The sequence below is a fragment of the Chenopodium album genome, chromosome 25 (genome assembly GCF_948465745.1).
Source record: "Chenopodium album chromosome 25, dcCheAlbu1.1, whole genome shotgun sequence".
NCBI lineage: Eukaryota > Viridiplantae > Streptophyta > Magnoliopsida > Caryophyllales > Amaranthaceae > Chenopodium > Chenopodium album.
This window is the reverse complement of record NC_137858.1, coordinates 21,197,677-21,269,765: the sequence shown is the minus strand read 5'-3', so window position 1 is coordinate 21,269,765 and position 72,089 is coordinate 21,197,677. Positions and strand designations below refer to the sequence as shown.

At 37.9% G+C, this 72,089-nt stretch overlaps 2 protein-coding genes and 1 pseudogene across 2 annotated transcripts; 1 reads left to right on the top strand and 2 right to left on the bottom strand.

The window, feature by feature from the left end:
- Positions 1-1,043: 1,043 nt before the first annotated feature.
- LOC145615861 (small nucleolar RNA R71) lies at positions 1,044-1,142 on the top strand (annotated as a pseudogene).
- A 35,530-nt stretch (positions 1,143-36,672) lies between these two features.
- On the bottom strand, positions 36,673-51,485 carry LOC145615527 (putative carbohydrate esterase At4g34215). Its single transcript, XM_081670600.1, has 2 exons — positions 50,901-51,485; positions 36,673-36,953 (listed from the first exon to the last, which is right to left on the bottom strand). The coding sequence occupies exons 1-2, from the start codon at positions 51,483-51,485 to the stop codon at positions 36,711-36,713; spliced, it is 828 nt and encodes a 275-aa protein (XP_081526726.1). The 3' UTR covers positions 36,673-36,710.
- A 1,327-nt stretch (positions 51,486-52,812) lies between these two features.
- On the bottom strand, positions 52,813-55,559 carry LOC145615297 (putative carbohydrate esterase At4g34215). The gene is made up of 2 exons (XM_081670361.1): positions 54,774-55,559; positions 52,813-53,343 (listed from the first exon to the last, which is right to left on the bottom strand). The coding sequence occupies exons 1-2, from the start codon at positions 55,374-55,376 to the stop codon at positions 53,029-53,031; spliced, it is 918 nt and encodes a 305-aa protein (XP_081526487.1). The 5' UTR covers positions 55,377-55,559; the 3' UTR covers positions 52,813-53,028.
- Between the last annotated feature and the right edge of the window lie 16,530 nt (positions 55,560-72,089).

Here is a 72,089-nt window from a genome sequence, read left to right as displayed (position 1 = left end):
TAGAAGCAAGTTGAGCGATTTGGGTTTCAAGCATTTTCATATGAGCATTGGCTCGCTTTTTATCCTCCTCATTTCTCTTCTTTTCCTCCTCATGCATTTTCATAATGGCATCTAGCTTAGCCATCACGGGATCATTTGGAGGGGCCTCAATTTGAAGAGGTTGTTGAGGTGGAGGAAGTTGGGATTGATGGAAACCTGGAGGTCTATTGGTTTGGGCATAGTTAGAAACATTTTGGCCCCTATTTCCTCCGGTGCCTTGGTTGGGAACATTGCTTTGTTGATTGTTTCCCATGTTACCTTGATCACCAAAATTTTGATTTTAATTGTCATGGTATCGGGAGTTGGGTTGTTGGTTTTGATATCCATACCCCCTTTGGTTAGAGTAGCCTCTTCCATTGAAATTGGAAGGGCCTCCCCCACCATGGTATTGGTTACCATAGCCACCACCACTTTGGTTCCAACCACGGTTTCCACCTTGATTCCGATTCCCCATTTGATTGGAGTTTGGCCTCAAGTTCCCTACATTTTCCATTCTAGGGGCAAAATTCATAGCATTGACATCTTCCACATTATCATCATGTTCATAGGGAGGGGATTGAACTTCACAAGCATACACACAATGGGAGGTATCATGATCATAGGTTTCACAATTTGAGCAAAACATGCATCCTTGAGGCATTTTATTATAAGAAGAGGGGGAAGAAGTGGTCATACCATTGCCTCCCTTGGTTGAAGGGGAGGTATTACCATGAGGGTTGGACCTTTGTTTCATCATTTCGTCCATTTGCTTGGCCATCTTGGAGATTTGGGTAGAAAGGTTGTTGATTGCGTTGGCTTGCTCCAATGCATAGACACCCTTGCTAGAGGTAGCCTCCCTTTCTCCTTCATACCAATCATCATAATGCTTTAAGGCCTCCTCTATGATGCATTCCACTTCATCCTCTCCTTTGTTCATGATTGGACCGCCGGCCGCGGCATCTAGGCTTGTTCTCCCTTGAGGTGTGAGACCTCCATAGAAAGTGTGGATGAGTTGATACTTGGGTATCCCATGATGTGGGCATTGACGTTGAAGCTCTTTGTACCGGTCCCATCCCGCACTTAGAGTCTCACCACTCTTTTGGCGAAAACCTTGAATTAAGGATCGAGCCTCGGCGGTCTTCCTATGGTTATAAAATCTCCTCAAGAAAGCCGTAGTTACTTGGTCCCAAGTTGTGAGAGAGTTATGGGGCACCTCCTTCTCTAGCCATTCTAGACCTCTCCCAATTAAAGAAAATGGAAACATCTTGAGGCGGATATACTCTTGAGTCACTCCATTGGCTTTGATCGTGTAACAATACTTCTCAAATTCTTTCAAATGCTCATGAGGGCTCTCAAATTTTCCACCCGAGAATTGTTTCCTCTCTATTAAAGCAATCAAATTGGGCTTGATTTCGAAATTGTTGGCTTGAGTGGTAGGGGTTAGGATCCCACTTTGGGCTCTAAAGGCTTCGGGAGCCCCAAGACGACTCAAAGGTGTATTCTCTCCCATTTTAGAACCTTCTTCACTTTCGGACTTAAAGATTGAAAAGGGGTTGATTCCGGGACTTGATGGTGAATTAGGACTATCTAAGTCTTCACTTGAGGGTGAAGATGGTGGAGTATCTTCCAATTCTCTTACTCCTTCTTTCGTTGGGGTGTGAGAATTTCTACTCCTCGCTCTCGCTTCTCTTCGAAGTAAGGACAAAGATCTCTCTAGCTCCGGATCGATGGGAATCAAAGACCTTGAGCGGGTTCGTCCTCTGTTCATACAACAAAGCTAAGGAGAACGTAAACACTGACAACTAACAAGTAGTAGCAAATACTAACAAACAAGGAATGAGATAGTCTCAAATAAAGTAATGAAAAAGCAATGGAAGCTAATAAACGCGTCGTCAATTGTCTATCCCTAGATCAAATACAATTTATACAACCTAAACAAACCTAATACCAGTATAAGGCAAGCATAGGGGTCGAACCACAAGGAGACATGCATAAACACCGCATTCACTACTTAAGACTTAAGCTATCTCGGGACAAGAAGTGTGAATAACTAAGAGATTAAACTAAAGATTAAGAATGATTAAAGATCAATATAAATAAACACCAAGGGAAGTGGGTAGATGTAGATGTCACTTGATCATGCAATAACACGGAAGCAAAGCAATGGTAAACTAAACATGCAAGAATATCGAAATAAAGCTCGATTTAACCGCCTTCCGGGGTTAATCGATTTCTCCTAACATAGCCTCTATGTTTCCACACTAGAACCATATATTAGAAGGTGCAATCAATGAACTATCGATAGCAATGAACCTTAACTAAGTCAACTTCCGTTTCTTGTTAGCAAAGATTCACCTTTAATCAACCAACAATGTGCACTTGCAAGAAGATTAAAGAATATCAAACATGCAAAGACTTTAATCACCATTAACATAACCCCAACATCATAAGCATGAATCAATTAACAACTACACCATCCCCACACCCTTGGCTAGGTGACTACTCACAAATCATATTGAAGACAATATCAATCATCAAATCAGTAAGCATCAACATGATCAATAAGCAAAGAAGGAAAATCAAAATAAGAAAACAAAACTAAATACAAAAGTAAAGAAAGAGAGTAAGAGATTGCTCATTAATTGAAGATGAAGATTTAAAAAGATTCAATCAAGCTCCTTCTTCAATATCCAAGTTCATCAATGAAAATCCACACTTTCTCTCTCTACTAATGAAGTTTCTCTCTCTAGATTAGGGTTTAATTATTTCTAAGATAAGGCTAGATGATGCATTAATCTACCCTACGACCTATATATATAGGTCCCTTAAAAGATACAAAAATACGAAATAAAAAAAACTGAAACTCAGCGGTGCGCGCCCGCGCATATACACTGCGCGCCTGCGCAAATGTTGTGCGTGCGCCCTCGCAGATCTTGTGCGCCCGCAGATCTGTGGGTACGGGGAATTAGACCCATGGATGCGCGCCTTCTCCCAGCATTCTGCGCGCTCGCGCTTGAAGAGTGTGCGCCCGCACATAAAGCGTGCACAGGGCGCACACAACTCCCTGTTTTGGGTCTACTTCTGCTGCTGTCTTGTGCGGGTTCTCCCAAGGCTGCGGGCCCGCACATATTAAAGGCGCGCGCCCGCACACAAAGCGCGCACAAGGCGCACAAAACCTTTTGTTTGTGTTCTGTTCTTGAAGCATTCCTGCGCGGGTTCTCACAGTGCTGCGCGCCCGCACACAGGGGATTTTGGGGTTGAATTACTCTTCTTCCAATGCCTTGATTCCTACAAAACAAAAACAAAGAAAACAAGGAGAAAGGCAGACAAAGAAAATAAGAACAAAAAGGAGAGAAAAAGGGGGCAAACAAGCTACAAATGGGAGGGAAAAGCCGTAAAAAGAGCACTAAATTGCGGCATAAATGCCACTCATCAATACATGTTTGATCCTCCTTCATATCACTTGACTTAGTTGGTTCGACCTCCCAAATTACCATTCTCCATTGCAATTACATGTGGATCCATTCCCCTAGTGTCTTTTATATTGATTTTATACAAGTTTATTGCATTGATTAGCTCTAGCTCTAGTTCTTACCATAAACCCCGCATTTGACTTCGGAGTAGCTTGACTTTAGGCAATATACATTCAATTTCCATTCCTTTGGGTTCGACCTCGACTTACCACTACACTTCCATAGGGGTTTGTTGAGTTATAAATATTGTTTGATTGGGTGGGGAGGTAGCCCAACGACCTACCGTTTCCGCGCCCATCAAAAAGTCCCTCAAAAAAGGCATTTCTGGTTGGAATTTGGCTAAAATCACAGTCCAAAAGGGGCGAAATCATTTCCAGAACGCTTTTTCCACCCAAAATTTACTATTTTTGGGCGAAAATCTAGGTTCTGGGCCAAAATTCGCATTAAATACGGGATGAAAAATAATAGAACCGAGCCACTAATCTAATTAGCAACTTAAACCAGAAAAATAAGCCATAAATAACCTTGAAAAACATGTTAATAAAAATAAAAGAGCGGGGCTCCGATACCGCTGTTGGGGTTTGGTGAGTCCGACTCACCGCGGAAAAAACCCGAGCCAAGGATCCACTCGCAATAAATAAAATCACAAATGCATAACAAATAAACACGAAGGGCAGAATAGGAAATATACCTTTGGAGCGTGCTTCGCCCGACCGAATGGGCTCTTACATGAAAGCTTAGCCCCAAAAACACGATAGCCTCCAACGGAGATCCACCCGCAAAAACGACTACCGACTTTTAAGTCCGTTACCTCGGGGTTAGCGAGGTCCGACCAAAACCCGAGTATTATATGAGTTTATGGGTTTTTGCAAATGCAATGCCTTATTGAGCTCCTACTCAAGCACCATTCCCAAAAACCCAAGCTGGGTATTTATAGGGAATGGTGAGAGTGGGAATTCTTCTCCCATCAATGTGGGACTGAAAGAATTCCTCATTTTATTTTAAAGCTAAAATAAAATAAGTAAGCAAACTAGTAATAAATCAACAAGTGTCATCAATGTATGTAAAGGGAAGTGAGGACCACTTGGAGAAGGGGGGACCAAACTTGCTCCCCACTCTCTTCCTCTCCTTGTGCCACATGTCCCTCACATTCAAAGCCTTCACCTTAGTCCACGGCCCAACAACCCGGCCTAGCCAAGCCCCGCACCATGCGGGATGCCGCTAGCATGCCTCGCACATAGCGCGGGCTGCTAGCTGCAGCGCGCCAGCACGCCACGCACTAAGTGCGGGCTGCTGGCCGTAGCTTGCTAGCAAGCCTCACACATGGTCCGGGCTGCTAGCTTGGCTAACCCCCTAGCATTTGGTGTTCCAAAGCTAGGGGTATTTTAGTCATTGTTGATTTATTATGATTTTTGTCGTCTCGTCTTTTATTATTTTCGACTCGACTTCCGACGCTCAGTTTCGACGCTCTAAGCTCGAATTTCCGACGTCTAAATATTTATTACTCACGGGACTCATTAATTCCTTCCGAATTAATTCGTCGTGTCGGTTCGTTAATTGCTTGGGTATGACCCAAAGGGTTCAGTCAAGATTAAGGTGTAATATTAATTATACATTAATATTACTGATCGGAAGCGGCCTCCACCCAAGCATTTCGATCACTTAAAGTTACTGAATATATTAGCTTTCTAATAATTCTGAACCCACTACCTGAATAATACACTTGTTCGAAGGACACCATTCGTTTCACTTACAGGTGGGCTGCACGGCCATAAACTTCATTTAGGGTCTCAAAATTCACTCCCCCTAGATTCCCTTGAAGGGTTAAGGTTAGACCTTGCTCAAATCTTTGAGCCTTAGCTTAATGGTTTTAGTAGGGACTACTTCCGGAGCAAACCTCACCAACTCAATGAACTTGTTGTAGTATTCACTGATTGACATGTTCCCCATTCTCAGTTTGGTAAACTCCATGCACTTCTGCTTTCTAAGGTAGGAAGGGTAAAACTTCTCTCTTAGGGTTTCCTTGAACTCATTCCACCCAATGTATGGTCTTTTAAACAGCTCATCTTTTCTTAAGGCCCCCTATAAGTCAGCTTCTTCCCTCAAAGAGTAAACCCCATTGTTCACCCTCAGCTCACTTGGGCAATTGATAGCATCAAACAACTTATCAAACTCCCTGATCTAGGTTTCAAGGCTGGTTGGGTCCTCCTTTCCCAAGTAAATAGGTGGCTTAGATGTAGCTACCCTCTTAAAGACTTCACTATAGGAATCAAGCTTAGGATTTTGGTGTTCCCTTTTCACCACTTTCGTGATGTTCTCAGTGATATGGGTTAACTACTTAAGGACCTTTCCAACTTTGGAGGGCGCTTACTCCTTAATTGATCCTTGATTCTTGGAGACATAATTCCTGGGTATAATTATCACACTTTGGAAATCTAAACAATTTCTACTCATACAAGCATTTAATTCTCTTAATAACATAGAGAAAATTCAAATAAGAATAAATTTCATATTATTAATAATTAATAAAGAGTACAACTTTTGTCATCTAGACAATTATTCAAAAGCAATAACATAGTCATAATTTAATCATTCAAGTCATAATTTAATCATTCAAATAGCACTCTCAGCATAGCCATCTTCACTTGGATCATAATCAGGATCCTTTCGCCTATCACTTGGTTCAGTCATAAAGGTAGGGATGTAACCACTGTAGCTTGGGGTACAGCCTGACGAACTTGACCCAGATTCACTTTGGTTGTTGTCCGGGCCAGGGTTATAGGTTGGACTTTTAGTTGGGCTCACATGAAGTTGGCTTGAAGAAGAAATGTGTTTTTGGGCTTTTGAGCATGTGGCTTTTTCTTTAGCAACTTGGGCACGAGTTCTGGGCCTTTTAGCAATGTGGAAGTGGGCTTTTGGGCTAGAATGTCTTGAAGATTCGAAGCTCAAATATTGTCTAAGAGAACGTTAATGCTTGTTTCTACCAAGAGGTGGTATGGACTCATCACTAGATTCCACACACTCATGTCCCGTGTTTGGGTATGAAAAAGGTACTTGGGCATTTAAGAAGTACATTTGGTCATTAGGTCCAAAGGTGCGGTCTTTTGGGATCGTGGGTTTTTCACAACTTTCCTCCTAGGTTCATACTTGCGCTTCACATAGTGCAAGTCCCTCTTAAGGCTAGACATGGTTGCTAACCACTTCCCTTCATGATGATGCTTCTCATTCCACATCTCATCTTCTTTGAGTACATCTGTAACACCCCGACCCCAAACAAATTAGGGAGGGGCCTATTGTCACTAAATGCGCATCGAGGACCAACAACTCTCCCCACAAACCAACAAAAGTCCTTCCGACGCATTTTGTCCTCACTCATGCGCACCCCAGGAAAACTTCCCAGAAGGTCACCCATCCCAAGACTACTCCCAGCCAAGCACGCTTAACTATGGAGTATTCTTAGCAAATGAGCTTCCTAAAAGGAAGATGCATCTTGTTGATATGAGTAGTATATCAAACTCCTTTAAAGCAATCATGAGGGGTATTACATACACCCCCACTTGAGAACGGCAACGCCCTCGTTGCGCTTGGAAAGCTAGGGACTCCAGTATTACGCCTAATGGCAACTTGGTAGCCAAAGTGTTACATCCAGTCTGGCTATGGCCATATGGCCCCAGAATTCTCCCCCGCTAGACTATTAACATAGGATTAATTATCCATGGTCAGCACGCGGTCGCAGGGTTGCTCTGATACCATTTGTAACACCCCGACCCCAAACAAATTAGGGAGGGGCCTATTGTCACTAAATGCGCATCGAGGACCAACAACTGTCCCCACAAACCAACACAAGTCCTTCTGGCGCATTTTGTCCTCACTCATGCGCACCCCAGGAAAACTTCCCAGAAGGTCACCCATCCCAAGACTACTCCCAGCTAAACACACTTAACTATGGAGTATTCTTAGCAAATGAGCTTCCTAAAAGGAAGATGCATCTTGTTGATATGAGTAGTATATCAAACTCCATTAAAGCAATCATGAGGGGTATTACAACATCCCCATATTTGTCAAAGAGAGGTTGGTATTTCTCAATTCTAGGCAAATGGGCCAAGGCCAAAAGGACCATCCAAGGTTGTTGGATCATGGATTCCTCACCACTCTTCTCATAAAGGGTCAAGGAGGAAGTACAAATTCTAGTCATGAATTCACTAACTGTGACTCCACTATCTTTCAAGTAATGAATGTCAAAATATTGGTGTCTCATTGCATCGATCAATCATTTTCATCTGTTTCACACACACATGCAAAACAATTAATTAAATTTCAAATCACACAAACAATACAATTCAAAATCCATTTGCAATAAGCAATTCATAACTCAATCAACCAATCATAACTCAATATTACCCAACCATGGGTAATGACTCAAAAATTTTGGACCTCTTGACCAAACCCTAAGGTGTTTTAACACCAAATTTAATGCACACATAATCGCATACTCAAGTTTCAAATAATTTTAATTCTTTTTATTTTCAAAAATAACAATTAATTAAATTTCAAATCACACAAACAATACAATTCAAAATCCATTTGCAATAAGCAATTCATAACTCAATCAACCAATCATAACTCAAGATTACCCAACCATGGGTAATGACTCAAAAATTTTGGACCTCTTGACCAAACCCTAAGGTGTTTTAACACCAACTTTAATGCACACATAATCGCATACTCAAGTTTCAAATAATTTTAATTCTTTTTATTTTCAAAAATAATAAATATGTACTTGAATCAAGATTAGAGAACGGTCAAGCCTGCGTCTCCCAGGAAAATTACCTACGACGTTGAGATTAGCCTTTCCTAGACATAGAGACGTAACCATTATAGGCCTCCATAGAGAACTCGAGAATCTTTTTCTCCTTCATCTTTCCACAAATAGGAAAATAGTTTTTAAGTAAACTAAAGCTTTGACTCACATACAAATGCGAAACTCTATCTATCCTATATGCCGTCTTAAGTCTACCCACAATTTTATTACTATTCCAATTTTAATCTTTTTAGGACCTTGAAAACTGATACCACTTTCTAACACCCCTAAATCTGTCTCTACGAAAATACAAGTATGATACGTATAATTATACCATAGAGATAGACTTAGGCGTATCACCACCGCGTGATTATGCAAGGCTTACTCAAACTTACTAAAGTCAACCAATACCTAGCAGCGGAAACTCAAATACTCTTCTTTATTAAAAATAACCATAAATAGTAACCATTGTCATGAGTACTCAAAAATAAAAAAAGGACCAAATATTCCTAATTTACTGAAACCAATCCCGGGACTCTAATGCATCATTTATTGACTCCACCTGTAAATAGGCAACACTACTTATTATTACGGTAAACAAGGCGAACCAAAACAAAACAATAAAAACGGGTTAGCAGAATATGCTAAGTACAACAAGTGCAAGATAATTAAATTCACTTTATTCGCAAACATGCTTTAAAATCAAATTCCAATAAATAATCCAATAATTCCAAACTCATGATTCAAAACCAATTCTTAATATTCCAATACCAATAATCAATAAAACCAATTCCAACTATTTAAAACCAAATCATCATATTAAAAATGATTCCTCATATGAAAACCAATTCCTCTCCCAAATGTGCACACCCCCCAAGCTAGTCTCCTTTTGTTACAAGGATATTCTTGAGGAAAGACCTGATCATGCAAAGTCCAAGGCCTTATCAATAAACCCAACCAGCATAGTGGGGTTACCAACATGCTCATAAAGCATAAATAATAATAATTTAATGATTCAAAAATCCTCTTTTAAATCCAATAATTTAAACCTTTGATAATAATATTTCAAACTCCATTTTAATAAATTCAACATGCTTCCAATATCAACCCTTTTTAAAACATGGATAATAAATCAATTAATCAAAACATGATATAAAATCAATACTTTAATTTATTTATCAAAACCAATTTATTTAAACATACTTTCATTTCGTAAACCATAATTTAATACAATTTAATTCAATTAATCATAAATCATTCAAACATGTCTATTCATATCGTTCACTTTCAAGGTATCTAGCCACCTAACGTACCTTGATCCTGGCTTAGCAAAACACACCAAAAGAAACCTCAAGGATCTTGATCAAAAATACCCTACAAATAAATAAAACCTTAATTAATATAAGGTTAACAAATAATCACAATTAATTAAATTAAAACCTCCCAACTATATGTACATGAACCCTTTTGAACTAAATCAACAAAAACATTATTAAAATCTGATTTTATATAAATAAAACTACTCATAATAATTTTATATTAATCTCCCATAATAATAATAATAGTTTAATAAGAGAAACAGGAGAAGAAGTATAATAAACCAAGGAAGAGAGGAAGGAGGAAGCGTGGCAAGGGCAGCAGCACGACGACAGGTGGCTGCTGCCGATGGTGGCTGGTGGCGGAAGGTGGCGCCGGTGGTGGAAGGTGGCGCACGGTGGTGGTGGTTGGCGCAACAAGAGAAGAAATAGAACAAGAATTAATTAGAGAATTTGAGAGAGAATTATGAGAATTTTGTGTGAGGTTTGATCATGAATTAAAGGGGTATTTATAGGCTAGTATGATCATGAATTATGGTAGGAAAATGTAGGAAGAATTATGGTAATTAGGGTTTAAGAGATTACTTGGAGAAGTGAGTAAAGGAATTTAGTAAAATCTTGATATTAAGGTGATTGTGCATACTTGAATATGGAAGGTATGTATTTCATGATAAATATTAAGGAAATTCGAATTAAGGAGGATATAAGGTAGGAAAATAAGATGGCCAAGTATTTAAGAGTTGTAAAAATAGAATTAAGGAAAAAGAGAGATTTTACGGAGATAATTAAAATACAAATTACCAAATCAATTTTCCCAAAATCCACTAGGGGTGGCCGTAATTTTGAGCTTTCCTAAGCTCATATTTTCGGCCCTCCTCTTTAGTACTTAGGAAATTATTTCGCTAGTTTTAAGGAATTAAAATAATTGAATAAATTATATTTATTGTAATAAATAATTAATTAATAAAATACCAAATATTCACCAAATAATTTAACTAATAAAATCAGATTTGCACACTAGAAAATCCGAAATTGTTAGTCAATTAAATGGGATTTTTGAGCCTTATTAAAATAATAATAAATATAGCTTTTGCCTTAATTAAAATATCCAAAATAATCCGATTTTTAAAATAGGATAAATGGATAATAAATCTTATCCAAAATAATGATTAGTTTTCAAAATACTTTTGGCGCCAAAATTCAAATATTATTTTGGCGCCAAATAATAAATTTACTAAAATACCCTTTTTATAAAGTGATTCCTAATTAATTAAATAGGAAAATGCGTATGAAAATACGGGGTATTACACCATGTCAGCCAAGGAGAACCCCAGCCAACGCAGCAACAGGTTCCCTTATAGGTCAGTCGGTGATAACCCCAACCAACGCACACCGCAGCTAAGGAAAGAACCCAGCCACGGCGCCACCAGCACCTAGCTGTTTTAGTCGGGCGCTTGAACCTTGGTTCAGCCACCTGCGTTTGTTAGCTGCAGCAGGCGGCAGTGGAAAAGTTCCACTACGCTGCTGCCGCTCTGCCACCTGCGCCCTCCCTGCCCTTCTCTTCGACTACTTGGGCAACCACCGTGGTGCACTTGACGCGGTCCGTCCACCCAGCCACGGCTGCCCCCGCTAAAATTTAATATGTCTCCTTTTTTTTAGAGTTTTAATTTAATTATACAACATTTGTACAATTAAATTAGATTGGGTCTATTGAATTAAAGCACAACATTTATGCCTAATTCAACTTTGAAATTAAATTCACAATCCAATTTCAATATTAGGGTTCTTCACAAAATTAATTCAAATTTAATTTAACTCTTAAATTAAAATATTGATTATACAAAAAATCATATTTTATGTATAAAATCAGTTCAATTAAATTTATGAAGCATAAAATTTTAAAAAAACATCAAAATTAAGCACAAAAATAAAAATTTTAGGGCTTTATTTCAATTAAAATTTTCGAAAAAATTAGGGCTTAATTCGGATTTTCCTAGAAAAATTGAGCAATTTAAATCATATTTAAACAATTCCAAAAATAAAATCTCCATTTAATATAAATATTAAACCATAATTAATTATTCTTCTTCCTAATTGAATTAAAATTGTGGACTCTCAAAGAATTGTAGTCAATATGCGTAAATGCAATAGGCTAACTGATACCACTATAGGAGTTTATAGGTACTTATTGCGGAATAAACATGAATCACATTAATACAGCACCTAAACCAAAGATCATTGCATAACACATAAAGAACATATAATTGTACCTTTGAAGCGTGATTCCACGTGCTATCGAGCAAGAACAATGGGAGATAAAGAACCCCAAGCGTGATTCCTCTACTTGGTCCACGGGCACAAGCTAAACCTCCACTAATGCTAGTTAGTCGTGATTGAACGCTTCAATCAACCTTCAACAGAGAAGAGAAACTAACTAACCATGAACCGCCAAGAAAACCACCACGAACCACCACCTATGGGCGCTGGCCGTACGAAGGTGAGGGGAGAGGGAGAGTCGTGAGTGAGGAGAGTGTTTAGGGTTTTGGAACATGGTTGCCTTTATGTCAAATTTACTTTAAGGTAATTATGATTTATTGCAACCCTAGGCATGGATCTTATTTACAGATCATATCTCTAAATAAGTGTCCATGTCAAGCCCAAACACCTTATCCCAAACACACTACTCAAGCCCAACACTCTACATGGTATGTCATAATCTCATGAGGCCCATTAATGGGCCTCTTACTTGTTTAACCCAATACCCTTGTTGTGTGACCTTATAGGATCCATTCAATTGGCGTTTAGACTATTTAACTAGCTCAAAGATCATTTGTCATATCTAGCACCAAACAATGACAACCCAAAAGAATGAACTTATTATCTCTATAATAGTGATCCTTGATATATCTAGCATTTCCACTTATCAAAGACATAACTCCTTCAATTGTCCATTGCAGCCAAAGTGACATTGTTTTGATTGTTTTGCTCTACCGTGTTTACTCTGGTAGTGAGCACTTACATCATGGTAGACAAGCTCTCGATGGACTTATTAATGCTCTCAATATCCTCCTTGGAATCCATTGGTTTAAAGTAACTAGAGATGGACTTTATGGAGATGATTGTGGTGGTTTTCTTGAACGTCTCATAGGTATAAGAGGTTATTTAGGTAGTGACTCAAACTATAACAATCTACCCCTGCTTCTTGACCAAGTGATGTGACATTGAAACAAACGCACCTTTAATGACTAGACACAACCTTGACCCATCCGGATAATAAGAAGGAAAAAAAAAGTTTTGAAAAGAAAGAAGCATGTATGGGAGGGTACTATCCGACTTACTCCTAAAAAAGCTGAAAAAACGCTATACATTCCTAATGTACGGTCACGAACAAAATAGTGCATGAATCAAGGAAAAGTGTGTGAACTTGACATGACTTGTGATTTATTAAGTGAGGTTATGGACGCGTGTTATGACCGTATAGCTAGACATGACACCAAACTGGACATATGAACCACATGAGTACGCACAAAAGCCTAAAATAGACTGACAGGACACCTTTCCTGAGCACCGTGTCACGGTTCTTACTATCATGACATGGTGCAGTATACCGTTAAACGGTACAAAGCACCGTGTCACGACAGTACACACCGTGACGCGGCAGAGATGCCGTGACGCGGTGTACAGTTCCAGGGCCAGTATTGTGATTTTTTCCAGATTTAAATCGATTTTAGGTCCGTACTAGTTACTATGTGGAAATAAAAACCCTCGGTCATAGGTTAGTCCAAAAAACAAAATGAACAAACACATGTGGGTTAGCACCAAATAAACCACGTAGCATTTAGTCACAATGATGCAAAAAATGTTCTCAACCTAAGGTCAAGATCTATGTTCGACTATGGTCAAGATTTTTGGTGTCAAAGGGTACCGTAGTTAAGAGTTTGGACGCGTTATAAAGGCAGCCTCCCATGAGGGTGTATGCCAACGGGCTGCTCCGCGAGTTCGTGATGAAATCGAACTCGACTCCATGGTTCAAGTGGATTTAATAACTTAGATGAACCTTTATTACCATGAGAGTTTTGGGGTTGATAGAGATTAAATCCCCCGGAGCTAAGACGTATGTAGAACACACACGTTTTTTCAAAAAAATCGCAGGAAGCCGATTGTGAAAAAGTAAAATAAAGCCACTAGAAAGATTTCAGGACTGTCGTGACACGGCAGAATGTTGCGTGCCACGGTGCTGAACACCGTGTGACGATGTTGTGTGCCATGACATGTCAGGTTCTACCATGGCGCGGTAATCAAGAAATCTGACTGGTGCCTCTTTTTTTTTCGTTCGCAATCAGGTTATCAATTTTTTCCTACGGGACAGATTTAATAGCGACGTTAAAACGTCTTGTGCGAAAATGCCAAATTAATCACTGGAATACGATTCAAGAATCTTTCAAGTCTCATCCACTCATCTTAATTAAATACCGATCACTCAAATCGATAAATAACCAAGAATCCTCCCTAGTGGAGTCGGCAAAGTGTAGGCATCGTTTGAAGTGCGCCTACGTTAAAGCATTTGGTGAATATGCTTGGCACTCATAGGAAGTTGGAATTGACATTACGATTAGGGACAATGATTAGGGAAAAGGAAAGTAGGGAGTCGCCAGCAAGTTTTTGAGAAACTTGTAAACCGTTCACAAATCATTAAAGGAAACCACGATTAAGGGACAACGAAAGACAACAACGATTGACCCGTGAAGTTTACACCCCATTCATAATCCAAGACTTTACTAACTCCATATGGTTCGGAACCACGAAAGGAGGATCGGAGATGATGGTACGAAGTGAGTCGTGGAGTCACATTCGCTCGTATTGCCTTCTACTCGATTCTTATAGTGAAAATAATTCATGTGATCTCAAAGGCATACAAACAAAATATTTAATTTGCTCTAAACTATTGCGATGCTTAAATGGTTCAATTTTAATGCACACGAAATTCTAAAATTTTTATGACCACTTTGATTAAATAACAAGATTAAAGGAACCTAAACTGGTTGTCCAAATTATCTTATTAGTCGTGATTTTCAGTTACATATTCCCTTTAACATGCAATATGTTGATCATAAATAATAATAGAATCAACAATAATATTGGAAGCAATTTAACAATAATCCAACAATATAAGAACCGTTAGAAAAATAATAGAAATAAAAGGAACATGATTTCTTACTTTGATTTTGCTTGTTTGCAACTATATAAACAATAAACACGTTAGTAACTTCAAGGAAAATTAATAAATCAACAATTTCATTAAATTAAATAGAGTTGATTTAGGGCCAAACCCTCAAACAATTCTACCTTTCACGCCGTGGTTTAAGGGCAGAACCTCGGGTAAAGTACGAACTCCTAGGAGTGCTTAAGGACGGTAATTTGAATGAATAAGGTAGGCTAGTGTTTAGGCTAAAGAATAGAAGAGAGAGTGAGAGTATTCATTGATGCCCCGAACATCAGAAATGAGGGGGTATTTAAAGGGAAAATGAGTAGAGGGAACACACGGAACCCTAAAAAGGATAAAAACCCTACAAAGACTGCCACGACACAGCAAATAATGGCGCGACACGGCACAAAATCCCGTGACACGGGAGAAACTTGTATGACACGGGAAATAAATAACCTACGGGAGTTAAAACACGTGAATGGTTTACGCATAGAAGACACGGAGCTGCCCCCTGTCACAGGGTGGGCACCATGGTACGACAATATTCCCTGTGTCGCGGCATAGTTTCCCGTGACACAGGGGAATCCTGCTTCCATTTTTCTGTCCAAATGCATTTTAACCCTAAATAGGTTCAGCATTTTTAAGTGCCGCTTCATAATTTCGGGTTGTTTTAGGTTTATTATTTATTTATTTATTAGGCTAAAATAATAAACAATGTGAAATGAATAAAAAGTTTTGGGCCAAAATAAAAATTGAACTATGCTTTGTCTAATTATTAGTACTGATCCGTTGACTATTTTATGAACTGAATGAATTTTAAACACTCCCGGGATTAAATATTCAACCTGACCAATAATGGCAGTGAAAGATTGTTTATCATCGGGTTTAATTATGGGGAGACATCTTTAGGTGTCTACACTACGTATTACAATCACATAATTAATCTATCGGTATTAAATTGCATCTCTCGAATCTTGACTTAACCATTTATAAATTACCCTACCTATTGAAACTAACCCTAAGCATCAATTCTAATCTCTTGAATCTCAAATCAATATTGCTAAACTCATACAAATTAAATCTGGCCAAATCTAATTGCATAGGATTAAATCAATCAATAGGAAATTAATCAAGCTTTGACGATCAATAATAAATTAACTCCTTCATATTATTCATGGATCCCCACAATCCTAGAATTAAACTACTCGTGCATAATTAAATCTAAACTGTTTAAACCAATTAAATAAAGCATAATAAAAAGCAAGAATTAAGAGAAAGAGAATAATAGTATTAAAGTAATAAGAGAGAAAAGACAGAAAGAAAAAACTAAAAGAAACTAAAACTAATCTAAAAACTAAAACTAAGAAAACCTAAGCTAAGAAATTACCTACCCCAAACTCCTACGTATTCCATCCTTAAATAAGAAAGGAAAAGGAGTTCCACTTAAACTAGGAGTCTTTGACTCCAGAAACAACTCCGTGAAATTGGGCTTTATATTGTTGAGCCCAAACAACGAAATCACGCTGACATTATTATTGTAACATCAAGCGCCCAATCGGGCCACAGTTCGCTCGATCGGGCCCGACTCTCTCTCAGCCTACAAAGTTGATTTTATCTTTGCACTTTTCTTCATTGGGCCCCCTTCACTTGCATGCTTGGCTTGAGAATCTAAGTAGTTGTGGCCTTTTTTTTAGAGTCTCAAACAGTAAGCCTCTTTACTTGAATCGAGCCCTTAATCAGCAAACTAAATTCCTTTAATTCGGTCTTGGGCTTAAAATATTTGGTCATAAAATACGATCCAACTCCAATATCTTTGTAGTGGTTCAATGAGCTTGGGAATTGTCATAATTCTGCAAATTCCTACAAAATAATACCAACTCTACAAAAAAACTAGAAAACGTATATTAGTAATAAAAATAGCTCCAAAGAGCTCAAATAAGCACAAATATGATCGTGGGACGGGGAATAAAATATATAAAAAATAGACTCATCAACTAGGCCGATTCCTGTCAAAATCAGGAGATAAGTACCGATACTTCTTCCAAACTATTAAGAAGAAAGCAATGTTCAAGTGGACCGAGGAGGCCGAGGAAGCCTTTGTACAACTAAAAAGTTATCTGCATACATTGCCTCGGCTCATCAGTCCACTCAAAGATGAAAAGCTGTATATGTATCTTGATATTTCAGATAACTCCTTAAGTGTCGTTAATCTGCTTGAAAGGGACGGCCAACAGATCCCAGTCTATTTCATCAGCCACGCACTGCGAAATGTTGAGCTTAGGTATCCACCCATTGAGAAGTTCGCCCTAGCCTTGTGTAGACACCCATTTGTGTCTCCCCAAAACCAAACCCAGTGATAAATGCCTTTCGCGTCAAACCATAATCGAATGAGGTGAAAGTGTGGAAAAGTCAAGTGTTGCGGTTAGTTTTTTATTAAATTCTTTCTTTCTGTGTTCGAAAACCCACTCTATTTTATAAAAACGTCCAACCCAGTTTAGTTTGGTCCATGATAAGGGTCCAATAATGGTGTAGATGGATGGGGCTTTAAAAGACCTTTTCAACGATATATTATAAGCCCAATTCCGATGAATAATGAGGAAGTTATGGCCAAAATACTAAACTGGGCCCAAACCGGATTTTACCTACGACCCAATGATCATGAGGAGGGTCCAAAGGTTTAATCCTATTCCTAAACTAATTAGGATTGATTATAATCTTCTATAAGTTTCTAAAATATCTTAATTATCCTTTTTGAAAAGATAAGATCATGGAATTTGATTTAAATATAAACTTTCCTTTTTAAAAACTTTCCTAATTCTATTCGGATTTAAACATGTCCAAAGATAGTCAGATATTATTTTCGTGCCTCATATTTTTGATTCAAATTTTATATGGTTGGATAGATATTGAAATTATCTTTCCAATGATATATTATAATATTAAATCCGATTTGTAACGAAAAAGATATGAAAGGAATACGAAACTCTATCCAAAACTAACACCCTTTCACTATTTCGGCCATATCTTTTTAATCTGATTCCAATTGCATTAGAAAGTAAACTTCAAGATCTTTCCAACGACATATTATATGACTTATTTGGACTTCTAGATCAAAAGATATGATAAAAACAAAATCTGCAAAAACTGTCTCTGTCGCCAAACGACAGGCTTGTCGCCTCGCGACAGGATAAATTTCTAGCGACAGGTCTAGTTTTCTGGCGACAGAGTGGATTTTTATTCCTTATCAAATTCTATGATTTTCCGGACTATTTTCCTATAAATAGGGTCCTCGACCTCCGTTTTTATTCATCAACTTTCATCAATTCTTACTATCAATTCTCTCTATTTTTTCTCTCTAAGCAATATAGCTTAATTCTTTTCTCTCTCTCTTTCTAAACTAGCTTTTTGCAAACACAATTCCGCATTCACAAGACTTAGAGTCACTTAGCCAAGTTCGAAGTTGCCTTCGCCCTAGACGTGCAAGGTTCAATATTTTCTGAGGGTTTGGTCCAAAATTAGTCAAAACTTTATTTAATTTGATTTCAATTTCATTCTTTAATTATTCTTTATTATTTTCATTGAAGTTTACTAACTTGTGTATTTTGTTATTAGAAAGAGGTACGAGGCTTCAAAGTAAGTAGATTAGCTTACTCCCTATTTTATTCACAATGTAGAAAGCATGTTTATTATTGTTTTATGATTCCTAGTATCATGTTAGGATGTTTAATATTCCTAGTATCATGTTAGGATGTTATTTTATGCTTTCTAAAATCATGTTTAGGGTGCCCTTTACTCTTTTCTAATATCATGTTATCATGTTAGTACCATGTTAGGATTAAAGCTTTGATCTTTATTGCTTAGTAACATGCTAGGATTTGTTATTAATCTTGTTAGTATCATGCCTAGGATCTTGCTATTATATTTAAGCTTTATTATTAACATGATGATTATTATTATTATGTTTATTATTATTACGTTGCTTGATATTATTTATATTTTATTGTTATTGCTTGATCACACCTTTTATGCTTGTTAAAGGGAATTTATACTTGAAATCACGCTTAATAAGATAATTAATAATTTTGTTTAGGCTAATGTGATTTTAACTTAAGTGATCGCCAATAATAATTTTATTTGTGCATTAATATTCAACCAACATAGATAAACAGGTTAGGTTTAATATAATGTTTGTATGTTATTCGAAAAGCGCACATGAATACGAGCAGAACAAAGTAGAGGCCTATTTTATAGGGCGGGTCCTTTCTTTTGTTGATTGGATTCGTACCCTCATCCCCGAACCCTGTTTGGTTCAAGACCTTATGGAGTTGATGGTCCTTTTGGATTGTCTTTTGGGTTTACAAGTTCCTAAAACTTGTTGGCGACTCTTTTGTTCTCTTTTCTTTTCCTTTGGAACGCCACCATACTTAAGTGTATGATCACAGTGGGGTTCAAGTTTGGGATCATAATGCTTGAAATATTCCCTACACCTTGTTTAATTTATTGCATCAAAGAAGCTACGACCGTATTTTCTAACGCACTCAACCGTGGTCTATACGGACCAACAACTTAAGAAGCCGTTTGCAACGTTGGAGGCCAGTTGCTGGATGCTCAAGTGGGCCCTAGAGCTTAAGGGTTTCGACAATACGTTCGAACCTAAGAAAGCTATTAAGGGGCAAGCCTTTGCTGATTTTTTGGATGAAAGGACTCGGTCAGATTTGCAACCAGTCGGAGACCAGATCTGGACGGTGTGTGTGGACGGAAGTGCGACAGCGACTACATGCGGCGCCTGTATCATTTGTCAACGCCTGAGGGGGATAAGTTTGAGTATGTAATGAGATTCCAAACACAAGTCTCTAACAACGAGGTCGAATATGAAGCCCTGCTTGCCGGCCTTCGAATGTGTAAGGCGGCCGGGGCAACAAAAATTGATGCGAGCTCGGATTATCAACTAATAATCAGCCAAGTCGATGATGACTATGAAGCCAGGGATCCGACCATGATGAAATATCTTCAAATGGTAAGAGAAGAGGCCGAGAGCCTAGAACATTTTCCTTTGCAACAAGTCCCCCGCTCGTCGAATCATCATGCAGACGCGCTCTCTAAATTAGCATCCTCTACATTATGCAACACTCCTAGATCAGTGTTATGGGAAGTAAAAGAAAAGAGGAGTATTGATGCCGAGCCAATACGGATTATTGATGAAAGCTCCACTTGGATGGATGGGATCATTTCCTACCTAAGGCATGGATTATTCCCGGCCGATCCAAAAGAGATCCCGTTGATGAAGAAGAGGATGGCCTGGGTTTGAGAAGAAAGATGGGGAGCTATTTAAAAAAGCTTTTGTTAAACAATATCTGAAGTGTGTAACCCCGGAAAGGGGATATGAAGTGTTGGACGACCTCCATCAAGGACACTGTGGGTCGCATATTGGAGGACGTGTCTTAGCAGAGAAAGTAACCCACCTAGGGTATTACTGGCCGAGCCTGAACGCACACGCCATGCAAATGGTTAGAATGTGTGATAAATGCACGAGATTCGGTACCCTGATTCACTGCCCAGCTAACAGTCTATCGGCCATAAGTAGCCATCTCCCTTTTGCAAAATGGGGCATAGACATCTCCCGTATACACCAACGTTTGGATGAAGGTGGTATGTGTTAGTAGCGGTCGATTACTTCACAAAATGGGTTGAAGACAAGGTCGTCCGAGGGATCAAGTGGACGGACATATCAGCCTTCATATGGAAACATATCATTACTTGTTATTGGGTACCACAGTCTATGGTGTTCGATAATGGACCCTAGTTTGAAACGCGCCAACTCAAGGATGGCTAAGTGACCAGGGCATCACTCATTATTTTGCCTCGGTCGACCATCTACAAGCCAACGACCAAGTAGAGGCCTATAACAAGTTGATCTCAAACGGTATCAATCTTAAGCTTGAAAAGGCAGGCGGCCTATGGGCGGATGAGTTGGTTAACGTGTTATGGTCCATACCAACGACAGCAAAAAGTTCAACAGATTAGACCGCATTCTTTCTGGACTATGGTGCCGAAGCAGTATTCCCAATTGAGATGTACGAGCCCACTCTTCGAGTGACGTTGTATGATGAATCGGCCAATTGGGAGGCCATGAAGACCGCCCTGGACTTCCTTCCAGAAGCCCAAGGCAATGCGGCGCTTAGACATGAAATCTTTCACTTAAGGATGATAAGGGAATACAATCGCGGAGTATCTAAGCGTTCGGTGAAGATGGGGATTTGGTTTAGAAAGATAGAAGAGGTAGGCCGGGCCAATGAAGATGGAAAGCTAACCCCAAATTGGGAAGGGCCCTACCGAATCAGAGAAGAAGTGCGAGACGAAACTTATCGTCTCAAAGCCTTAGACGACCGTCCTATTCCTCGTACGTGGAATACGGACAAAAAAAAATTATGTTTAAAGTTTATCAGCCAGTTTTTGCATCAAAGTCTTAATGTCCAGGTAGTTTAACTAAGCCTTCATGGCCTAATGATGTAATTAAGCTGAACGGCCACCAACAATGTAAAAGTTTTGACAAATATAAATGAAAATTCAAGCATTGTTGTTAAACTCTCTGTTCCTTACTACTTTGCATGTTTATATTGTTAAGCTAAATGCCGAATGAATTCAAAAACATGGTGGATCACAGCAATGCTAGTCGGCCACCACAAAATAGACACAACAACCGCCTGAAAAGAGAAACATGTGTTGCTCCAACATAGCAACTCGGTCTTCTTAAAATGGGGCATGAAGTGTAGGCCAAGTATAAACTCAACGCGAGTCCAACAAAATAGGTTGGCTCGGCCGCACTTGATTGAGCGACGATGTACCCAAGAGAAGGGCAATCTGCATCAGCCGAGTGAAATTCTTAACAAGGGCTTAGTTAACATAGCTACTCGATCATCAATCTCGCTCTGGCCGAGTAAAGTGTTAAGCAAGGGCATCCTTAGCTAAATCACTCGGTCATCAATCTCGCTCTAGTCGAGTAGAGTGTTAAGCAACGGTGCATCCGTAGCTAAATCACTCGGTCATCAATCTCGCTCTAGTCGAGTAGAGTGTTAAGCAAGGACATTCTTTGCTAAGTCACTCGGCCATGAGCTAATTATACAAAAATTTGCCGACTACAAAGTTTAGTAACGACATACTTTGCTCAGCCACTCGCCCAATAAGCCTAAGGGCCAGTCTAACCGTTCGGCCCAACCAGGTCGAACAGTAGACCAAAAAGGGAAGTTAAAAATTTGCCTAAGGCATATATTGCCCATCTAGGGCAAAGATTTCCTAGGCAAACAAGCCCATTAAACGTAAATTGACAAGTTGAGATAATACTTGGAATTTCTTGGGTCGTCCGAGCGATACCTTCAATGGTCAACTCAACCAAAGCCAATGAAAAGGTCGTATACCTAAAGTTGATTCGGCGTTCACCTAGTCCAAGGGCAATCATTTTATATGATTTGATTAACTTACTAATAGTCATACCCTTTAAGGTATAAAACCTACTAAGTTGATCAAACTACTCGTGTATAATTAGAACTAAACTAATCAAAGCGATTGAAGGAAGCATAATAAAAACAATAATATAAAAACTCATGAAAACAGTAAAAATACTTAAGTAAAGCAGTTATAGTGAAAAGCTTAGGGCTTGTTTGGCATCATTTTTCGTTTTCAGTTTCCTGTTTTTTTGAAAACTAAAAACCTAAAACAAGAAACAAGAAAAAGGTGTTTCCACTTTTCTGTTGTCAGTTTTCAAAATTATCATGATTTTAATAAGTCAAAATAATTTTTGATTCATTATGTGACATATATAATGTACTTTTAAAAAACAAAAAACCAAAAAACAGAAAATTATAACGATGCCAAACGAACCCTTAAATTAATAAAAGCAGTAAACATTTTAGCAAATTAATAAGCTTAATTAAAGAAGTAACAAAGATTAAAAGCTTAAAATAATAAACTAACGAAAAAAACAAAGGAAACGAAAAGCTACGAAACAGGCTAAAAACTACCAAACAAAAAACTAAGAGTAAAACTAACTCCTAATCTAAAAGCTACCTATTCCTTTTATAAGAAAGGAAAAGCAAGTTGATTTCCAATCAACTTTTAATCTCCACCGAACAAAAGCTGCGTGAAAACTTGTTGCAAGGGCATTAAAGTCGGTCAGCTGGAGTAGGGCCCAAGTAGATCGAGCCTATCCATTTATCAGGTCTCGTAGGTTTCGACTTGGGCTTTTAGAGTTTATTAGCCCAAGTTTCTTCACTAGCTTAGTTCGTAATAATATCTTGTAAAACTTGGACACTTCTTTACCAATTAAGCCTTTAATTACCGAATTAAATTTATTTAGTACGGCCTTGAGCTTTAAATATTTGGTCATAAAATACGCTCTGACTTTAGTAACTTCGTAGTGGCTCAATAAGCTCGGAAATTATCATAAATCTGCAAATTCCTATTAAATAATATCAACTCTACAAAACACTAGAAAACGTATATTAGTAATAAAAAAAGCTTTGCAGAGCTCAAATAAGCATAAATATGACCGTGGGACGGAGAATAAATATATGTATAAAATAGACTCATCATCTTGGAAGGAAAATAACCTAAGGAGAAGTTGTGGACGAATTGAAGAATTAGCAATGAAAAATAAACAGAAAAAATTGGCTAAGTATTTGCCGAATAGTTGGAAGTCTACCTTAACGCAACTGTTGATCATCGGACCGAGGTGCCCATCATGGATACCTCGGTATTTGTCTTGAGTCTCGTCCGAAATGGCCTTTTGAGTAGCATCCCGGATAGTATTGCGTTCGGCCCCAGTCGGAGAAGACCTAGGGGGACGAACGTCCATATCCTCAAAAGTTTCTACAAAATGAAGACAAGTTAGAATTTAAAAAAAAGAAAAAGTAAGAAGGGAAAAAGACGAACATGTACAAGTACCTTCTGAGAGATTGGGGAAGTGCGGACGCCTCTCAAGAGGAAGCGTCGGTTAAAACTGCTCGTCTGCCTTGTGCGGAGAGGGCAACTCCTCTTCAACTTGGGAACCCGGAGGCCCAATTCTCAAATACTCAACATGCGGAGTTGAGTCTTGGCCGGCCGTGTTGTCCAGGGACGGCTCTCCCTCCCCAACCTTTTGGACGAGCTCGTTTCAGGCCACCTTGGGCGTTGGTAACTCCGAGGGCCTGGAGTCTCCACTAGGTGTGAACTGGGGTTGCTCTCCTTTAGGTTACGCCGATGCAACCCGCGACCTTGCCCTGGCCGCCAGCATCCCTAAGGGGGTCTTGGACGCCGATACTTTGCGAAATTTGGACGAACCCTCGTCCTTTAAAGCAAGCGCCGACCGCTTCCTCGCAGGCTTAGGGGTAGCTGACTAAAAAACAAAAGAAAAAATTCAATTAGAAAACTCCGTTCGAGTAGCATTGAAGGAAGGAACCATGAAAACAAATTTATTCGGCAAAAAGTTTATTATTATCCCTGTCTGAGTAGGATTGTAGGAAGGAACCTATAAATCAAATTTACTCGCCCAGGAGGAAAATATAGGTAACGTCCGACTCAAAATGAAAATCATTCACCCAAAAGCATGGCAGGTCGGACGAAAAAAAAATAAAAAAAATACATATCTCTAAGGCAAAGGGATGAAGGAAGAAAGTGAACGTACCCACTTAGCCGCCTCGTACTGCTCCCTTAGATGCCGGTACATCTCCATGTTGAACTCGTTCATGTCCATCTCTCCCTTTTGTACTGGATCGAGTTGGGCAACGGCTTCTTCTGTTGAAAGCAAAGTCATTGAGAGTTAGAAAAATTTTCAAGTAAAAATAAAAACAACAAGGCATGCCACAAAAATCAACCTAGAGTATGGTTCCGAAGCAAGCCGAACGAGGACATGAATATGGGATCCCTTAGCCAGATTACTAAGGGAATCCACCTCGAAATAATGGGTACTCGGCGACCCCCTCTAAATTGGGGGGCGAGTCGTCCGGTGATCCCCTCCTCCAAGTTGAACAGGGGAGGAGTTGAAATTGTCATCTTTATGTTGAACTCCCTATCCTTCGTCTTGACGAGGTATAACCTCTGCTTCCAATCACGCTACTTAGATGGCTTGCTGACGTGGGGAAAACTAGGTCATTGAACTAATCCTCCCTGAGCCAAACAAAATTTATAATCACTTAACAAACCTAAATACAAGTATAGAGGTAAGTCAAGGGTCGAACCACTAGGAACGGTTATGTTCAAGTGCTCTCGATCAATGCCTAAGCTAGGTCAAAGTCTAAGGATAAAGGTAAACACTAACCAACCACCGAAATGAAGAATCAAACATATTAAGCACTAGGGAATGGAAATCAACGAGTAATCATGATAATTGCAACAACTTGGGACAAATACGCTAATCAAATGTTATGAAGACTAATGATAAGAGCTATCAATTGAAATCAAAGAGCTATATCTTAATCGCTAAGCTAGATGTCTCTACGAATAACAAACTAAGAGAATCACAATCCAAACCAATCGATAATTGCGATTCCCAAATCAATTGGTCGTGTCATTAGCAATTACAATGCAATCTAGCATAATTCTCACGGCCTAATCGAATTACACACATGCAAACTTACATTAATCAATTTAATCTCAACAATTAATCAACACAATCCCCAAATTAAGCACAATCAATCAATCATACAAGTTTCACCCTATCCCTAGCCTAACAACTACTCTAACATCATCATCAAATAAACAAACAACTATAGAAATAAAAAATCAACAGAATATGAAGAACAATTACTCAAATTAAGCATCAAATCATCAAAATCAAACCAAACAAATAAGAAATTGAACAAAGCAATAAAATGAGATAGAGTTAGAAATGCTCATTGATAATAGAGAAGATCTACCACACAATTGTCACTCTTGCATCATCAATCTCTCAATCACCATTGAAATTCTTCACTTTCTCTCTCTAAACTATTCCTAAACTAACCCTAGATCTAGAGAGAGAAGTGCTCCACTTAGTTAAGAAAATGAGATCAAAAAATTGTTCTCCTCCTTTTACCCCAAAATGGGTATTTATATAAGAGAAATAAAACTAAGTAAATAAGGCTAAAAAAGGAAAATAGAAAATAAAAGAAAGGGAAAATAAATAGAAAATAAAGAAAAGAAAAGAAATAAAATGAAATCAAAATAGAAAGGAAAAAATATAAAAGAAGTCAGACTTCTTTTGCTTTCTCGATTATTTTGGCTGCTCTTAATGATGGGGTTTTATCCCGTGTTTTGCTCCATCAAACAAACATCAACCATCACCGTTCGATCGCTAAGATAACTCAAGATCAAGGACCCAATTTGTGCGCATGCATCGAAGGTATTGATCACCATAAACAGGGGAGCTGCTAGAGTAGTGAGCTGGCTGGAACAGGGCATGACGGCCGTGCCCGCGGTGAGCCTACGTCCAGAACGTGACTGCTTACTGCCTGATTTGTGGCAGTTTTGGAGCTACGAGCCCGCGCCCGCGGTTGGAAGACCCACGCCCGCGGCTGGCAGGGCTGCTATGCTGTTGCAATGCGCTGGCTGCTCGGGGCCGCTTGATGGTGAAAAGGTGCAGCAGGCCGTGGCTGGTGGTGATTCAGTGCTGGTGGGTGCTGGCGGATGATTGGTGTTGCTTTGAGGATGATGGCTGATTCGTTTCCTAAATTAAATAATCAAAGTATTGTTTGCTTATTTTACAAATGAGTAACTAATTATTTGCTTATGTTCTTTAAAAAAAATTATTTGCTTATTTGACAGATGTGAAGGAGTTATGTCTTCGATAAGTGCAATTACTAGATATATCAAGGATCGCTATTATGGAGATAATAAGTTCGTTGTTTTGGGACGCCATCCTCTGTTGCTAGACTATGAGAGATGATCTTTGGACTTCTCAAATAGTCCAAAGCCCTCTAGAATGGATCCTATGAGGTCACACACAAAGGTATTGGGTTAAGCAAGTAAGAGGCCCATTAATGGGCCTCATGAGCAATTAACTAATCATGAATTGGATTGGGCTAACATAGTTAGATTAGAATTAGGTTTTGTGCTTTTGACATGGGCTCTTATTTAGAGATGAGATCTATAAATAAGATCCATGCCTAGGGTTTGTAGTTTGCAGTCATAATTCACACACAATGAATTTTGACATCAAGGCAACCAATCCCAAAACCCCAATCCTCTCTCTAACTCACGGCTCCCTCTCCTCCCCTTTGGACTCACGGCCGGCCACCCCTTGGTGCGCGTGTGGTGGTTCATGGTGGTTCTTGGTTAGTATGTCGCTCTTCTCCGTAGAAGGTCAATTGAAGGTTTCAATTGCAACTAACTAGCATTAGTGGAGGTCTTAACTTGTGCCCGTGGACCAAGTAGAGGAATCACGCTTGAGGTTCTTTATCTCTCCATGTTCTTGCTCGATCGCACGTGGAATCACGCTTCAAAGGTACAATTATGTGTTCTTTATGTGTTATGCAATGATCCTTGGTTTAGGTACTTGATTGAATATGATTCATGTTATTTCCGCTGCATAGTACCTATAAACCCCTATAGTGGTATCAGTTAGCCTATTGCATTTACGCATATTGCCAATAATTCTTTGATAATCCACAATTTTAATTCAATTAGGAGGGAGAATAATTTAATTATGGGTCAATTATTATATTAAATGTGATTTAACTCTTGGAATTGATTAAATGTGATTTAATAATGCTCAAAATAGCCATAAAGAACCGATTTTTCACCCTATTAAATTCGAATTTTTCGAAACCCTAACCCTAATTTTTCGAAAATTCTCGAACCTAATTAGCCCTAAAATCTGACTTTTTGTGCTTGATTTTGTTCGATTTCGATTGTTTCATGCTTCATGATTTTAATCTAGTTGATTTCATGTATAAATTATGAATTTTTCATGATCTATGATTTGATTTAAAAGTTAAATTAAATTAGGGATTATTTTCATGAAGAACCACGGTGGCTGGTGCACGGTTTTTCAAAAAAAAAAAAAAATCAGTTTTTGAAAATTTATTTCAAGATAATTATGAATTATTTTGGGATAAAATCAGTTTTATTTTAGATAAGTTAAAATATTTTGAAAATATTATCTTTTATTTTAAAAGATAAAATTGGTTTTATTTGGATAAAATCTTTTATTTTAGGATAAAATCAAATATTCAAAAGTTGTTATATTTGATATTATCCATATTTAAGTTGTTAAATTGGTAATTATCCTAAATTAAAGTGGTTAATTTTGGATAAGATTTGTTAGGATATTCTGAGCATATTCCAAAAGGATAATAATTGATTTAAATAATGTGATTATCCCATAATTAATTTTGGATATAATTGATTTAAAATTTTGTGATTGACCAGTAATTAGGATATAATTTCTTAACTTTGTTAGGATAATCTTTGAGGATAAATATGATTTATCTTTTAAGATAAAATAAGATTTGATTCTATCTCATGACTAATTTAGAATATATGATATTTTATTGATGATCATGAATAATATATGATATTATCTAATTACATTAATTAAAATATGAGATATTTAGATGCCATGTTTCCTTAATTATGATCATTCGATGTTATAGTTTAGGAAAGCATGATGAGTGATTTATTATGTGGTAATTTTATAATATATGATGTTGTTTATTGCTATATAATACTAGTATGGCCCAATAGATTGTTAAATACGATCTGCGCATCGTGATGTATTTTTGTAATCTCAGTACGGTCTACGTACCGATAAAGTATTTTTGTAATTTTATTTATTTATTTTATTTAAGTAGTATATAGAATAGAATAGAATTACAGGTTGCAGATAATCCAAGAAGCCCATGAAGTGAAGGCCCAAAGGAGCAAGGTGGATGAGATCCATGAAGATTCAAGTGGGAGTTTTTTGCTTTATTAGTTTTCTTAGGATTAGGGGCCATGCTATGTCTTATTTATGCATTCAGTATTTTATGCATGTTAGATTTTATTGGTGTTATGTGATGATGCGCTAGAGTTCACTATTTAATCACAACATAATAAATCTAGGTCCCAGTAATATTGAGGCAGCTTTTCCAATTAAAAACCCGATAAACCTTTGACATTTATGATGGGTCATGCCAAAGCTGGGCGTCATATTTTTTCATTGGGGAGTGGGGGTAGGACAAATTCTACACTTTTAATTGGTTATACTCAACAAGGTTACCTAAAGATAAAGTTTAGAACCTTAAAGCTAAGGGTAATAATTAAACATGTGATGGGTAATTATTCAACCAAGAATTACTAAGAGTTGTAATCAGTAAAGAGTTTATTCACCTTGAAAATGTAATGGTTGATGGCAGGGCCAAAGTCCGGTCAATTATTGCACAAATAAAGGATCTTGGAATCATTTTATTCAATAGGGATCAATTTACATTGAATAAATGCTTTAAAGTTACCAATTTAATTTGCTTATGGTACTTTAAATTTTAATAAACATAATTGAATTTTGCGTTTATTATAAGTAACATGTCGTTCTAATTTTATTATTATATATAATCTCCTCGATTGCAAATAAAGTTGAGAAACGTTCTCAAAAAGTTTAAAACATAATCCATAAACCTATATTCCAATTTTGCTAAGATTGTTCTAAAAGGCAAGTTTTAGAAATTCATGTCACATGTCTAAGGTTGGTTTTATTCAAAATGTTTGAGTAAAATACCAACACATCTTCATTTTGAAAAATGTTTCAAGGGATATAATGAGATGAGAGGTACAATCCCTCAAAAGACAAGTGTACAAGTCCAATAAAATCTCTTATCTTCAATATGATTGAATATAAGAAAGTGATTGGAAATCTCTATGATCAAAAGTTTATCAAATAACAGTATTCTTCATTTACTTTATATAGAGTTTAATACTTGATTAAACTCAAATATAAATAATGATAGAATAAACTTAGCAGAATCATGAAAAGTGCTTAAATTAGTTGAGCAAGGTATCATTTTGAACCTAAGAGAAATGTTCTAAGTGGCTCAAACGGGAAAGGTTTAGGAATATATGAGGATTGCATTAAGAAGTTATAGGCCAAGAATTGCAAACAAGTTGCTACTTCTCAAACCTAGAAGTACTTACATTCTAAAAGTTGTTATGAACAACAAATGTTTCAAATTAAATGGACCAATTCCAATTGATTAGATACTACCTCATATAGTTGGAAGGTAAAAGAATGGAAATGTTCTAATTTAAGAATTATATTATAGAAATTGATTTAGCATATTGCTACTTCTTGGACATATGATGTCTTGTTTAGATCACTCATTGCACAATGTGATTGAACTAAAGGAAGAAGTTATTGCTAAAGGAGAAATAAATCTACAATTTTAGAAGCAAATGCTGCTACTTCACAAGTAGAATCTACAAGTTTGGAAGCAAAAGTTGCAACTTTACAAGTAGAACCAGTATTTCACCACTAATAATTGGCTGGAATTAAATAAATGTTATTCATTCTTGCCATTATCAAAACACAATTCAATGTTAGTAATGACTAAGCATCGAAGATTCAAAAACGTGGAATAAATGTTATTCTATGCTTCTTTGAGTCATAATGTGTTTTGAATTGCTAAATAGGTTTAAAGTTCTATATTATAGAAATAATTAAACAATTTCTATATATAAATTGTCTCTAATATGTCAATTAATTCAAATGAAAATGAAAATTACATGCGGAAGATCCAAAGGGATGGACTTTCAATATCATTGGATTATGAATTCATTGATATATGTAATTATCATTCTAATTTGAAATTTTTACTAAGTCACCATTTAGAGAAATGATGATGAGAACTCAAGGTCGAATACATATCGATGTAAAAAAACCAAAGGTTCAAAAGCTAGAGACAGACAATGAAACTTCATTTGTGATACGATCACTACTTGTGCTTAGTTGAAGCATAAGAATGAATATTTTGAAAAGTTCAAAAATTTTCAGTATGAAGTTCAGTATCAACTTGACAAGATAATGATTACACTACAATATGATTGTAATTGTGAAAATTTAAGTCAAGACATGTACTTGGAAACACATTCAAAGTATTGTGATATGATCGTAATAATGAGAATTTAAGCCAAGACATTGATAAACATCTAGAGTTGTGAAATCGTTTTACAACAAACTCCGAAAGAAAACCTTGTGAAGTGTTTATGAAGGGAGCTATCAACCTATATGAGATATACTTTGATAATGGATGTAAATTACCTATCTTCCAACCATTGTTCAAGGGATATACTTTTAAGATAAGCTACAAAACTAAACAAAAATTACATAGGTCAAATCAGAATGTAGCAAAGGCTTCATATGTGATATGGATAAGAAAAGTTCTTATTAAATCTTTCTACAAAACAAGGAACAAAAGTTGTGTTAAAACGTTTAATGCACGTTCGATTCCTATATAGAGCAAGGGGTACTACTACACAAACCATACTTAGCACAAAATGTTTGTTGCTCAAGTAGGTGCCCTTATGGAAATTGTTCCAAAAGGTCAAGTGGGAGTAGTGTAAATCTCAAAAGAGCTTGAGAAAAGCAACAAACAAACATGGCTCAAACCATAGTTGGTTCACCCTATGCAAAATGTGCCTCCTTAAAAGGCAAGTGGGAGTATAAGAATCTTGAAGAAATTCGAGAAGTAATCGAATAATAGCAACAATAAGAGCATGATTCACCTCATGTTACAAATGACAACGCGTGGTCTCATTAAGTGTAATGGGATTAATAACCATGTGTCGAAGGTAGTACATTCCAAGTGCACATCCTCAATTGTCGTTTCTCATTGAAAACTAAACAAAGTTGTTATATGAGTTTCAATTGTTGCATAACACCCACAATGATAACTAGCATATGTAAACTTAGCCAAAGAAATATGATTTTCATATTCACTAAGAGTTCTAAAACATTTATTTTGGAACATGATGATTATGCAAGTAATAAAGATGATTTGACAAGTTATGACTCCAGGTGGTTTTAAAACCATGAAATCTGAAATAGATTCTAAGTCTGTAAGAAAGCGTATGACACTTGAATAATTTGCCTAAATTGGGTGAAACCCATTATAAGCAAAGCAGACAAGAAAGAAAAATGTTTTCTAACTAAAGCAAAGACTTGTTAAAGGATTCAACTAATTCATAGTATGACTATGATTACCGATGAAACCTTTACATGTTGCAAAGATCTATTAAAGATATTTAGTGATTTCTACCTTATAAGATTTGGTAGATGGATTTCAAAACACTTTCTTGAAATTGTTCATGAAATAAGATTTGTATATGATACAATCAAAAGTTTAGAGATCCAATAATCCTAGGGATGCCTAAAAGATCTATAATGGATTGAAGTTAGCATCAGGGAGTTAATGTTCTTAATTTTGTGAGTTAATCAAATCGTTTGATGTTCTCGTAAAATGAAGAAAAGGTCTTATGTGTACAAGACGTTTAGTGGGAGCTATGAAGTCTTCATGGTCTAGTATAAAGAGCAATTATTCATCGCTTGAAGAGTCAAGTGGTGGCTAATGCATTTTGTATGAAAATCTTGAAGAAGAAGATGAGTACATTTGGGATTCAAGATCTATAGAGATAGGTCTCGAAGAATGTTTGAGTTTTGGTTAAGAAGCTTATATTGATAAGATTCTTATAGGGTTCAACATTATATTGAAAGGAGTTTCAATCCCATGTAATATGGCACATTGCTTAATGATTCAATACTTTGAGAAAGGTTGATGAAATTAAGATTTTGAGTGATGATCCTTATGCAATTTGCAAAGGATGCATCATGCATGTCATGGACTATACTCGTCTATTTGACTCACATATTTTTAATAACAAGTGATAATAGATTTCAATCGAAATCCAATATGATGTTGGAATACAAATTAGAAATTCCTAAGTTCCTTGCGAAAGGGCGAAGGAAAATTCTTAGTGTATGGAGATGAAAATGATTATAAAATTTAGAAATTGCAAAGTTCATGTTTATGAGAATGTCTCATGAACTCTACTTACTGAACCCCTTCCATGACCAAGGTATGAGAGTTATACTAAGGTTTTTGGATTGAAGCAAGTTATGTAATTTTAGTTGTGTAGGTTTTGAGAAAGCATATTACAAAAGTAAATACATTAGCTTGCAGAATTATGTTTATCAATTGAAACAAAGTTTCAATCTTATTTAATCGTGGTTACAAGATTAAATAAAATGTCTAAAATAATTATGAATTGATGGGCTCACTAAGTTAATGACCTTTTGAATGAAACCCCACAGGTGAACTAAATTCATATATTATTTAAGTTCCTAGTTCGGAATCATTAAACTGGACATAAATGATTTCATTTAATGGACTAGCATGTAAGATTGATTGGATAGCGCAGTTTCATGGGCTATAGGAGCGTAGTGATGCTCGGTCAATCACATGGATATGCATGAATGATGCATGATCGAACTATAGACTACTTTGAAGTTCAAGTATAGAGCTTCCGGATATATTAGTGGATTCCTTTGACATGAGTGGAACATTGATCTCATTCAATGGATGTTATAACTGTGGTACATTCAAATGTCTTCCCGTAACTGGAGATTATAAAGGGTGTTTCCTGGTTATTTCAGAAGTTGAGTGGGAGCTTTGGTTTCCATAAGATTGGATTGAGTCTACCTATTTAATTAGGAATGTGTCTTGGCCCCTTGAAGAGGGAGAATTCAGAAAATGCATGGCCGTGCTCAAATGTGTTACATAGTAACCATTTGTTTTGTAATTCTAACTCAGATTTCAAGAAAAGATTTGTAGATTAATATGATCACGACATAAGATGCAATCATATTATCAAATAGACACACATTGACTTAAGGAATTTGAATATTGCGCACTTGTCTCAGACAAGTGGGAGATTGAAGGAGTTATGTCTTCGATAAGTGCAATTACTAGATATATCAAGGATCACTATTATGGAGATAATAAGTTCGTTCTTTTGGGGCGTCATCCTCTGTTGCTAGTCTATGAGAGATGATCTTTGGACTACTCAAATAGTCCAAAACCCTCTAGAATGGATCCTATGAGGTCACACACAAGGGTATTGGGTTAAGCAAGTAAGAGGCCCATTAATGGGCCTCATGAGCAATTAACTAATCATGAATTGGATTGGGCTAGCATAGTTAGATTGGAATTAGGTTTTAGGCTTTTGACATGGGCTCTTATTTAGAGATGAGATCTATAAATAAGATCCATGCCTAGGGTTTGTAGTAAGCAGTCATAATTCACACATAGTGAATTTTGACATCAAGGCAACCAATCCCAAAACCCCAATCCTCTCTCTAACTCACGGCTCCCTCTCCTCCCCTTTGGACTCACGGCCGGCCACCCCTTGGTGCGCGTGTGGTGGTTCGTGGTGGTTCTTGGTTAGTATGTCGCTCTTCTCCGTTGAAGGTCAATTGAAGGTTTCAATTGCAACTAACTAGCATTAGTGGAGGTCTTAACTTGTGCCCGTGGACCAAGTAGAGGAATCACGCTTGAGGTTCTTTATCTCCCCATGTTCTTGCTCGATCGCACGTGGAATCACGCTTCAAAGGTACAATTATGTGTTCTTTATGTGTTATGCAATGATCCTTGGTTTAGGTACTTGATTGAATATGATTCATGTTATTTCCGCTGCGTAGTACCTATAAACCCCTACAAGATGAGCAAACAAATGGCTGCTCATGTATTTCACAAATGAGCAAGTAAATGCTTGTTGATTAAAGAAATGTTTGCTCATTTGACAAATGAACAACTAACTATTTGTTCATTTGACAAATGAACAATTAAGGTTTTGCTCATTTATCAACTTAGCAACTAAGTTTTTGCTCATTTACCAAATTAAATGATTAAAGAAGTGTTTGCTTATTTTACAAATGAGTAACTAATAATTTGATTATTTAACAAATGAGCAAAGTAATGGTTTGCTCGTCACAAATGAGCAAATAAATGCTTGTTGATTAATGAAATGTTTTCTCATTTGACAATTGAGCAACTAACTATTTGCGCATTTGTTAAATGAGAAAAAAATTGATTGTTCATTTGACAAACAAAAAATGAGCAAAAAAAAGTTTGTTGATTAAAGAATGTTTTGATTTATTTGCTTATTTGACAAATGAGCAACTAAGTTGTTATTTTTCCTCATTCTTTTTGCTCATGTAATACATAAATCCTAAATTGGGAACACTCAACTCAATTATTCTAGCAAAAATTAGAATGTTACATTTGAATAACAACCAAATTTATAAGCTATCAAATTCATAAATTTAATACTATCTTGGAACACTTTTAGCAAAAAATTGCAATAACTCTGAGTTCATTGATCAGTATTATTGTTAGCAGCACAAGTAATCTGAACTACACAATTCATATAATTGAATATTTATCAGTTTTAATATGCTTTCTTTAGCATTTTTCTGCAGTATGCAGACAACCAGATATTATGACCATATTAGTTTCTTGCTTAATGTACCATCACCATCAATCGAAGGAAGGGAAGAGTTTATTTAATATGTCTCCGAACAATTGAATTGTGGCTGCTTGTATTGGTCTTTGGGATTGGGAGCATTATATTCTACTCTGTTTTCCTCTTCTTCTCTAGATCTTCGGCACCATTGCAATGTTTGCTTGTAGCTGTTTTGAATTTATTAAAATTTGAAAAAGATGATTTGAAATTATAAAAATTACAAATATTAGAATAAGAAGTTTGGGAATTCAATTGAAATCATCAAAATTAAAATCAAATTTTGAGTTTTGAACAAGAGAAATATGAAAATTACTTGTTATAATTATGCAGCAATGAAGAAGAGGAGAGTGAAATCATCAATCTTCAACTTTTAGTCTCCACTGTAATCCCACCTTCAAGCTTTGAAGAGAGAGAAAGAGGAGTATACATATTGTATGTCATTTGGGTTGTGGGGGCTAATGTGTTTTTTTTAAGAATTACATTATTGTATTTACGAGTGGAATAATCTCTGTTGTTGGATTTAATACAATCGAATGACTAAGATTTATCCTCACATAAGGGATGGGTTCTCCCAAATAGGGTGGTTTCACCAGATCCCGACCCTATATATATATATATATATATATATATATATATATATATATATATATATATATATATATATATATATATATATATATATATATATGTATGTGTGGTTTGTGTGTGTGTGTGTGTGTATGTACATATGTATATGTATATGTATCATATATATACATGCATATATTAAATATATCATATATTAAATAATCGTGCATTTATTACACTAGAATTACTGTTGTAATTTACTACGTATTTTTGTAAAATCCGTGCATTGCACGAGAATTTAACTAGTAGAGACATAAAGTTCAAAACTAGCCCATTTCTAGAAAAGTGATCAAGTAAGGATTTTCAATATGCATTTTACATCTAAATTATCACTATTAAAATCTTATATTATTTACTTAGGGGGTGTTTATTTGTAGGGATTGTAGGTGGGATAGGGATTAGTAATCCCATGTATCATATAATCTCTTGTTTGTTTGATGGGAATTGTTCTATCTCATATGAAAGGGATATGGATAAAAAAAAAATAGAGTTATCCCTCTATTTTTGTAACAAGGGGGGCAAGTATAAGGTGTAGGGATTAATATTGAAATGTAAAAGGCAATTTTACCTCTTAATAAAAGGGAAGGAAGAGGGGAGAGGGGAAATGTTAGTAAGGATGGTATGTAATTTTACTACTTATCCTAATTTAATTCCCAAATATTACCAAACAATGGATAACATAATTATCATCCTTATCTCACCTATTAATTCCTTATCCTTATCCTACCTTCTTATCCTCATAATCCCTGTCCCTGTTGCCAAAAGCCCCATTACATTAACGAATTGTTAGCTACGGCATTTCTAAAAGAATCGTAAGGCTTATGGGAAATATCCAAAAAAGAACGAGCCAACATGAGCCCAAGATGAACTTGTGACATAGTTGTAAGGTGCAAATGATCTTCTTTCAATCGTAGTCCCTTTGCATCCACTGTTTTAACATTTGGCAATTTGATACCAAGCTGAGCTTCTCTCACTACCTCCACATATGTACCTTCTCCTGACGCTAATGCTACCTGATAGATATCCCAAGATAAATAATTATAAAAACAAAAAAGGAAATTCTAAAACTACTCCCTCTATTTTTTTCAAATGCATCACTTTGACTTTTACACTATACACAAGTCATGACTTAAATTAATTTGTTTTCTATAATGAAATAAATAAATGTTGTTATATATAATATATCATAAGACTCGTCACAATATCTACTTTCATAAATCATAATATTTTATGAGTGAGTAAAAAGTAGATTTATGTCGATAACATTATGTAATAAAAATATTAAAAACAACCTCATCTTGGAACACCCTAAATAAAATCTATATGGTATATTAAAGTGGAGTTTTTTAAATTTCATATTCATTCCTAAAATCCTCTTTTTTTTTTTTATTTTTTAAAATCATTAATTTGCCTAAGATCTTCATTATGTAATTGTTATTATTACTAGAATAGATACCATACCATGTACGGTAATTTTAAAATATTAATATCAACTTTTCAATATAATTTTGGTTATTTTTAAAAAAATTTAAAAAAATCTATTTAATTAATCTAAAAATTTAATTAATATACAATTATACACAATACTTTTTCCCTAAAAAAAAAAATTATACACAATACTTTGATATAAATTCTAATCAATAAATAAACAACTATTATTATAGGGGAAAAATATGAATACTTTCTTGAATTAAATTAAAAATGTCGCAATTACGTTAATTTTTTCTATTATAATCATTAAAATGTTTGTGTGGAAAGATAAATCAATTTTTTTAATTTACAGTAATTATCTTTGTTATTAACACACACACACACACACACACACTCACACACATAGTAAATTAATTAAAATTTTAGATTAGTTAAACTTTAGATAATTTTCTTTTTTTTTTTTTTTTAAATAACCAATTATATTGAAATTTAATATTATTTTTTAAAAATTACCGTACATGGCATGGTACCTATTCTAGTAATACTTATTTTTTGTTTGTTAAGAAAAAACAACTAAAGACACATCAGGAGATGACACATGTCATTAGTGGCGTGTCATTTAGTATATAGTATGGATGATTATTGATGATTGAATATTGCGTTACAATTATGACTTATCTAGAAACTTTTATAACAAACAATAATTATATACTAAAAGACACACCAGGAATGAAATGTGTCATCTTCTAGTATGTCATTAGTATTTTTTTTAAACAAAAAAAAAATGTAAAAAATTGATAAATAATATTGATGGGTGTCATAAATGGAACCCATTTGATGAGTATTTATGTTGTTTTCTCCTTATTTTTATGGCTTTCATGCTTAATAAATGCTTAGTTTTATTAATTTGGTCTTAGTTTCACCTTTCCTCTCTTATTTTATTGCTTTTGTGCATTTCGTTGGTTTTTCTAGTCTTTTCTCCTTAATTTGCACTATTTTCATGGTTGTAGGTATTGTACAAGGTTCGGCTATTGATATTGGTGATTTACTAAGGTGAAAGAAGCTTTTGGAGCGAGCTCATGGCAATAGGAAAGCTAAAGATGAAAGGAAATGGAATTTCCAAGTCCTAGGTGTTGCGCTCTCAAGCCGTGCTATCATGAAAAAGTGGTGTTGAACCCACTGTCAAGTGCCTTAGAAGCTGCCACTATTAGTGTTCATCCGCGCCCACTCGAAGACTTTATCAAATGCACGAAGCCACGGGAAGATCGAAGAAACACAGAGAGTGCGGGCGTATAGCCACCCAGCTCGGACGCGCTGCCCTGCTGCGCGGGCATGCCTCCGTGGGTACTTGCTGTTTTGGGGTTGGGAGAGTTACGTCACAAAGTCTGGTCCGGCTCGAGCCGCAGCTACAAAAACATGGAGACTCCGGTTGTTGGAGCTGCGCCTCCAACGGTCAAGTTAGTAACTTGAAAAGGAATAAAGAGTGCGGAAATTTAGGTGGGTATCTACTTGGATTTTAAGCTCAAGTGTTCTCTGATGAGAGAGAATATGTGTGTAATAAATGATTGTAGATGTTCCCAAAATGGGGGAATACCTCCCTATTTATAGGATCGTTAGGAAATGTGTCCCTCCCTAGCTCACTTTGACCTAGGTATGATGGGTTGCGCCGCAAAAGTGCGGATTCTTGGGAATTGGGCCCTTGAAGGCCGCAATTCTGATAAGTATCTGAGGTGTCCACGTGTTAGCTGGTGAGTGGTATTGGATGATCTGGCAGCCCTCGAGACGTGGGCTCTCTCATTATTTTCATCATTTGACTTTCTAGAGAGAGAAAGAGGGATTCTTAGAGAGAGATACTCTGGTTCCATCTGCGTCAGTTTTTTTTCAAGACATCCGCGTGCGTACTTTAACAGCACCCGATCACTCGACTTTAGCAGTTTTCATATTTTTTAAGAGCTAAAGTAAGGTAACCACCTGTACCCTCTTTCATTTCCGTTTGTATAAATCATCTTCGAAAATAAAAATGGACTCTCCATCCTCACACTCGGCACTGCCTAGGACATTCAGCCGGTCTCCTGGTATGGCTAAATCTAGAACAGGGGGTGCCTTTTCTGATCAGTCGGAACTGCTTTGCTCATCCCCAAATTCCTCCCTCTATGTGTTTGTGCAAGAAACAATGGCCATAATTGAACAAACGACTGTTAAGCCCAGATGGCGGCGCTTGCAGATGAGGTAATTCGTGTCGAGGACTATGATGGTCCGGATTAGCAAGAAGGTTCATCAGATGGTGCTCCCTCTTCCCATAATAACGTAAGGGAGGCAGACAGTGATGAGGAAGCTGTCTCATCTCAAGGAATGGAAGAGGAGTCAGGTGGTGAGGTGGCCGCCAAGATATCAGGTTCAGAAGCTTCTGGCTCTAAGCAGGACAACTTTGCTGCTAACTATTAGCAGCCGGCTAAGACATCTTCTCTCCCTGATCCCAAAAAGACAAGGATGCTGCCGGGAGATATTGCTTTACTGAAAAGTGGCTTCAAGGCCTTCAAACAAAAGCATCCCTTTGGAAGGGGATGGGATATCGTTGTCCCGCCTGCTGATGCAGTGATGGCCTGGGATGACAACATCAATAACAGAGACAACTACTTCGTCTGCTACGAGGCGGTAATAGAAGTCGGCCTCCGCTTTCCCCTTTACCCGGGAAAAGAAAGATTCTGAAGGGATATGACGTGGGGATTTAGCAGCTAACCCCAAACTCTTGGGTCAATATTCTGAGTTATATCGCCGCCTACGAGTTTCAAAATATAGAACGCAGCTTCACCGCCTTCGCTTATATGCACTATCTAAGTAAGGCCTTAGGCGGGTATGGGGCGTAGTACACTCTTACCACCCTCCCCGAGTATTTGATGTGCTTGGACAAAGTGTCCTAGTGGTCAGGGTGGAAGGAGAAGTTTTACTTGGTCTCCTCACCTTCTTTGAGACACAACCGGACATTACGCCGGTACAATATGGAGCCGGCTCTCCTGGGAAAATAAATGCGCCCTTCCCACGCTCTCCTCTAGAGCTCGGGAGCAAATAATAAAGCCGAAACAATACCACAACTGAGCCCTTAGGGGATGGGACTCAAATAGCTGTGCCAAAAAACTAGATCCCCCATTTGGATTTTTTCAAGGAAGAGAAATTTATGTCCGCCTGTGGGTTAATCACCATGTTTCCCAAGGGTAGATCCACTTATTCATTCGGCGTTTTGTCGTCTGTATTTATAATTAAATTATTTTAATTGTTTTGACTAACTCTCTGTTTTCCCCTTGCATCCGACGCCTTGACAATGGTGGACCTAGAGAAGACCCCGGCGAAATTCGCTGCGCAACTGCGTAAAGAGCAGCTGCTTGCTAAAAAAGCAGCCGTTGAGGCCAAAGAGGCCAAGAAAGGCAGGTTAAGACCGCCTGCCCTGTCTTATCTTCTTTCAATTTCCCTAAAGGACTTTTGCCGGCTGTTAACTCTTCAGTCTTTCCTTTGCAGGGCGCCCACAAAAATATTCCTCGCTCCGTCTCCAAACTTATCAAAAGACCTGTATACGAGCTGAATAAATCCCCGGCTGCCAAAGCCGCAAAAAAGAACCCTTCCCAGTCAACTTCCTCAGCGAAGAAGGATTGTCCCACAACCGGGGGCAAGTCTCCTTCAATTATGAAGGCTCTGAGTGAAAACTCAGAGCGTTCAAGGGAAGAAAGCGCCGGATACCTCTGGGGCATCACAGAGTGGCGAGCCACTCAATGCTGCAAGCGGTGCTGCAGCGGCTGGGGACGGTGAAACTCCACAGCCTTAGACCCAAGGTAAGACCCGAATTGATCTTCCTTGGCCACTTGACTTCATGAGAGTCAAGACAAAGGTCAACCCTTCTGGGGGCTCAGTAAGCAGCCGGCAAACAATGAATGCCAACTATGCTGCAACTCTCTCACCAAGTACTTCTTATGGTGCAGATGCTACTTCCGGGCCCCCTGATCTGGTGGCCTTTGCTAAGAGGATGGTGAGGACTCTTACCCAGTCGGAGAAGAACTTTGTGCCTGAACGGCAACATGTGGATTTGACCGGATCATGGGTCAGCTGGCTGAGGTAAGTTGATCTCAACTCAACACTTTTGTTTCTTCTTTAATTTGGTTAAAGTACTAAACTTTCCGGCTAACCCTTTTAGGTGATGCTGAGGGTGGATGGGCTGCGTGGCCTCTTCATGCAGAAACAAGAAGAGGTAAATGACGCCAAACAAAGGGCCACTCAAAACCTCAACTTTGCTGAATATGCTATTTATATGTCCGAAATTAAGATTAAAGCAGTAGAGTTGAAATACGAGGAGCTGATCCGGATTGACGATTGTGAATGATGCTGCCACCTACTGGGCTAATAACCTTGAGCTTGAATTGAACAATCCCCAATTTGATCTAAAGGCATTAGAGGAGGATGACCAGGAGAACACAAAGCTTCGGGCGGACGTCACCCGGTTGGGGGTGGAGCTGGTCAACCTGAAGAACCAGCATCGGGACGAAATTGCTAAGAAGCAGCGCCGGCTGGTTGATAAGAACGAGCGGGGCAATGAGGCCCGCCTGAAGATCGCCTGGGGCCTCCTCTACCCAGACAAAGACTTTGAAGTCTATAAACTCCGGTATGACTACGCCACTACGGTGTGTGATGCCTAAACTCTAGGAGATGCAGCTTCGCCTCGCTTCAAGGTCTAGGCTGCTGAGCTGCGATATGAAGTCTCAGATGCTAAGGAGGACGAGGCGGGGAGGCAAAGAGAATCAAGAGAACCAGCCCTAGATGGCTGAGCATCAAGAGGAAGCTCTCCCTTCAGGCCAAGATCAGCATGAGCAGCCACCCCTATAGCAGTGAGTCAACCCCTTATCTTTCATTGGCAGTATGCCATTTTACTTTCTTTCCGGATTGTATGTCGAGTATCTCTGTACTTTACCGATTATGGCGTCGGGTAACATTATTATATGTTTCTGCACCGGATGTTTTTCCAGTTAACAATCTCCTTTGGCCTTCGTGCCAATTTTAATTTAATGAAGTATTCCGACTCAGTCGGTTTTTTATATTTGCGTTTGATATTTTAATTTTGCATATATACTTGATATATAATTGGTATTTTGCCTAACTTATGAAAGCATGCGGCAGGTAATTATCTTGTTGTCCTTGCTCCTGGACGGCTGTGCGGTTGGTTTCATCTTAGATTGATTGATTGGCTTGGAAACGTTTGATACTTTGAAGAGTATGAGATGTTTGTAAGCCAATCAATCACAATGGTGATTGCCCCAAACCATGTGCACAGCCGGTCAATAAATAGGCGTTCCAGCCTCTGACCCAAGCGGTAAATGACCGTCTGAGGTGGGGTGAATAGCCATTACACAAAATGTTTTTGCCCCAACAGGACTTGTGCAATTTTGGAATAAATAATCTAAGCTCTTCGGTCGATAGCCGGTTGATCCTACGACATCCGGCCACTCGAAAACTTTGTCGTTCTTTAGAGTATTCGGGTTAGACGGCTATGAGTTGACCAATTAGAACACTTAATCTTTGCCATCTGGATGCATACGATATAGCAAACAATAGTAAGCTCTTTGCGACGATTGCACCTGGAGTGGTGTCGCCGGATGCCATATTTCAAACTAAAACAGGCGATTTTATAAAATAAGCAACCATTTGGCCACAGGCCTCATGTCTTTAGTAGACTGGTTGTGTAGCCGCTAAGCCTTTTTCTGCTTAGCTTGTATTCTGCAAAGTTTCAAACTTAGCTTCTTAATAAGAGTGATTGGTTCGTCTGGGCATTGCCCAACCGGTGTAAAAATAAACAGTATTGATAATAAAATAAAACTGAAAACAAAAAGCGACTTTTCATTGATAGACTCTTTGTTTACAAAAAATTTACAACTCTCAGAAGTAGTACTTTTTTAAGTTGTCTACATTCCAAGTTCTAGGCAGGCGTCTGCCGTCTGAAGTTTCTAGGCGGTAGGTGCCATCCCTAACTTCTTCTTAGATCCGGTAAGGGCCTTCCCAGTTAGGAGTTAGCTTTCCAAGCTCATTGGCGCTACCGGTTGCCTTCATTTTTCGTAACACAAAGTCACTAACATTCAAAGGGCTCTTGTGTAATTTTTTATTGTAGGCTCTAGTCATCCTCAGACGGTAAATCTCATGACGCAGGGCAGCATTGCCCCTGCGTTCCGGGAGTGAGTCCAATGCCAGCCGCATGGCCTCCCAGTTTGCCTCTTCATCAAAAAGCATGACTCTGAGAGTCGGCTCGTAATGTTCGATGGGCATGACGGTTTCAGCACTGTATACCATGAGAATTGGGGTCTCACCATGTGCCACTTTTGTAGTTGTCCGGATGGCTCATAGGACATGAATTAATTCCTCTGCCCATAGACCTCCGACTCTTTCAATTTTCTTTTTGATGTCGTCTTAGATGAGTTTGTTGAAAGCTTCAACTTGGCCATTTGCTTGGGGTCGACCGACTGATGCAAAATAGTGTGAGATCCCTTGATCCCCTAACCAAGTCTTAAGCTGAAGGGTTTCAAACTGAGGGCCATTATTAAACACCAGACATAGGAACCCCAAACCGGGCTCTGATGTTCTTCCATATGAATGAGATGACATCCTTTGTCTTGATGTTCTTGACCGCCTCTGCCTCCACCCATTTGGTGAACTAATCCACAACCACCAAAATATAGCGCTTTCCGCCTGGGACAGGCGTATAAGGACCTAAAATGTCCATGCCCCATTTAGCAAACGGGACTGGGCTGTGAATTGCCGTCAGGTTAGTAGCCGGGCGGTGAATAAGCTTGCTAAACCTCTGGCATTTGTCGCATTTCTTCACAAGTTCTTTAGCATCTGCCTCAAGGGTAGGCCAAAAATAATGTCGCCTGGCTCTGACGGCTAGGGACCTGCCGCCTATATGGGAGGCGTAGAATCCCGCAGGGAATTCTTTTGAGGACTTCCTTTCCCTTTTCTGGGGTAACGCACTTCAAAAGGGGTTTGAGGAAACCAGCTTTGAAGAGTTTCTTCATGACAGCTGCTTCTTGTGGTGAATTAGGAAGTGTGCCGTCTGTAAGGTATACCCTGATGCCATCCATCCAAGTAGAGCTTCGGTCAAGGATTCCAATGGGCTCTTCATATATACTTTTCTTTTCCAGTACTTCCCAAAAGACTGACCGAGGCGTATCACAGCAAGCGGAAGATGCTAGTTTGGACCATGGGCACCTGACTCTAACGGAATTCCTCAAGTGCCTCGGCCTCTTCTTTGACTACCTGAAGATATTTAATCATAGCTGGATTAGTTGCTTCATATTTACCCTCATACTGACTAACGACCAACTACAAATCAGTATAGGCGTCAACCTTTGTTACCCCTACTGCCTTACACATGTGGATTCCGGCTAGCAGGGCTTCATACTCTGCCTCATTGTTTGAGGCCTGAAACTTGAAACGTAGTGCATATTCAAATTTGTCTCCTTCAGGAGACTCATATTTAATGCTAGCACCACAGCCGTTCTTTGTAGAGCTCCCGTCTAGATACACCTTCCAAACCTGATCAGGATTATTCGGAGAAACCGAACGAGTCATTTCAACTATGAAGTCGGCAAACACCTGACCTTTCACTGTCTTTCTTGGTTCGTAGGAGATTTCAAGACTTTGCATTTCAATAGCCCATTTCAACATTCTGCCAGATGACTCCAAAGTAGACATTAGCTGCTTGAGGGGCTGGTCGGTGTAAATTACAACCGGATATGCCAAAAAGTAACGCTTCAATTTCTTGAATGCCATATACGAAGCAAGGCCAAGTTTTTCAACCATGGGGTATCAGAGTTCAGCATTTTTTAGCATATGGCTAATGAAATATACCGGGAGCTGGATGTCGTCTCTCTTAGCAAGGAGAGCAGCACTAAGGGTATGGTATGAGACAGCTAGGTACATGTATAATGTCTCTTTATGCAGAGGGATAACAAGCCTTGGCAAAGAGTGAAAGTGTTCTTTCAGTTTTTGAAAGGCCGCCTCAGTATCATCCCCCCATTCAAATCTAGTCTGCTTCTGATTGGTTGGAAGAAGTAAAGGCATTTGTCACCTGACCGGCTGAGTAACCTCCCCAATGTCGCCAGGCAACCGGTCAGTCTATGTACTTCCTTGACATTGCGAGGTGACTCATGTCAATCACCGCCTGTATCTTCTCATGGTTAGCCTCTATCCCCCTTTGATCAATCAGGAATCCGAGAAACATCCTAGACTCAACACCAAAGACACATTTCTTAGGGTTTAACATAACCTTATGCCGCCTGAGTGTGCTGAAGGTTTCTCGGAGGTCAACAAGGTGATCCGTCTGCTGCTTGGATTTGACTATCATGTCATCAATGTACGCCTCCACATTCCTCCCAATTTGATTAATGAAGACTGTATTAATCATCTGTTGGAAAGTGGCAGACACATTCTTCATGCCAAACGGCATCACAATGTAACATAATAAACCCAGATCCGTGACGAAGGCCGTCTTCTCTTGATCTTTTTTCCAAAGGGGTATCTGATGGAAGCCGGAATAGGCATCCATGAAACTCAACAAGGCATGACCGGTTGTGGAATCGACTAAGCTGTCAATCTTTGGAAGCGAATAGCTGTCCTTTGGACCTGTCTTGTTGAGGTTTGTGTAATCAACACACATACGCCAGGTACCATTCGGCTTCTTTACAAGCACAACATTCGCCACCCAGTCGGGGAAATTACATGGCCGAATGAACCCTGCATCCAACTGTCGCCTGACTTCTATCCTCGCCGTGATTTCTTTTATTTTGCCGGATGGGCTTCTTCTTTGGGTCCACGGCAAGTTTATGGACAGCGAGGTCCGGGCTGACGCCTGGCATCTCTTCCACTTCAAAGGCAAAAATGTCTTTGAATTCCTTTAGTAATAGGTGTAAGTCTGCACCTAAAGTAGCATAAGCAACCGTGCCAACCTTTATAGTACGCTCTGGACGGCTGTCATCCACAGCGAGATCAAAGTTTTCTCTAGCCGATTGGGGGCGGAGCTCATCTGACCGCTCTCCGATCAGTAATTGCTATTTTTTCTCTTTCTTCAACTCCACCAACAGAGCAGATTTTCTTTTCTTTCTGAATGCTGGTAGGGCTGGGTTGGCACCCTTGACATCTTCAAGGTCTATTGGCTCCTGTCCTTGGCCGTTTGAGGCTACAGTGGGCTTGACAGCCGAGAGGTAGCACTCCCGGGCCGTCTTCTGATCCCTATTTAGGGAACCAACAAAGCCATCATGCTTCTCATACTTGATCAGCATGAGAGATGGGATGATTACTGCCATGGCTTCGTTGAGGGCGGGACGGCCTAAGATGATATTATAGGCGGCCAATTCCTTAACTACCAAGAACTTGACGACCAGATGTCGTCCTTCTCCTTTATCCCCCAGCCGGATAGGTGAGTCAATCCTATCGACTAGGTATAGCATCCCACCCCCAAAACCAACCAAGGGGTGGCTAACCTGGTGATAATATCCGACGAGCTGCCGGTGTCAATAAGGATTCGCCACACCAACTGGTTGGTGACCTTACATTCAATGACGACCGGGTCGTCATGCGGACGGCGGACGCTGCCCCTGTCCCGCTTAGTGATGAGAACATCTGGGAAGGTGGAGCTGGCAGACGTCACCGCATGAGAACCCACCTGCTATGGTGTAGACCGGCTCCTTGTCAGTTTCTGAGCTACTAGTAGGTTGGGGAGTCTTTGTTGAATGCCCCGGGTTCTTATTATTAGTCCCTTCTTTGGACTTGGAGATGTAAAACTTCAACATCCCCTTGTCGGCCAAACGGTCCAATGCCCTCTACAAGCTAAAGCATTCGTTGGTGTCATGGCCAACTTCCTCATGGTATTGGCAGTATTTGTTTTTGTTTTGCGACTGGATATAACTTTTCATCGGATTTGGCTTCTTAAAAGATAGCCAGTCCTTAATCTCCATGAGGATGGAGTTGCAGTCCTTGTTAAACTCGTACTTGGGGACCTATAGTTTAAACTCTTTCTTCTTCTTCTAGGATGGCTAGTCAAAGTCCCTAATCGCCTAGACTTCTTTTCTCGTTTTGCTCTCTTCTTTTTTCTTTGTCGGCTGAGCAGACCGGCTGTCTTTTTGTTTGTTAGACTTCTTAGAGTCCGACTGAGTGCCAGACGAGCAGAGGTCGGTGGCTTGAATATAGCTCTCCGCCTCCCTCAGCGCTGCCTGCAGGGTGACAGCACCCTTCTTGACAAGGTCAAACTTGAAAGTTGACCCGTCCTTCAGACCCTTGAAAAAGTCTGTAAAAGCTAACTCGTCAGACAGTCCTTGTATTTGAATTCTTATCAGATTGGACCACCTGACATAGGAGTGGAGCCCTTCTCTATCTCCCTGCTTTATGGTGCTCAAGTCGAGACTTGTTTTCTTAGTAGGGATGATCATAGAGAAGTTAGAAGCAAACAAGAAGGCAAGCTTCTTGAAGCTATCGATGGAACCGGCTATCAAATTGCTAAACCATTATTGGGCTATGCCGTTCAATGTAGCCGGAAAGCAATGGCACCAGGTGGCATCATCCAATCCCTGTAAATAAATGAGGTTGGTGTATGCCATCAGGTGGTCTTCAGGGTTGGTGGTACCATCATAGGTACCCACCAACACATTCTTAACCTTAGCCGGCTGAGCCGCCTCGGTTATATTTCTGGTGAACGCAGACGGTTGTTCACCAAGTCGAAGCAAACAGAGCTACTAGTCCAGAGGCTGGACATTGTTATATACCGCCTAACCGTAATAGGCCGGCTGCATATATTGGAGGTCATATTGACCATACTGCGCCTGGGGCGCATACGGGGCTTGCCCGATCATATGCTGGCCGTGTTGGACGGACTTGCCGCCTGTTCGGCTTTCATGTAAGGACTGAGTGTTCTTTACAGAAGTCTCTTTGAAGATGTCTGGAAAGCTCGAGGTAGAGGCTGACTAAGACAACTGCTAGCTTCTCCTCCCCTAAATGATGTGCCGAGCATCGGAGGCACCCTTCTTACTTCAACCCGGCTGATCTTGCCAGGTGCCTCTTTGCGGACCCTTCGGTAGAAGGATATTTGTCAGTCAATGATTACAGGTGCCTTCTCCTTGGGATGGGGAGTTGGTCGCCTGTCCTTGATTGGCTTCTTCCTCTCAGCTAGAGGAGTCTTTTTGGCCGGCTGACTCTAGCTAGAGCCAGCCTTGTTTTGGTTGATCAGATCCTTGATCTCACCCTTGAAACTAGTCATGAATTTCATGAGTTCGTCCCGGGTGACTGGAGATGATCCTCTGGTCATCTGGGTTTCCCTTCCTGGCCACCCAAAGGGCCTGCTAGGACCCGCCTCGTCTGTATGACGTTCCAGCTGATCTCTGGAACTGGTGTACCAGGAAATGAATGAGCCATCCTTGGCCACATACGTTTGCACATCGTTATTCTCATCTTCGTGGTCAGTATACCTCCGGCTGAGGGATATTGAAATTACCCGATTGGTTAACCGGTTGAGAGTTGTTTGGATCGCCTGGTTGAATAACCGGTTGTAGATTGATTGGATGAAGAAGTGGTACAGACTCTTAAACCATCTTTTAGGTACTCTGCCTACAGACGGCGCCAAATATTTTGGGTGTTTTTGTCCCTTGGGAGAGTTACGTCACAAAGTTTGGTCCGGCTCGACCTGCACCTGCAAACACATGGAGACTCCGATTGTTAGAGCTCCGCCTCCAACGGTCAAGTTAGTAACTTGAAAAGGAATAAAGAGTGCAAAAAATTTGGTGGGTATCTGTTAGATTCCAACACTAGTACAAAAAATGCTATTTATAACTAACATAAACGGGCTTTTAGTAACCAACATTGGGGGTTACAACTGCTGGGGTTACAAATAGTCCAATTATTTGTAACGGACATTGTTAGCTACAAAAAGTTGCCTATTTGTAACGGACATTTCAATTATTCGTTATAAATAAGTGCCTATTTGTAATGGACAAATTGATATGTCTGTTACAAACATTTGCCTATTTGTATCGGACATATTAATTTGTCAGTTACAAATGCATATTTTAAATATTAAAAAAAATACCTAGCAATAAATGCTAGGTTGAGATTTTACGTTGAACTTGAACCGGAGATGGACAATACTTATGCGAGACCCTGACCCTAACCCTGCCCCTGACTTAAACCCACCCCCACCCCCACCCCCACTGCCCAACCACGACCCACTATCCCACTCCGCCAACTATATTCACTACCACCACGACCCACCAGAACCCAACTCAGTGACAAGCACCATCACCTGTACGGCTGTATCCCTTATCACCCACCCCGAGCGCCACAAGCACCACCCATACACACCAAATGCCACCACCAAATACACATAAAAAACAGATCTACCATACAAAGGAATGCCTATAGCCTTTTAAGTAAGTTCATTGAGAGTGCTTCATGGGAAAGAGATGATTTTGAGATGAATTTGCATCCATTCATGCATGGTTTTGGGACTTTGTGTTTTAAGGAATTGAAGTTGAGGGAGTTGTTTCTCATGACTGTAGTGGAGGAGATTATGTGGTTCCTCTTGGGAGTTGGATGTTTGAGGGAGATAATGATCATGAGTGTTCCTCTTTTATGGATTCAATGATTGATTTCCATGCTCTTATTGGTGATTTGAGGTATGGTGGTAAAAAAGAGTTCATTTGTGAGACCATAGCCCCTATTCCCTCCTCTCATGTCCCTTTCTCAAGGAGTTTCAACCATATCCCCTACATTCCTATATCCCTCCCTTCCTTTGTTGATGAGCCGATTGGAGACCCTTTTGTCTATGATGATTTATATGTGTCTCATTCGCCCCCAATTGAGGAAAAGGGTGATGTTGCCACCAAAAAATATTTTGAGGAGAGTTTGCCTTCCTTTTCTTCTTCTTCTTCTTTATATTTTTCTTCTTATTTTGTTGAGTTTTCTTTTGATTCTTTTTCCTTCTCTTTGCATCTCTCTCCTCATAAGAGTGCACTAAGCTTGTTACATGACTTCTTTTTGTCATGTGCTTACTTACTTTCATACAAAATGTGTAATAGTGCATTTGACAAGCTCTTACGTTCGTTGCAATATTATTTATTAGAGCGGTCAAGCTTAGACCTTAAGCAAGCCTTTCTCGGGAAGTAACCCGTGTTTTAGATTAGATTTTCTTTTCTTTTTAGAATAGATTTTCTCTCATGGAAATATTTGTGTGTCTTTTGCTAGGTACATGACTTGATATACTTTGGTACTCCAATTTGGATCAAGAATCAAGGGAGTTTTCCTTTTCTTTCATTTGTAAAACAAGTACATGGTAATAACTTTTAACATTTAGTTTTTATAAGGTAGTTTCTTACAACAATTTTTTTGTAGGGTAGTTTTTCACAAAACTTGATATACATACATAAGGGAGTTTTTCACAAAAAAAGTCCTAAAATAACCTATGCTACGACTCTTTAAGAATGATTAACCAAATGACCAAGTTTATTAATTACCTGGATTATTAAGAGAGATGGGTCTCCAAGATCCGAGCGCAAATCAGAGATAAAATTCTCCATCCTCCCTCTATAAGCTTTAGCATCCTCAAGCTTGACCGTATCAGCCTCCCCTTGATACCACAACACGGCTCGGGTTCTACCACCGCCTAGCACGGCCGCTTTAGCTCGTGTCACCAATTGATTGTAAAAGTTCGTTCCTCTTTCCCATTGAATGATCTTTGTCCCACCAACAGCACAGGGGACCAGGCCCATGAAACCAAAATTTTTTGATGATCCACCAAGCAATTCGACACCATTTGCGAATGCCATGCCAGGGCCAATACCACAAGTCTTATTTAGGTCAATGTCCACATGAAGTGGTTCATGAGCCGGCACCCAACTCTGTTGCGCATCAAGACGGAGTATATTGCGGCTGGGCTGGCACTCGGGTGGTACAAACCCGTCCCATTTGCCGTTCGTGACTCCACCACGGCCAGCCATGTTGCTTTGGCCCGCTAGGATGAATATATCCTGCGGTAACTCTGCATAGATTGGTGCAATATTGAATAAGAAAAGCATGATAGTTAGCGGGGTTATTGTCATTTTAATCTCTGTATATCAAACTATATTTTGCTAAGAGACAATAACATTGGGTTTGTTATATAGAGTAGCATAAAATATTTATTATTTCGCATCATTTTCATAAGAAATTAATTAGGAAAGAGAATCAATTCGGATTTCCTACATGATGTTGCAATAACTACTACCAACAATTGTTGTTAAGAATTTCCTAATTGCTAGTGTATTTTGTAAAGCTCAATTAGTTTAGGTTTTTGCTTAATATATGAAAATTGATTTGGTTGTTAATGGTTGTAATTTTCTTCCTTTTTGGTAACAAAATTTAATTCTTCCAAAAAAAAATAAAATTCACCACCCTTAAAACATGTCTAAACTTATTGCGAAAATGGTATGATTTTGTACACCAAACTATCGAAGTAAGCCGATCTTTCCAATTCCGTTCTCATGATTTTGAAGTCCAAAAGCTTTATTCATAGGTGGAATCATTATTTTATAGTTTCCATGGTCCCTAATATCTAGGGGTGAGCAAAAATTCAGGGTACCCTGATTTGGAACCGGAACCTTGTTCGGAACCGCAGGTTCTAAACCCGAAACCTATTGATCAGGTTCCGGTTCCGGGTAATAAAATTAGGAACCTGTTGCAACAGGTTCCGGTTCCGGGTAATAAAATTTTGGACCTAGAACCTGTAGGGTATCGTGTTAGTACATGTTTCCTATAGCGTACATGAAATCGGAACCTATATGATATTAAATATTCTAGACAATTAGTGTTGGTTTGTTATATTTGAAGTAGTTTACTAAACTTGTAAGCTTTTATTGTGAACATTCATTTTTAAAAATATAGATTTGTCACAATTTATCAAGTAACTATTAAACTTACTTTGAAAGACAGGGTACCCTGTTTAGGAACCGGAACCTGCAGGTTCCGGTTCCGGTTCCGGTTCCCAATTCTTAGGAACCTGTTGCAACAGGTTCCGGTTCCGGTTCCGGTTCCTATTTTTAGGAACCTGTTGCAACAGGTTCCGATTTCGGGTACCGATATTTTTACAGGGTACCCTGCTACGATCACCCCTACTAATATCACCGAGGACTGAGGCTCACAGAGCCTTGAATGCTGAAAGCATCTTAAAAATTCAATGAAGATCCTTACCGAAAATTTGCTCTTTAATATTTCCATGGATAAAGAATTATGTATATAATATTTAACATCTTTCAGTTAATAGTATCTGTAATTTCCTTATTTAAATGAGTGTAGAAGGTTAGGGATAATTTGAGTACGTCAAATGGACAATTTTATATACCTATTAATTAAGGGTAAAAAAATGGCTTTTCATGTAAACACCAAATCTTACCCTTCTCAAATAGAGATAGATCATGATATTAGGAAGGAGTATGTTCAGGTTTATGAAATTAATAGTACATTAGAAATACAAGAAGTTTTTTGCCCAAAAAAAAAAATAATAATAATAATAATAATAAAACTCTGTATATCAATAACATTTCTTGTATAGAAAATAAAATATTTTAATGTAAAAAAAATGGGAAAAAAAATGATGTTTATGTACTGCTATTGCAGTCTAAGAAAAATCAAGATCAAAGCATTAAGGGTTGTGTATAAGAAATTATTATGTAAAATATTAGCAGCATCATTTTGTACTAAGAAACTGCCAGCATTACTTTGTACATGTCCTGGTAGGAACTGCAAAAAGGTATGGGCCAATTTCTCTCCAAGTTCGACCTGTGCTTGTGTAGTGAGATGAAGATTATCTGGCTCCAAAGGCAACCCTTTGGCATCGACTGTCACGAGATTCATTAGATCAACTCCCATCTGAGCTTGCCTCACTTCTTCTATGAAACGCCCTTCTCCTGATGTTATGGCTACCTGTATGGAACAAATATTGTAAGCTTCGGCCGTGGCAGGAAATCTCTTGAAAGGCTTAAGGCCTCAAGGAGTCAAGGGGAGGCAGAGTTCTACTTGGCAGCAGAACATATGTTCCTCATATCCATGGTACCTCACATGATTTATTTTCAGTGTAAATGTAATAAAAAGTATCATACATATCATTAATAATTAGGGTGATATATATGCCACCACGCCTAAGTGATTCTCGGTGTAGGTAGTATTACAACCGCGTTATTCCATATTAGCCTAAGTCTACTGAATGTGCCTATTCAATTGAAGAGAGCAATCTCAAAATTTACCTCAATTTATTTATTTATTTATTTTTTTGGTATTTAGAAAGCCACAAGGGTGGGTGGTGAGAATCAATCCTAAAATTTCTTAGAACCGAAAGGGAAGCTCTTACCACTTGAGCTATACCTTACTCGATTAACTTAAATTTCACATTAACACTAATGATTACTTCTTTTTTCTGCCTTGATGAAAAAGATTTATCCATTTTGTTTGTATTAAAGTATTTGTCACGATAAGTTTTTGAATTTTCAAACTTGACAATGGACTATGTCGGTATATCCAAAAATTCACCATTCAATAATAATAATAATAATAATAATAATATACAAATAAATAAATAATAAAAAAATGAAAATAAAAAGAACTGTCAGCTATTATTGCAGGAATATACATTGAGCCCCACCATTGATAATAATTTGAGTAATTTTGTCGAGTTATCATAGATAGATTGGCACTATACCATAATTTGTGGGTGCATACCCGATTTAGTAACCTCATGGTCCTCATCTCCCAATATGAGTCCTATACTCCTATTAGCCTTCCCACAAATTAATGCAGTAAAAATATTAGAACTGTGTCGTTGCCTTGTCAAATTAGTAAAATAAAATCAAGGTGCTCTAAGTTCTTGTGCAAATAGATGTTTGGTTGAGATGAAGTAGTTGAAATCTCATGTTTATTCCCATAAATTACGGGAAATGATTTTGGCACACCCCTAATTGATTTTGGCACACTCTTATGTGAGAATACAGTTTTCTATGCTCTTCTCACATAGGGGTGTGCCAAAATCAATAAAGGATGTGCCAAAATCAATTCCCATAAATTACCTATAACTATCGAGCTACTACTCTGTAGTATTTCCTAGAAAGTTTATAAACATAATTATTTCCCAAAAATAACATTTCTCATGTGAAAAAATACCCCATATGAACCAAACGAGCACACTTATAACGCAAGGCTAATTCTGTAATTAGTAATTATTGTCTACTCAAAGCAAATTGTCAAAATTTGAATGTAGGATTATATAAAAAGTCCATAATGAGTAAATACAAATAATTTAATTGACCTGATTCACATCAAAAATAGTACCGCGGTTGTTGAATATTGGTTTACTTACATACCTGGATAATTGGAAGCATAGGTGATTGAAGGTCAGTCCGAAAATCTAAAAAAAACTTCAACAATCTCCTTTTATAAGCATCAGCATCTTGCTTTAAGAGCGTATCACTCTCCCCTTGATACCAAACCAAAGCTTGAATTGTCCCACCATCACGCAACGAACTCTTTGCCCTTCTAACTAACTGATTATACAAATGACCACCACGAGACCAATGACTAATATTAGTCCCACCCACAGCACAAGGCACCAGCCCCACCTCTGCAATGCCAAAAGATTTCCTCACAACTGCGTGTGCCAACGACATCGCTGGCCCAACCCCACAAGTATGATTTGTATCAATGTCACGGTGAAGCGGCTCCGTGGCAATAACCCATTGATGTTTCGCATTGAGGCGAAGGATTGATGAAGTTGGACTGCAGTCATCGGGCACTATACCGTCCCATTGGTCATTGATCACACCACCTCTTCCCGCCATGTTGCTCTGGCCGGCGAGCAGGATAATGGTTTTGTCATTGGATCTGGACTGACAAAGGGTATGGCCAAGATGAGAGGATAATAGGAAGATCAAATAAAGGGCAGATGAGATGCTGTTGGTGTTTAACATTGTGACGGTTTAGGTGGGTGGGCGCCTCGGTGAGGTGGGGTTAGTCCATATTTAGACTAACTTTAAAGGAATGTGAATATGTGAAAAATAAGCAAATATGATGTTAATTGTTAGGCGGATGTTTCTGGGATTAATGAATCTGATGTTTTTCTTTTTTGAGTGGAAACGTAGATCTAGTGGGCACTTTAAAAAGAAATTAGAATTAAAGCATAGTAGAGTTATTTATTTATAAAAATGGTTGGAATATAGGTGGACCGTAGTACATATCATTGATTGTTAGTTGGCATTTTTTATTTTGTATCTTTATATTTATTTTTTTGACAGGGGTTGCCAATTTGCCATAGCTTAAAAACCTTGTCACATTAGTCGACCTTTTTGAAGCATTTTGTAGATTGCATCTCGGTGCATAAAACTAACACTGTCAAAACAGTTTATCAGTTTGGTTTCGTTTTGGTTTGGAACCGATTAGGTTTGAAATAGGTCAGTATGATATTCGTAATTGGCCGATGGGTTAGTTTTGGTTCAGTCAAAATTGTTATCGGTTTGATTTCGTTTCTTTTGTTTTTTATGGGTTATAAATGGGTTAGTTTGAAACGAGTTAGTTTGAAATCAGGTTTACCTGGGTTGAAATGAATCCGGATTCATATCGATTTGGATTGTAAATAGCTTGAATAGTAAACAGTTCGGATCATAATCAGATTGTGGTTGAAATGAGTCAGTTTAGGAGCGGATTTACCAAAGTTAATGCGGGTTCATGTTCAAGTAGGTTTGGATAGTAAACGATTCATCTCACAGTTGAGTTGGTTTGAAATGAGTCAGTTTGTGAATGGGTTTACCTAGGTTTATATCGGTTCAGATTAATTTGGTGGAATTGAAACGATTCATACATAACGGGTCGATTTAGATCAGTGAGATACACTAATAAGTCGCGGTTTAGTTCACTTTCTTTATGTTCCGGTTGAAATTAGGTTCTAAGCTTTCTTTGAGTAACACTTTCAACACTTTCTTTTCTTATATAATTGTTATTATGAAGTAATGATGCATGAACATATTCTAAAATCAGTTAAGTGTAAAATAAATTAATAGTGAACTAAAAATTAACTTAACTGATACTCTAGTAATAATGTACTCCATAGTAAACATGTGTGAATATTTAGGTGATTTTAGTCATCCCTTTATAGTTCATAAATTTAGGTTAAGATGAAAAAATCAATTCTATTGTGGTTACCAATTTATTAAAGTAAGCGGTTCATAAACAGTTCGATTAATAAAAGGTTTGGTTTGTAAACAGTTCAGTGTGAACGAATTGTGTATGGTTTGATACGATTTCAGTTTAAGCAATTTCTAACACAATTCAAATGTTTTCGGGTAAGAAATTGTTCGGGTTAAAACGATTCGGTTCTTTTTCAGTACGGTACCATTTTAGTTTGGTTTAGAACATGTTCGGTTCGTTAACGGTTTTGGCTCTTCTATGGTATATTATTCAGATTGTTTTGATTTTGGATTTACTACTATTCGATTTGGGTCGGTTTTCAATTTCGAATAATTGGTTTTTAATTGGTTTGGTTTTCATTTGGGTTGGTCGATTTTGGGTAGTTAAATAGTCTCGTTTTGAAATTAAACAATACTACATAAAACACATAAGAGGGTAATATAGTAATTTGACATAAAGACATTTTTTTTAGATTACAATGATATTTCTTTATGGATTACTATGCATGTATATTAGTTCATTAGAGTATAAGTTGTCTTGGTAGTACAATTATTAAAATATCTCACAATGGTATAACATTTGATGTATTATTTACATACTTCCTCCGTTATTTTTAGTTGACATTGTTTGACTTTTACATTATTCACAAAATACTCTTTTACTAGCTTTTAAGATTTATAGCTACGGTAAAATATTGTCAAGTGGGATTGACGTAGGGAAAACTAGGTCGTTGACTAATCCTCCCTAGTGTCAAACAAAATTTATAATCACTTAACAAACTTAAATACAAATATAGAGGTAAGTCAAGGGTCGAACCACTAGGAACGGTTATGTTCAAGTATTTCCAATTAATGCTTAAGCTAGGTCGAAGTCAAAGGTGAAAAGGTAACACTAATCAACTACCTAAACAAACAAAACAAACACTAGGGAACGGGGATCAACATGAATTCATGATAATTAAGCTAATTAGGGAATCAAGCAATGTAAAGACAAATATGAGTAATAAGGAGCGTTCAATTAATCATCCTCATACTCTCTAACATAGATTTCTCTAGTGCTAAACAATAAGAAGAAACATAATCAAATACTCAATCAATTATGATCAAATCCATATCAAGTGGTCATGCCAATCAATTCAATCATGCAATCAAGTTTAGCATCATGGTTAGCTACTCCAATCAAACTAGACAAAATGCAAACCTCTATTAATCAATTTAATTACAACACAAGAACTACTCGATTTCCCATATCAATCTCAATCCATTAATCTTATATGTTTACCTAATCCCTAGCAAGCAAATACTCAAGAATCATCCCCTAATCAACAAGAAAGTAAAATCATCAAACATCAACAAATAATGAAGAACAACTACACTAATCAAGGATCAAACATAAAAATCTAACCAAAGAATATAAAATTAACCAAAGCAATAAAAAGGAGATAGAGTGAGAAATGCTCATTGATTGATTATGGAGATCTTCAATATAATACAATTGTCACCTTGAATCTTCGACCTCTCAAACCACCATTAAAATCCCACACTTTCTCTCTCTAAAACTACTCCAAACCTAACCTATTCTAGAGAGAGAAACTCTCAGCCGAAGCTAAAATATGAGAGAGAATTATAAGTTAGTCAAAAAGATATCTTTCCTAAAGGTATTACAAGAGTATATATAAACAAAGAAGAAAAAATAGACGTCCGTGCCCTCTCCTTTAAATCCCATGGGCACGAAAAAATGGGCACGAAGAAATAACGGACAAGTTCCACGTCCGCGGAGTATTGTGGCTGGAACAAGGCAGCATGAGGGCCGCGCCTGTGGGAAATAGCTCGTGCTCGCGGGTATAGGGCCCCGCCCGCGGGGCTTACTGCTACGATTCTGCAATTTTGGTGCTGAAGAGCCCGCACTCGCGGCGCCTGAGCTGTTACGCTGCTGTCGTGGATGTTGCGGGGATGCTTGGGTGAGCTCACTTGCTTGCTTGGCTCCTGAACTTGGCTCCATTGACTTCCTTGGTTGCACTTGAGTTTCCTCCTCGATAATTGAATCCCGGGAAACCTGACTCACCTCTAAAATAATTCAAAGAAACAAAAAAGCCAGAGAATAGCAAAGAAATGCATAAAATAAAAAGAAAACCTTTAAAAGCATGCAATTTTCTAAACACACACACAAGCATGCAAAAAAAGAATTATTAGCTAAAAACAAGACATAAAAGGCTAAAAACAAGCATAAAACTAAGAAGAAATCCTATCCTATGAGTGCCATATGGCACTCATCAAATTACCCTAAGCTAAACTTTTGCTCGTCCTCGAGCAAAACAAAATCAGACCCAAGAGAAAAAGATGAATTTATTCAAAACAAGAAAAGAAGAGGGGAGATGAGAATATACACTAACTCATTTTTGTAGAAATCACGGTCAATTTTAGCAACTAAAGACAAGCCATTTAAACCCCTAGATTTCCCTAGAGGACGAGTGATGCTCTCGTAAGGGTTTCCTAATTAAGAGATTAACCCGTACCTCTCACAAACCAAACAATCAAGGCAAAGAATGAAAAATAAATCAAAATAAAAAAAATGCTTTGTTATGGAATTTTGCAAATGAACAAGCACAAATGGATGCAATTCTTTCTAAGTAAATAATGGAGTGCACGTTTAAAGATATTCAAGGTTGATTGAAACATACAATATGCTAAGCATAGAAAAATAACAAGACACGATTCACCTTCATCCCAAACAATCTTACCGTGTTCTCCCTACTAGTTTCAAATCCACCTCTAGTGAGCATCTCAATGATTCCTCGAAGGAATCGGAAAAAAAGTTATTTTAGGGCTACTCGACTCTTGTCTATGCAAACCACTCCATAGGCTTGACTCATATCTCCCTCCATCGACTTGTAACTCAACCATAAAGGTCAAAAGGGCTGTCTAAGCTAAGGTTGTAACGTAAAGGCGAAGACGGTAATTGTAGGGAATATATCAAGCATTATCCCAAACTTGAACCCCACAGTGATCATACACTTAAGCATGGTGGCGTCCAAAGGGAAGGAAGTTAGAGCAAAAGAGTCACCAGCAAGTTTTAGGAACTTGTAAACCGTTCACAGAGTGAAGGTTACTCCCCTTAACAATCCATGAGATCGTCAACTCCAAAGGGTCTAGAACCAATAAGGGTTCGGGGATGAGGGTACGAATCCAATCTAAAAAAGAAAGGACCCGCCCTGTAAAATAGGCCTCTACTTTATTCTACTCGTATTCATGTGCGCTTTCTGACTAACATGTAATCATTATATAACCCTAAGCCTGTTTAATCTATGTTGGTTGAATATTAATGCACAAATAAAACTATTATTGGCGATCACTTGAGTTAAAATCATATTAGCCTAAACCAAATTATTGGTTATCTTATTAAGCGTGATTTCAAGTACAAATTCCCTTTAAACTAGCATAAAAGGTGTAATCAAGCAATAATAATATATATAATATCAAGTAACATGATAATAGGACAATAATCATGATAATCATCATAATAACAATAATCATAATCATAACAACACTAAAGCATAATAATAGCAAAATCTTAGGCATGATACTAACAAGATTAATAACAAATCCTAGCATGTCACTAAATATCAAAGATCAAAGCTTTAAACCTAACATGGTACAAACATGATCATAACATGATATTAGAAAGTATTAAAAACATCCGAACATGATACTAGGAATTAAACAAATCTAAGAATGTTATCTACATTGAAATAAATAGGGAGTAAGCTAATTACTTACTTTGAAGCCTCGTCCCTCTTCTAATAACAAAATACACGCATTAGTAAACTTCAATAAAATATAAAATCAAAGAATTAAATTATATAATTGAAATAAAGAGTTACAAAGTATAGACTGGATTTGGGACCAAACCCTTAGAAATTATCAACCTTTCACGTCTAGGGCGAAGGCAACTTCGAACTTGGCTAGGTGTGTCTAGATCTTGTGAATGCGGTATTATGTTTGGTAAAAGCTAGTTTAGAAAGGAGAGAGGGAGAAAGAATAAGTTAATGCTTAAAGAGAGAATAGAGAGAGTTGTGATGGTTGTGGATTGTTGATGATTGAAAACGAAAGTCCAGGGACCCTATTTATAGGAAAATAGTCCGGAAACCGATACAAAATAGTCAGAATTTGAAGAGGAATAAAAATCCACTTTGTCGCAAACAAACTGCTTTGCCGCCAGGCGACAAGCCTTGTCGCGAGGCGACAAAATTGTCGTCCAGCGACAGAAGAATGTTTTAGCGGATTTTGTTTTTATTATATCTTTTGATCCAGAAGTCCAAATAAGGCATATAATATGTAGTTGGAAAGCTCTTGAAGTCTACTTTCCAACCCAATTAGAGTCAGATTATCTTTTGTATATAAAAAGATATGGCCGAAATAGTGAAAGGGTATCAGTTTTGGATAGAGTTTCGTATTTCTTTCATATTTTTTTCGTTATAGCTCGGAATTAATATTATAATACTACCTTCGGTCCAATTTACTCGCAATAAAGGGGTATTATTTGTGAGACATAAAATATTTCTTTGTTGCGAGTAAATTGAAGCGTAGGTAATATATCATTGGAAAGATAATTTCAAGATCTATCCAACGATATAAAATTTGGATAAAGATTATGAAGCACGAAAATAATATCTGACTGTCTTTGAACTTCTTCAAATTCGAATAGAATTAGGATTCTCAAAAGAGGAATTTTATTCAATTTAAAACTCTTTGAAACATAATTATCAACCCTAACTCCATTAGGATTTAAGAGAACCTTCTAGAGTATTCTAGAAGACTATAATAAATCCTAATAGCTTTAGGAATGATAATTAATAATAGGCCCTCCTCTAGATAATTGGGCCGCATGCTAGAACCAAATCGGGCCCAGTTTAGTATTTTGGTCATAACTTCCTCATTATTCATGGGAATTGGGCTTATAATATGTCGTTGGAAAGCTCTTTTGGAGCCCTATCCAACTACACTATTATTGGACCCTTATCATGGACCAAACTAAACTATATAGGCTATTTTCATAAAATAGAGTTGGTTTTCGAAAACAGAAAGAAGGATTTGTAAATAAAAACTAACCGCAACACTGGACTTTTCACACTTTCACTTCATTCGATGATGGTTCAACGCGAAAGGTATTCATCAATGGGTTTGGTTTCGGGGAGACACAAATGGGTGTGTACAGAAGCCCCCACTTTGACTAGGTTTGGAGAAACTTATGTTTCGAAAAAAAAAAGTCAAAGTATCGATAGGGACGGAGATTGATTTAGAACGTTCTACGATCCCAAATCATTCTTGTATCGCCGGTGCCTGCAAACTAACGTTAGTTAAACAGATAAAGAGTGTTAAGAAACGCGTATCTTGCACCATCAAGCACGCGTCTCTGTAGGTAACCGATTTGTTGCATTTTGTTTTGACGACCTTCTACTAGCTATGGAACGCCATCCTACCTGAAGACTGCTACTCTTGTAACTGCATCCAAATTTCGCCGTGAAAATCTTCCGCAAGCTAGGGAACAGTATCGAAGATTTCTTCGCTTGAAACGATCCTCTTCCGCTTGATGACCATTCTCTGCAAGCTAGGGAACATGATTGAAGATAACTTCGCTTGAAACTACCTTTATTTGCCGTGATAACATTCCGAAGAAAATTACCAAAGATCAATGCTTGTCAATCCTTTAAATTTTTCTTGAACTTTGCTGTTGATACTTTGGGTGATGACAACCCTCTTTTCTTTGGGAATAGTTGAAAATCCGATTCAGGGAAAGTTGTCAATTCCACGTAACAATCAATCATTTGAAATGTTGCCACGATGAAGCGACAATCCGTATCTCGGAAAATTTGCCAAAATCCAATTTTTTGTGAAAGGTTGCCAATGCTTCGTAATTATCTATTATAAGAACCATGCTACGATCGACAATCCACATCTTGGAATGTGACTCTTGAAAGAAATCCACCTTGGAAATTTGCCAATGCTATGTGACAATCCTTTTTTAGGGAAATATTGCCGCAATTGACAATCCGCGTCTAGGAGCATTTGCAAAAAAGGGTCAATCGACAATCCTCTTTGGGAAAATTTGCCACTTACTGAAATGAATGACAATCCATGTTGAGGAACCTTTGCCGAAATTTATGATGAATAGTGTCCTACGACAATCCTTTGGGAAATTTTGCCATAGGGAACTAGGTTGACGTGGGGAAAACTAGGTCGTTGGGCTAATTCTCCCTAAGCCAAACAAAATTTATAAACACTCAACAAACCTAAATACAAGTATAGAGGTAAGTCAAGGGTCAAACCCAAAGGAATAGTAATGTCTAAGTGCTTTCAATTATGTGCCTAAGCTAGGTCGAAATCTAAGGGTAAAAGAGGACACTAAAAACTACTAAAACGAAGAAACCAAACAAATATAAGAGCTAGGGATTAGGATCCACAAATAATAGCAATGAACTTAGCAAATTGGAATGGAAATTCGACTAAGTCAAGCAATGTGAGGGAAAATCAATCATGCAACCAAAAGAGCATATCAAGCTATTCTCCTAGAGGTCTAACTAGCGTCAACTACGATAAACTCAAGCTAGGAAACATCACAAGACACCTCAATCATGTAAATGCAAGCCACAAATCAATGGTCCGTATCAATGTGAACTTACAATGCAATCTAGTGCAATAATCAAAGTTAGCTACTCTTTAATTAATCACACACATGCACATGATCAATCAACCAAGTTTAATCACATCATCAACTCCATCAATTATCCCCAATTTACATCAATTCATTACATCATAAGCTTCACCAAATCCCTAACCAAACAACTACTCTAACATCATCATCAATCCAACTAACCACTAAGGAAATCAACAATCAACAATCTAAGAAGAACAAATCCACTAATCAAAGATCAAATATCAATATAAAACCAAACAAACATGAATATCAAAGATCAATCATCAAATTCCAATCAAAATCAAACAATCCAAACATGAATATTAAACAAAGAAATAAATGAGATAGAGTTTAGAAATGCTCTTTGATAATAGAGAAGATATCCAATACAATTGTCACCATTGAATCTTCAATCTCTCAATCACCATTGAAATTCCTCACTTTCTCTATCTAAGATCTACTCCTAAAATTAACCCTAAAACTAGAGAGAGAAGCTCTCAACTAAGATAAGAATATGATCTAATTCTAATATGAAACTTGCTGACAAAAATTGGGTTCCAAAAGGTATATAAAGAGAGAGAAAATCGTCAAAATCCGATCGAAAAAGACCCACGCCGGTGCGGCCGCACAACAGGGGATGTGCGCCCGCACCACCATGGTGTGCGGCCGCACACACATGGTGTGCGGCCGCACGACCCTCTTGAGCGGCCGCACCATCCGCGCGTTCGGCCGCACCCAGCTGGGTTTTCTTCGACTCTTCAAATCTTCAAGCACAAGCGATGCACACATGATTTATGATGGTAGTGAACACTAGAAGTGGCAATAGCTAAGGCTTAATATTGGTGGGCACACACTCCCTTTGGTGGGAGCATCGCATGCGAGCGCAAGAGATGAGCCAAGACTTGGAACTTCCACTTCCTTGCATCTTGAGCTTCCGGAATGCCATGAACTTGATCCTAAATCTTCTTCCACCATAGTGGATCACCAAAATCAAGACCCGAACCTCGTTCAATACCTACAATCACGAAAATAGAGCAAATAAAGTAGAAAAGGCTAGAAAACCAACGAAATGCACAAAAGCTACAAAATAAGAGAGAAAAGGTAAAACTAAGCAACAAAGGATAAAACTAAGCACTTATTAAGCATGAAAGCTATAAAAAGAGGATAGAAAGGACCTAAATGCTCATCAAATGTGTGCCATTTATGACACACATCATAGGTGTATGACAATCCAATCTCGGAAAAATTGACAAAGTTTCTATAAATATATGACAATCCAAAATTGGAAAAATTTGCCAAACAAAGAAGGAACACGACAATCCATGCTTGGAAACTTTGCCAGAGGTGACAATCCAATCTTGGAAAAATTGTTGTTGGAGAAGATACGCGACAATTCACTCTTGGAAATATTGTCAGTTTGAGATGACAATCCAATCTTGAAAAATTTGTCGTTGGAGAAGATGCGCGACAATCCATATTTGAAAATATTGTCAGTTGGGGAGGACAATCCAATTTTGGAAAAATTGTCGTACAAGTGATGTGCTTGCTTTTGAAGTGATGCCTTGGTGCTTGTAATAAGCCAATACTTAGGCGCTTTAAGCTAAGTGAGACGATCATCTGTCAGGTCGATCACTTACTACGATTGTAATCAAGCCGACTACTAAGCATGTCAATTTGCTTGTAGGGGCTAACTGGCGTACCAAGGAACCTAAAACTGTTGTATGAGGTCCGCATAATCCAATATGGGGCCATGTATGTATCTCGTCGCTGTACCGGCGCTCGCCAGAACCTTCTGTCGCCGCGATAATGCTCTGTCGCCAAGCGACAGATTTTGTTGCAAGACGACAGCCTTATCGTCTGGCGTTGGAGTCAGATTTATATTCGCGGTTTTTCGAAAAAAATCCGGGAATGTTTTGGAACGTACCTGCATTTATATTTTGGAATATAGGACTTTTCTTTTCTTTCTTTAAGGTTGACTTAAGACTTAGTGCTATTGCCTGACTCGACGTGTAACTTGATTTACTCAAATTGACTTGTGTGCGTAGACTTTACTCAATGTGATAACACGACATGACTATATGTTTACATGACTCGTGTGTGAATTATGTTGTGATTGTGCCATATGACTCGAAAATACAAAAATTTCCGCCATTTTTCGAAATTTTTGTGGAGGGTATCGACTTTTTCCCGAAAAAGAAAGACACAAACAAGAATCAAAGTGAGTGTTTAAGGGTGCATGTTGAATGATCTTAGTCAAGTGTATGCGTTTGATGCTATCTCTCAAGGTGCAAGGATCGATTTATCCTAAACTATCTTAGTTGACTCGATAATGAAAGTATTTAGGTAACTTAGGCACGAAGGCTAAGCAATTCATATACTTCGTGACGCAATGATGATTATGAGTGATGAGTGATGTTGATATGACAAAGCATGCTTCAACGTTATGTTAAGACTTCATGACAAAGGGTTCCTAAGGGAAGGATTATTTAGTCATGTATTTATGATGTGTGTGAAAGTGACACTAAAGTTAGGCCTCAAAGGCTAAATGATGGTGACTCTTAGGCTAGGTAAGCTAATGATGTAGGGATCAAGCCACCAAGTCTAGCTCTAAATGAATAGGGATGAGCATTGGATATCCCTTGATATGATCATGGTATGAGTGTGTGAATATGAATATGAATGCATTTTTATTACGGCTGCACCTCAACGTGAGGTTGCCTACGTATCCGTTAGGAATCAGGCCGAATGTAGCTTCAGCCGAACCTCGCACAAGTGTGGGTATACCTCAAAAAGGTCTTTTTATGGGTTGTAACGTGGTTAGGCTGAAGGTTAGAGAAAGAAGGGGATAAAGGCTCAAGACCCTAGATAAGCCCCCAAGGTGTGCAATCTTTGAATTTTTATGCTTGAGGTTTTCTCACTTTTAAACTCTCTTTTTGTTTATATTTTTGCTCTCTCTATTTTGCTTTTGCATTTTTCTATATTTAATATTTTCGATAAGTGTGGGCAATCCCGATCATGCGGTCTATCACTCACTTGGCATTCATAATTCTCAGGCACGGTACCGAGCACTCGATAAGAAACGCAATCCGAGACGTGTTCTTATCTAAAATATTTTCATATCAAAGATATTAGAACATTTGCCCTTTTGTACACTTTTAGTATTTCTATTTTTTGCTATTTTTAATCTTTTTAAATCACTCAAGCTTTAGTATTTTGATATTGCATAAATTGCACACTATCCAATCTCGAGGTTACGTAGATATGGGTTGAAAAATGATAGGTCAATCATTAGATGAGGCTCAAAGTGGTTAATCAAGAAAGAATTATATATTTTAAGGGTGAAAGTGATATGATATGGATACAAGAGGTGCCTCTAATCATGGGTATACCATGTGCTTAATTCGGCGTTAATTAGTTTTTTGTATCTTTTTTAATAGATGCAAAGATCATATGAAAGGAATAAAATGCTCATTTTATCAAAGGGAAAAAAGAAAAAACGAATAAAATCTAAGGAAGACAAAGGGTGCCTATGCTAGACTTATTGGGGAAGGGTTTGAAAAAAGAAGAAGAAAGCATGAAATCTTGGTGAGAAGCTTGCCTCGTGTTTTTTCCCATCATTACCTTTTTTTTGGTTGTCAATCACATGACTCAAATTCGATTCAACATGCAAATATGCAATAGATGGGAAGAGAACATGGAAGGGAATAGAAATGGAATGGACCTTCAACTCAAATGACGGAAAAACGACTCATGCATGAACCTAAGACATGGTCATGGTGACATATGTGTGCTAAGACTAATGAGTGTAGATGACATGTTATGACTTGTGTCATGACCACGTGGCTAGACTATATGACCAGACTAAAGCAAATACTAAGTTAAGACCTCCCATATATGCATTAAACTGGACAGGCTGCGGTATTTTAGTCATAACTTTTGACCTGTGACTCTGATTGGGAAGAAAACAACGCCTAAGGAAAAGATAAACTCAGGGATACAGATCCATTGGTTGTACGACTCGTAATTCTTCCTAGAACTCCGGCTATGACAAAAACAAGTTGACGCTTGTGCAGTATACGGGAATAAAATCCGGGTGACTCAAAGGAACTATGACTCGATTTAAGGCATATTCATTAGCTCGAATTAATTAATTAATTAATTAAACAAATTCCTTTAATCACTTGTAAGTTTATTAAGACTTATTTACAAACACAAGTCAAACCAAACGGTTAGTTTAGTCACATATAAGCTATGCACAAGCAAGTAATGCACAAGTAGTCAAGTAGTCACAATATGATGCAATGAGTTTGCAACCTAAACATGGCTCTAGTTCTCTAATGTTCAAGGATATAGGTTAGTCAAAGAGGGTCCATGGTTATGAGTCCGGATGGATCGTGCGAAAGCCTTAATTTTGGAAGGGTTAGCGCGTATAGATTGGATCCGCAAGTTAAAAACTTGCTTCCACGGTTTGGTGGATTCACAAACTTGGATGTACCCGTCGTTGCGAGGAGCGTTCGATTAAGTAGATGGAGCGTGAACCCCCAGAGGGTTATGGCCATATATAGAACACATATGGGTTTCAGAAAAAAAAAAAAAAAAAAAAAAAAAACTCAATAGGAAGTAGAATCGAGCCAACAGTGCTAGAACCAGTTAAAGCAAGAAAGCAGAGTTCTAGCTCGGTATTGGAAGAACATGGCGCCAGACTACAGGGACTGTCGCCACAATAGTACCCTTGTCGCTAGGCGACAGAAGCACTTTACAGGCGACAAGCCCTGTTTTCTGACGCTAGTTCCTACATGCCTCAGCATGTATCTACGTTCTTAGAATTTTCCAGATTTTGCAGTAATATTTCGATTCTAGTTGTGAAAGATATTTCTCGAATTTCCTACATGTAAAAATCCTATGTTTTTTACTCATTTCGAATGGTCTATCCAATGAGGACCATTTTAATGCATATGACAATAATGTTAATCAAAATTACTCACATGAAATACTTAGAACTTTTCGAGTCTCATCCGCTCATTCTAAATCATTGCCAAAATAAATTTCAGGAATCAAAATAGAAATCCTCCCCCGTAGAGTCGCCAAAAATTGTAGGGAATATTTCCAGCATAATCCCAAGCTTGAACCCCACAGTGATCATACACTTAAGCATGGTGGCGTCCAAAGGGAAGGAAGCCAGAGCAAAAGAGGCGCCAACAAGTTTTAGGAACTTGTAAACCGTTCATAGGGTGAAGGTTACACCCCTTAACGATCCATGAGATCGTCAACTCCAAAAGGTCTGGAACCAATAAGGGTTCGGGGATGAGGGTACGAATCCAATCTACAAAAGAAAGGACCCGCCTTATAATATAGGCCTCTACTTTGTTCTACTCGTATTCATGTGCGCTTTCTGACTAACATGTAATCATTACATTAACCTTAAACCTCTTTAATCTATGTTGGTTGAATAATAATGCACAAATAAAACTATTTTTGGCGATCACTTGAATTAAAATCATATTAGCCTAAACCAAATTATTGGTTATCTTATTAAGCGTGATTTCAAGTACAAACTCTTTTTAAACAAGCATAAAAGGTGTGATCAAGCAATAACAATATATGTAATATCAAGAAACACGATAATAGGACAATAATCATGATAATCATTATAATAACAGTAATCATTATTCATTGGGCCCTCATCTAGATCATTGGGCTGCATGTAAGAACCAAATCGGGCCCAGTTTAGTATTTTGGCCATAACTTCCGCATTATTCATCGGAATTGGGCTTATAATATATCGTTGGAAAGCTCTTTTCGAGCCCTATCCAACAAAACTATTATTAGACCCTTATCATGGACCAAACCAAACTGGACTGGCTATTTTCATAAAATAGAGTTGGTTTTCGAAAACAGAACGAAGGATTTTTAAATAAAAACTAACAACAACACTAGACTTTTCACACTTTCACTTTACTCGATGATGGTTCAACGCGAAAGGTATTCATCACTGGGTTTGGTTTTGTGGAGACACAAATGGGTGTCTATAATAATGGTAGGCTAAATTTTGAAATTTGGTGGTAAGCCTAATTTGTGAAGGAAAGGGCGATCAATCCTCAACACCATAACCAAGTTATCACCAAACCAAAAACATCAATACCCCCAAGCTTGTTCAAAGAAAAAATCACAAACATATATACAAAAAGCGTCAGAACGCTTTCCCCCAAGCTTATAATGCTCTAAACTAGGGAGATCACACTTACATCTAAACATTTTTGTTGTTTTTGTATTTTGTTGTCTTTTAGTTTTGTTTTTTTTGTTTGTTTTGTTTTCGTTTCGTTTCGTTTTTTTTTTTTACTTTTATTCTTTTTCTTTTTTTTTTCTTTTCAATTTATTGCTTTGTCCTCGCCTCGTTTGACTATGGACGGCTTTTTCAACTTTGCATTTGACTTAATTCTCACAATATACACAACACAAACTTGCTTTCATCATAAGAACCCAAATTTCAAACTTATACACATAATCTCCAACAATATAAGGACCAATTGCTTCATAAAAACCAATAATGGAAACAAAAATGAAATGAATTTCTCAAAAGCTAGTAACATGGCTTGAAAAGAGGGTAAATGGCTCAAATGGTTAGCAAGTAGGCAACTGTAAACCCGAAACCATAAAGATTAATCTATCCTAGAAAGAGAAAAAATTACCACCCTGAAAAGATGCCTTTGTCCTTCCCATATGGCTCGGTCGCAACCTCGGGAGATAAAACTCAAGTTCTAGATAAAGTAAGCCATAGTCCAAGATCCATGCGCCACTTAATCAAGGTTTATATAAGCCTAGAAAAGGTGAAACTGTAGACACCCATTTGTGTCTCCCCAAAACCAAACCAGTGATGAATACCTTTCGCTTCGAACCATAATCGAATGAACTGAAAGTGTGAAAAGTCTAGTGTTGCGGTTAGTTTTTATTAAAATCTTTCTTTCTGTTTTCGAAAACTAACTCTATTTTATGAAAATAGCCAATCTAATTTAGTTTGATCCATGATAAGGGTCCAATGATAGTGTATTTCGATGGGGCTCGAAAAAAGCTTTCCAACGATATATTATAAGCCCAATTTCGATGAATAATGAGGAAGTTATGGCCATAATACTAAACAGGGCCCGGTTTGTTCCTTGCATGCGGCCCAATGATCTAGAGGAGGGCCCATTGTCAATTATCATTCCTAAAGCAATTAGGATTAATTATAGTTTTCTATAACTCTCTAGAAGGTTCTTTTAAATCCTAATGGAATTAGGATTGATAATTGTGTTTTTTTAAAATTACGATTTTAGCCTTCGTATGGACTCTACGGATCAATTTTGATTGACAAGTGGACTCCATGTTGAAAGCGCATGAAAATGCAAGCTGTGGCCAAATGACAAGCTTGTTGTCTCGCGACAATGCTTGTCGCCTGCAACAAGTTAGTTTGTTGGCAACAACGTGGAGTTTTATTCCTTTTCAAATTCTGACTATTTTACTATATATTTTCTTATAAATAATGTCCCTGGACCTCTATTTTCAATCATCAACAATCTTCTAATTCTCTCTAAGCTCTCTCTCTCTAGCTACTAGTTTTCATAAACACAATTCCGCATTTACATGTTCTTGCACACCTAGCCAAGTTCGAAGTTGCCTTCGCCCTAGACGTGAACGGTTGATAATATATGAGGGTTTGGTCCCAAATCCAGTCTAAAATTTTTAACTCTTTCTTTAAATTCTTTGATTTAAATCTTTGATTTATTATTTTATTGAAGTTTACTAACGTGTGTATTTTGTTATTAGAAAGAGGTACGAGGCTTCAAAGTAAGTAATTAGCTTACTCCCTATTTATTTATTATTGCAATGTAGAAAGCATGCTTATATTAGTTTAACTCCTAGTATCATGTTAGGATATTGCTTTCTAGTATCATGTTTAGGGTGCCTTTAATTCTTTCTAATATCATGTTAGTACCATGTTAGGTTTAAAGCTTTGATCTTTAATGTTTAGTGACATGCTAGGATTTGTTATTAGTCTTGTTAGTATCATGCCTAGGTTCTTGCTATTATTATGTTTTAGCGTTGATATGATTATGATTATTATTATTATCATCTTGCTTGATATACATTATTGTTGTTGCTTGATCACGCCTTTTACGCATGTTTAAAGGGGATTTGTACTTGAAATCATGCTTAATAAGATAATTAATAATTTGGTTTAGGCTAATATGATTTTAATTCAAGTGATCGCCAATAATAGTTTTATTTGTGCATTACTATTCAACCAACATAGATAAACAGGTTTACGGTTAATCTACTAATTGCATGTTAGTTAGAAGGCGCACATGAATACGAGTAGAATAAAGTAGAGGCTTATTTTATAGGGCGGGTCCTTTATTTTGTAGATTTGTACGGTCAATACCTTTTGGAGTTGACGATCTCATAGATCGTTAAGGGGTGTAACCTTCACCTCGTGAACGGTTTACAAGTTCCTAAAACTTGTTGGCGACTCTTTTGCTCTCTTTTCTTTCCCTTTGGACGCCACCATGCTTAAGTGTATGATCACTGTGGGGTTCAAGTTTGGGATAATGCATAAAAAAGGTCCTCATTGGATAGACCATCCGAAATGAGTTAAAAAAATAGGATTTTTACACGTAGGAAATGTGAGAAATATCTTTCACAACTAGAACCGAAATAATACTGTGAAATCTGGAAAATTCTAACAATGTAGATACTTGCTGAGGCATGTAGATACTAGCGTCTAAAAACAGGGCTTGTCGCCTGTAAAGTGCTTCTGTCACCTGGCGACA

What these genes read in the sequence shown, in the direction of transcription:
- LOC145615297 (XM_081670361.1), bottom strand. Translation starts at nt 55,376, where the DNA reads ATGTTAAACACCAACAGCATCTCATCTGCCCTTTATTTGATCTTCCTA. An exon ending in CTATGCTTCCAATTATCCAG is followed by an intron (nt 53,344 to 54,773) that starts GTATGTAAGTAA and finishes TGTTCCATACAG; the next exon opens with GTAGCCATAACATCAGGAGA.
- LOC145615527 (XM_081670600.1), bottom strand. Translation starts at nt 51,485, where the DNA reads ATGACAATAACCCCGCTAACTATCATGCTTTTCTTATTCAATATTGCA. An exon ending in CATCTCTCTTAATAATCCAG is followed by an intron (nt 36,954 to 50,900) that starts GTAATTAATAAA and finishes GATATCTATCAG; the next exon opens with GTAGCATTAGCGTCAGGAGA.